Below are 72,089 nucleotides of genomic sequence, written 5' to 3'. Positions count from 1 at the left end.
TTGTTATTATTATGTCATTTTACTGTGTTACTTTTATTTGTATTTCATTTAGTAAATATTTACTTAACTCTGTTTCTTGAACTGCACTGTTGGTTAAGGGCTTGTAAGTAAGCATTTCATGGTAAGGTCTACACATGTTGTATTCGGCGCATTTGACAAATAACATTTTATTTGAATATCCAAAACATAGGGCCCCAGCAATGACTAAGGAATAAGTCATACAGAGCACTGGGGTTCTGTAAAGTATCCCGACATTGAGGAGAAAGTGTTGAAAAAGAGAGTTCATTAATATACAGTGCTTAGAGTAAAAATATCTCTGTACACCAGTGGAGGCTGCTGAGGGGAGGACAGCTTATAATAATGTCTGGAATGGAGTGAATGGAATGGCATCAAACACCTGGAAACCATGTTTTTGATACCATTCCATTTACTCCATCCCAGCCATTATTATGAGCCGTTCTCTCCTCAGCAGCCTCCCCTGCTGTACACATTACCGTGGTAACATAAACCTAGTCAGAAGGGGACCGTCACGCTTGGCTGCTGCTAAAACCTGTGTATTGAGACAAATGGAAGGCGGGATGGGTCCTCACTCAAACATAAACCTAGGCCTATTCCATGCAGGTTTTAGTGACTTGCGGCATCATGTTCGATCTGGTTTAATGAGGTGGGTTGAGTCTCTGGGAGAAAGATTCATTCAAGATCTTTGAGGTAGTGTCATAATTAGAAAGCTCAGTTAGTTTGAATACTAGCGCATTATCATGCCACTGCTATCCTTGTTCCACAGACGTTGGCTACAGCTTACTACTTACAGTACTTACAGTCATAGCTAGCTATGCTTTCTAGAAACGTTGTTAGCCTATGCTAAAGCAAGAGCAACAAAACGCCACACACAATTCAGTTACTTTCTTTGGCAGTAAGTACCATAAATAATTTAGTTCCACAGTTGGTAACTACTTGTTCTTAAGGTAAATCAATTCATTACTGATACAACATAACATTTAACCAGAATATTTTGTTGCTTAGAGTATAATCTAGTAAAGGTATAGAAAACACAGAACTTGACTTGTTCCATTGTGAAGCCAAACTAAAAATATTAAAGGCATGCTCTTAAAGTGAAAAAGACAACAACAACAAAAAAGACAATCTGAACCGCTGGACTTTAATAGCTAAGGAGAGATACAGTGGAGTAGGCATGGGGAGGCAGGGGGAAGCAGGGAGGAAGCAGGGAAAAGCAGGGGAAAGCAGTCGGTAGCAGAGGAAAGCAGGGGTAAGCATGGGGAAGCAGGGAGGAAGCAGGAGACAGCAGGGGGAGCAGGGGTGCAGGGGAAAGCAGGGGGTGCAGGGGAAAGCAGGGGGAAGCAGGGGGGAGCAGGGGGAAGCAGGGGGGCAGGGGGAGCAGGGGAAAGCAGGGGGTGCAGGGGAAAGCAAGGGGAAGCAGGGGGAAGCAGGGGGAAAGCAGGGGAAAGCAGGGGCAAGCAGGGGGAAGCAGGTGGTGCAGGGGAAAGCAGGGGAAAGCAGGGGGACCATGGGGAGGCAGGGGGGAAGCAGGGGGAAGCAGGAGGAGCAGGGGAAAGCAGTCGGAAGCAGAGGAAAGCAGGGGGAGCAGGGGAAAGCAGGGGGAGCAGGAGAAAGCAGGGGGGAGCATGGGGGCAGGGGGGAGCAGGGGAAAGCAGGGGGAGCAGGAGAAAGCAGGGGGAAGCAGGGGGGCAGGGGGAGCAGGGGGTGCATGGGGAAAGCAGGGGAAAGCAGGGGGAAGCAGGGGGGAGCAGGGGAAAGCAGGGGAAAGCAGGGGGAAGCAGGGGGAAGCAGGGAAAGCAGGGGGAAGCAGGGGGAAGCAGGGGGAAGCAGGGGAAAGCAGTCGGAAGCAGAGGAAAGCAGGGGGAAGCAGGGGGGGGCAGGGGAAAGCAGGGGGGAGCATGGGGGCAGGGGGAAGCAGGAGGAGCAGGAGAAAGCAGTCGGAAGCAGAGGAAAGCAGGGGGAGGAGGTGAAAGCAGGGGGAGCAGGTGAAAGCAGGGGGGAGCATGGTGGCAGGGGGGAGCAGGGGGAAGCAGGAGGAGCAGGGGAAAGCAGTCGGAAGCAGAGGAAAGCAGGGGGAGCAGGGGAAAGTAGGGGGAGCAGGGGAAAGCAGGGGGGAGCATGGGGGCAGGGGGAGCAGAGGAAAGCAGGGGGAGCAGGAGAAAGCAGGGGGGAGCATGGGGGCAGGGGGGAGCAGGGGGAAGCAGGAGGAGCAGGGGAAATCAGGGGGGAGCATGGGGAGCAGGGGAAAGCAGGGGGAGCATGGGGGCAGGGGGGAGCATGGGGAGCAGGCGGAAGCAGGGGGGAGCAGGGGAAAGCAGGGGGAAGCAGGGGGAAGCAGGGTGAGCAGGTAAAGCAGGGGGGCAGGGGGGAGCAGGGGGGAGCAGGGAGAATGCAGGGGGAGCAGTGGGGCAGGGGGGAGCAGGGGGAAGCAGGAGGAGCAGGGGAAAGCAGTCGGAAGCAGAGGAAAGCAGGGGGAGCAGGGGAAAGTAGGGGGAGCAGGGGAAAGCAGGGGGGAGCATGGGGGCAGGGGGAGCAGAGGAAAGCAGGGGAAAGCAGGGGGAAGCAGGGGGGAGCAGGGGAAAGCAGGGGGAAGCAGGGGGAAGCAGGGAAAGCAGGGGGAAGCAGGGGGAAGCAGGGGAAAGCAGTCGGAAGCAGAGGAAAGCAGGGGGAAGCAGGGGGGGCAGGGGAAAGCAGGGGGGAGCATGGGGGCAGGGGGAAGCAGGAGGAGCAGGAGAAAGCAGTCGGAAGCAGAGGAAAGCAGGGGGAGGAGGTGAAAGCAGGGGGAGCAGGTGAAGCAGGGGGGAGCATGGTGGCAGGGGGGAGCAGGGGGAAGCAGGAGGAGCAGGGGAAAGCAGTCGGAAGCAGAGGAAAGCAGGGGGAGCAGGGGAAAGTAGGGGGAGCAGGGGAAAGCAGGGGGGAGCATGGGGGCAGGGGGAGCAGAGGAAAGCAGGGGGAGCAGGAGAAAGCAGGGGGGAGCATGGGGGCAGGGGGGAGCAGGGGGAAGCAGGAGGAGCAGGGGAAATCAGGGGGGAGCATGGGGAGCAGGGGAAAGCAGGGGGAGCATGGGGGCAGGGGGGAGCATGGGGAGCAGGCGGAAGCAGGGGGGAGCAGGGGAAAGCAGGGGGAAGCAGGGGGAAGCAGGGTGAGCAGGTAAAGCAGGGGGGCAGGGGGGAGCAGGGGGGAGCAGGGAGAATGCAGGGGGAGCAGTGGGGCAGGGGGGAGCAGGGGGAAGCAGGAGGAGCAGGGGAAAGCAGTCGGAAGCAGAGGAAAGCAGGGGGAGCAGGGGAAAGTAGGGGGAGCAGGGGAAAGCAGGGGGGAGCATGGGGGCAGGGGGAGCAGAGGAAAGCAGGGGGAGCAGGAGAAAGCAGGGGGGAGCATGGGGGCAGGGGGGAGCAGGGGGAAGCAGGAGGAGCAGGGGAAATCAGGGGGGAGCATGGGGAGCAGGGGAAAGCAGGGGGAGCATGGGGGCAGGGGGGAGCATGGGGAGCAGGTGGAAGCAGGGGGGAGCAGGATAAAGCAGGGGGGCAGGGGGAAGCAGGGGGAAGCAGGGGGAGCAGGTAAAGCAGGGGGGCAGGGGGGAGCAGGGGGGAGCAGGGAGAATGCAGGGGGAGCAGTGGGGCAGGGGGGAGCAGAGGGAAGCAGGGGGGAGAAGGTGGGAGCAGAGGAGCAGGGGGAAGCAGAGGGAGCAGGGGAAAGCAGGGGGAGCATGGGGAGCAGGGGAGCAGGTGAAGCAGGGGGGAGCAGGGGGAGCAGGGGGGAGCAGGGGGAAGCAGGGGGGAGCATGGGGAGCAGGGGGAACAGGGGATAGCAGGGGGAGCATGTGGAGCAGGGGAAAGCAGTCGGAAGCAGAGGAAAGCAGGGGGAAGCAGGGGGGGGCAGGGGGAAGCAGGGGGGGCAGGGGGAAGCAGGGGGAGCATGGGGAGCAGGTGGAGCAGGTGAAAGCAGGGGAAAGCAGTCGGAAGCAGAGGAAAGCAGGGGGAAGCAGGGGGGGCAGGGGGAAGCAGGGGGGCAGGGGGAAGCAGGGGGGGCAGGGGGAAGCAGGGGGAGCAGGTGGAAGAGGCTATGTGTGTCTGACCACGCTGAAAATAGCCACTTTGACATTGTAATTAGCTTGAAACAAGACAGTTGAAGCCGAAGTTTGGTGCTGCAGATATTGTCCTCAGTGAGAAAACAGCCAGAATGCCGGGGATCTGGTCTCAAGGATTTGATTTCAACAGTGGTGATACTTGAGTAAAAGTAAAGATACCTTAATAGAAAATTACTCAAGTAAAAGTCAAAGTCAAAATATTACTTGAGTAAAAGTCTAAAAGTATTGGTTTGAAACATACTTAAGTATCAACAGTAAAAGTACAAATAATTTCAAATTCCTTATATTAAGCAAACCAGAAGGCACCATTTTAGGTTTTTATTTATTTATCGATATACAGGGGGACACTCCAACACTCAGACATAATTTACAAACCAAGCATTTGTGTTTAGTAAGTCTGCCAGATCAGAGGCAGTAGAGATGAACAGCATTGTTCTCTTGATAAGTGTGTGAATTTGACCATTTTCCTGTCCTGCTAAGCATTTAAAATGTAACGAGTACTTTTGGGTGTCAGGGAAAATGTATGGAGTAAAAGTATACTATTTTCTTAAGGAATGTAGTGAAGTAAAAGTACAAGTGTCAAAAATATAAATAGTAAAGTACAGTTACCACAAAAAACTACTTAAGCGGTACTTTATAAAGTATTTTTATTTAAGTACTTTACACCACTGAATTTCAACAATGATTAACACTTATGTAATAGAGGGGGCCTTACATCAACATAAAACTCTAATCCACATTTTTATATATATATATTTTTTAAATAGCTCAATTGAAATGGCTTGCTTTGGAAAACAAGTTGGGGCTTTCTAAAGTAAAAGTGGGAGAAAGATACAACCCCGTGGCCAGGCCTCAGGAGTGGACCCCCTGCACCACCATCACAAAAACTTGTAGAAACAAAGGATAGAAACAAACCTCAATCGACTGACACAATAAAACGCCAATTAGCATTTATGAAAATGAAAATCTAGTCTAGACGGGCGGCTATATTAAATTAAAAGGGGTATTTTATGGTGTGTATAATTTTTCCGTGAAAGCAAAACAATGTCTGCCAGAGAGCGACGTCTTAAAGTATCTTGTTTTCTAAAAGACGTAATAACCCTCTACAGTTAATTGCTGATGCGAGGGGAAAGAACGCTTCTGTTTGATGAAGTCTGGATCAAACTGCCATGTTGGAAAAAGCTCATGGGTTTCATTGTTGAGCTCACTTCATTTTTTTTATTGTCATTGAAGTGGCTGTTAACATAAGTGTGCCATAATGTAGCTCTACAAATATGGTGTTGAAGATCACAGCCCATTCTCTCTGAGCAATGTTGTGGGGTTTTTCAACACAGTGACTGACTGGCATCATCACTGTCTCTTACTACAAGGCATTAACCTTTGAAGTGTTAGAAAGAGGTCAAATGTCATCAATTGCAGGATGTCAATGAATGTATTGCCTGAAATCAAGTTGTTCATTTGTGAATGATTTACAACTCAGAGTTACTACTACTGAGGCACCACATAGTTCTAGAACCTGTAAGAATTCTGTGTGGGAATTAAGTCATTATACAGTGGGGGGAAAAAGTATTTGATCCCCTGCTGATTTTGTACGTTTGCCCACTTACAAAGAAATGATCAGTCTATAATTTGAATGGTAGGTTTATTTGAACAGTGAGAGACAGAATAACAACAAAAAAATCCTGAAAAACGCATGTCAAAAATGTTAGAAAATGATTTGCATTTTAATGAGGGAAATAAGTATTTGACCCCTCTGCAAAACATGACTTAGTACTTGGTGGCAAAACCCTTGTTGGCAATCACAGAGGTCAGACGTTTCTTGTAGTTGGCCACCAGGTTTGCACACATCTCAGGAGGGATTTTGTCCCACTCCTCTTTGCAGATCTTCTCCAAGTCATTAAGGTTTCGAGGCTGACGTTTGGCAACTCGAACCTTCATCTCCCTCCACAGATTTTCTATGGGATTAAGGTCTGGAGACTGGCTAGGCCACTCCAGGACCTTAATGTGCTTCTTCTTGAGCCACTCCTTTGTTGCCTTGGCCGTGTGTTTTGGGTAATTGTCATGCTGTAATACCCATCCACGACCCATTTTCAATGCCCTGGCTGAGGGAAGGATGTTCTCACCCAAGATTTGACGGTACATGGCCCCGTCCATCATCCCTTTGATGCGGTGAAGTTGTCCTGTCCCCTTAGCAGAAAAACACCCCCAAAGCATAATGTTTCCACCTTCATGTTTGACGGTGGAGATGGTGTTCTTGGGGTCATAGGCAGCATTCCTCCTCCTCCAAACACGGCGAGTTGAGTTGATGCCAAAGAGCTCCATTTTGGTCTCATCTGACCACAACACCTTCACCCAGTTGTCCTCTGAATCATTCAGATGTTCATTGGCAAACTTCAGACGGGCATGTATATGTGCTTTCTTGAGCAGGGAGACCTTGCGGGCGCTGCAGGATTTCAGTCCTTCACTGCGTAGTGTGTTACCAATTGTTTTCTTGGTGACTATGGTCCCAGCTGCCTTGATATCATTGACAAGATCCTCCCGTGTAGTTCTGGGCTGATTCCTCACCGTTCTGATGATCATTGCAACCCCACGAGGTAAGATCTTGCATGGAGCCCCAGTCTGAGGGATATTGACAGTTCTTTTGTGTTTCTTCCATTTGCGAATAATCGCACCAAATGTTGTCACCTTCTCACCAAGCTGCTTGGCGATGGTCTTGTAGCCCATTCCAGCCATGTGTAGGTCTACAATCTTGTCCTTGACATCCTTGGAGAGCTCTTTGGTCTTGGCCATGGTGGGAGAGTTTGGAATCTGATTGATTGATTGCTTCTGTGGACAGGTGTCTTTTTTACAGGTAACAAGCTGCGGTTAGGAGCACTCCCTTTAAGAGTGTGCTCCTAATCTCAGCTCGTTACCTGTATAAAAGACACCTGGGAGCCAGAAATCTTTCTGATTGAGAGGGGTCAAATACTTATTTCCCTCATTAAAATGCAAATCAATTTATAACATTTTTGACATGCGTTTTTCTGGATATTTTTGTTGTTATTCTGTCTCTCACTGTTCAAATAAACCTACCATTAAAATTATAGACTGATCCTTTCTTTATCAGTGGGCAAACCTACAAAATCAGCAGGGGATCAAATACTTTTTTCCCCCCACTGTATAGACTATAGCAGTATATTCTGTCTGTGTAAAGGAACCTTTAGATTGCTGAGTGAACAAAGTCGCAAAGTAGCTTGGCTAGCCAGAGTTAATTAGTGGAAACTCCTATAAAGGAAGCAGCAGCCATTATTTCTGTGATAGCAGTGGAAAAGTTGTGTACCCATAGCGTGTTCTACAACACGGCGTGTAATACATCACACATTTATGGGCTCATGATAAACAGAATTAGAGCAAGCAACTTTCTCAGATGTGAGTGAGTGATTTATAGACAAGTTCTTTTAAGTTTCTAACTTTACTTTACAAGCCAATAATTTGTCTGATTTAAAACCTAGGCATCTTTACCACAGACTTTACATTTAAAATGTTTGTTTGTTTTTACTTTCAAATAATCTTTTGCTTGTTCCTGGTACTTTTGAACCTTCATAGCATAAATACCTGCCATAGTCACGTTGATTTATTTCTCTCCGGACCAGCTTTCTTCTAAAGCGCAATGAATTGTTTGTTTGATAGAGAGGATAGTTAATATTACAAACAGGATATAGTTCTTAATATATAGGGTCCTAATAACTCAGTGAAGTCAGTGTCAAACTTACACAAGGTGATGGTAAGCATTAATCTTTAGAGAGACTAGGGTCTACTTTGATAATATGTTACATGCTTTGACACATCTTTGTTTGAGTTTATCAACAAATTACATTATTTTAACATAATAATCAATTGACAAAATGACTTAATGGTACTCATGACTATTCAAAAGTATCTTTAAAGAATACCTAACAACTGTTAGGTCTATATCTGAGGTAGTGTCCTCATGGGGCCTCATGGGGCCTCTAACTACACATGGGACAGGGCAGATATACTATAGACAACCAAGGTCCAAAATAGCTGGTTATAATTTCAACCGAACAAGCAGTTCATTATAGCACACAGAGAAGACGCTGACTGCTGATATTTCTGTTTGTTTAAACTTTTACTCACAGTGAAATGACATTAATTATGGTCTGTGGGATGTTAGTGGTTTGGGGATTATGGAGTCCATGTTAAAGGGCCAGTACAGTCAAAAACATGATTTACCTGTGTTTAATATACACTGAGTATACAAAGCATGCTCTTTTCATGACATAGATTGACCAGGTGAATCCAGGGGAAAGCTTTGATCCCTTATTGATGTCCTTTGTGTTAAATCCACTTCAATCAGTGTAGATGACAGGGAGGGGACAGGTTAAAGAAGGGATTTTTAAGCCTTGAGACAATTGAGAAATGGATTGTGTATGTGTGCCATTCAGAGGGTGAATGGGCAAGAGAAAAGATTTAAGTGCCTTTGAACGGGTTATGGTAGTAGGTGTTTGTGTCAAGAACTGCGACGCTGCTGGGTTTATCACGCTCAGCAGTTTCCCATGTGTATCAAGAATAGTCCACCACTCAAAGGACATCCAGCCAACTTGACACAACTGTGGGAAGCATTGGAGTCAACATTTGCCAGCATCCTTGTGGAAGACTTTTGACACCTTGTAGAGTCAATATTAGAAAGGTGTTCTTAATGTTTTGTACGGTCAGTGTACAATGGTTAGATGTACATATATAGTGTATTCTGAAAGTATTCACACCCCTTGACTGTTTCCACATTTTGTTATGTTACAGCCTGATTAAATTGGTTATTTTTCCTCATCAATCTACACACAACACCCCATAATGACAAAGCAAACACAGGTTTATAGACATTTTAGCAAATTTATACAAAAAATAAAACAACTGAAATATTACATTTACATAAGTATTCAGACCCTTTACTCAGTACTTTGTTGAAACACCTTTTGCAGTGATTACAGCCTCGAGTCTTCTTGGGTATGACGCTACACGCTTGGCACACCTATATTTGAAGAGTTTCTCCCATTCTTCTCTGCAGATCCTCTCAAGCTCTGTCAGGTTGGATGGGGAGCATTGCTGCACAGCTATTTTCAGGTCTCTCCAGAGATCAGGTTTTAGTCCGGGCTCTGGCTGTTCCACTCAAGGACATTCAGAGACTTGTCCCGAAGCCACTCCTGCGTTGTCTTGGCTGTGTGCTTATGGTCGTTATGGTCTCCCAGTCCTTGCCGCTGAATAACATCCCCACAGCATGATGCTACCACCACCATGCTTCACCGTAGGGATGGTGCCAGGTTTCCTCCAGATGTGACGCTTGGCATTCAGGCCAAAGAATTCAATCTTGGTTTCATCAGACCAGAGAATCTTTTTTCTCATGGTCTGAGAGTACTTTAGGTGTCTTTTGGCAAACTCCAAGCGGGCTGCCTTTTACTAAGTAGTGGTTTCCGCCTGCCTCTCTATCATAAAGGCCTGATTGGTGGAGTGCTGCAGAGATGGTTGTCCTTCTGGAAGGTTCTCCCATCTCTACAGAGGAACTCTGGAGCTCTGTCAGAGTGACCATCGGGTTCTTGGTCTCCTCCTTGACCAAGGCCCTTCTCCCCTGATTAGTCAGTTAGGCCGGGCAGCCAGCTTTAGGAAGAGTCTTGGTGGTTCCTAACTTCTTCCATTTATGAATGATTGAGGCCACTGTGTTCCTGGGGACCTTCAATGCTGCAGAAATGTTTTGGTCCCCTTCCCCAGATCTGTGCCTCGACACAATCCTGCCTCGAAGCTCTGCGGACAATTCCTTTGACCTCATGGCTTGGTTTTTGCTCTGACATGCACTGTCAACTGTGGGACCTTATATAGGCAGGTGTGTGCCTTTCCAAGTCATGTCCAATCAATTGAATTTACCACAGGTAGACTCCAATCATGTTGTAGAAACATTTCAAGAATGATCAATGGAAACAGGATGCACCTGAGCTCAATTTCAAGTCTCATAGCAAAGGGTCTGAATACTTATATAAATAAGGTATTCCTGTTTATTAATTTTTAATACATTTGCATACATTTCTAAAAACCTATTTTCGCTTTGACATTATGGGGTATTGTGTGTAGATTGATGAGGTTTTATTTAATCCATTTTAGAATAAGGCTGTAACGTAACAAAATGTGGAAAAAGTCAAGGGATCTGAATGCACTGTATTTGATCCTTGATAAAGACGAGCAAAAACAGACTGTATAAAATAAATAATACAAATACTGAGCTATATTCTCACAAAAAAAAGGAAAATTATATTATTTTACACCAATACACTTGCTCAGAGAAAGAGATTTTGTTTAAAAACGAATACATTTTTTTTTAAAAAGATAAGTGTCAGAATTACTGCCACCCCTTTTTTCAATATTCCGGCACCCTCCCCTTGCAACGATAATGGCCCTGAGCCTTTTCTAAAATGTTTTATGAGATTGGAGAACACATTTGGAGGAATCTTAGACCATTCCTCCAAACAGAATCTTTCCAGATCCTTGATATCCTTCATCTGCGCTTATGGAGTGCCCTCTTCAATTAAAACCACAGGTTCTCGATGGAGTTCATGTCCGGAGTATCAGGTAAGACCCAGATGCAGACAACGTCGAATTAACAATGGTTTAATAATCCAACAGGGGCAGGCAATAGACAGGTCAAGGCAGGCAGGGGTCAGTAAACCAGAGGTGGGGCAACAGTACCGGACGGCAGGCAGGCTCAGGGTCAGACCAGTTGATGAAGGGATCGTGTCACTGGAGTCAGAGAATCCCAAAACAACAGGAATCTGGGGGGACTTAATGAGCAGGAATTGAATGGTCTCGCTGTGATTCCCTGACACACATAGATTGATGGGAGTGGTGTTATGGGTGACCCGACCTATAGACCGCACGTCCAGCGCTCTAACATCCATGGGAATGGAGAGGGGCTGAGTGGGGTTGTTCAGCTCGAAAGCCAGAGTGGCGTCCAAAAAGCTTTCATCGGCCCCTGAGTCAATGAGGACCCAGAGAGACTTGGACTGGTTTCCCCACAACAGAATGACATGAAAAGGGGTGCGAGTAAAGGAAGCAAAAAAGTTCTCCATATGGCCCACCAGAGTATTCACTCCTACCGGTGAGCCTGGTCTTTTACCAGGCAAGAGGACACAAAATGACCAAAAGTCCCACAATACAGACAGCTCCTTGTGTTGATCCTATATGTTGACGTTCCGCTGGCAACAGCCCAGCTCTGCCTAGTTGCATAGGCTCGGGAAACAGTGCCTCAGCCGTCTTCGGTGACTCTCGAGGAAGGTCGGGGAACCTTGGGTGTTCTCCGCAACAGGACCGTCGGGGACTTCCGGGATAACTTGGAGGCAAGGTGGAATCCCTGGACGTGCGAGCAAAATCGAATTTCCTCTCCATCTGTCGTTCCCGCAATCGCTCATCAATGCGGATGGTCAAAGTAATGAAGGAGTCAAGATCCGTGGGTAAATCCCAAGCAGCAAACTCATCCTTAACCTCCTTCGAGATGTCGTGCAGGAACATGTCGATCAGTGCTTCCTGGTTCCACGCACTCTTCGCTGCCAACGTGTGGAAATCCACCGCATAGTCGGCCACTCTGCGGACGTCCTGCCGGAGCTGGATTAGCTTCCGGGCAGCTTCTCTCCCAGATAACAGGGCATCATAAACCCTCCTCACCTCTCCCATGAACCCCTCCAGACTCACGCACATGGCCGGCTGTTGTTCCCATACGGCGGTAGCCCAGGTGAGAGCCCTCCCAGACATCAGTGTGATGAGATAGGCTATCTTGGAGAGATCCAAGGGGAATGAGGAGGGCTGATGAAAAATGAAAAATGAGGGCCCACTGAGCTAAAAATGCCCGACAGGTACTCGGATCTCCATTAAAGCATTCCGGGGGAGGTAAACGGGGCTCCCGGGAAGGAGGAGTGGCCGTTGGGGCGGCGCTGCTAACCACCGAGTTACTGAGGGGCGGTGGGGTTCCCACCGTGGCAGGCTGCCCCCCAGACAACCCACGGAATTGCTCCAGCAGCATGTCCAACGGCCGGTCATGGCACTCAGCCAACATTTGGACCCACTCCTTAAGACCACAAAGCAATTCCTCGTGCTGGAGGCTCCTTGGGAGGAGATGGCGTTGCACAGCTGGCCCGGATCTGCTGGGTCAGTCATGGCCAGTTCGTACTATCAGGTGTGAAGGTTAGACCCAGATGCAGACCATGTCGAATTAATAATTGTTTAATAATCCAACAGGGGCAGGAAATAGACAGGTCAAGGCTGGCAGGGGTCAGTAAACCAGAGGTGGGGCAACAGTACCGGACGGCAGGCAGGCTCAGGGTCAGGGTAGGCAGAGGTCAATAATACAGAGGTGGGGCAAAGGTACAGGTTGGCAGGCAGGCTCAGGGTCAGGGGCAGGCAGAGGTCAATAATACAGAGGTGGGGCAAAGGTACAGGTTGGCAGGCAGGCTCAGGGTCAGGGGCAGGCAGAGGTTAATAATACAGAGGTGGGGTAAAGGTACAGGTTGGCAGGCAGGCTCAGGGTCAGGGTAGGCAGAGGTCAATAATACAGAGGTGGGGCAAAGGTACAGGTTGGCAGGCAGGCTCAGGGTCAGGGGCAGGCAGAGGTCAATAATCCAGAGGTGGGGTAAAGGTACAGGTTGGCAGGCAGGCTCAGGGTAGGCAGAGGTAAATAATCCAGAGGTGGGGCAAAGGTACAGGTTGGCAGGCAGGCTCAGGGTAGGCAGAGTTCAATAATACAGAGGTGGGGCAAAGGTACAGGTCGGCTGGCAGGCTCAGGGTAGGCAGAGGTAAATAATCCAGAGGTGGGGCAAAGGCACGGGTCAGCAGGCAGGCTCAGGGTAGGCAGAGGTAAATAATCCAGAGGTGGGGTAAAGGTACAGGTTGGCAGGCAGGCAGGCTCAGGGTCAGGGGCAGGCAGAGTGGTCAGGTGGCCGGGCTCAGGGTCAGGACAGGCAAGAGGTCAAAACCAGGAGGGCGAGAAAAAGAGAGACTGGGAAAAGCAGGAGCTGAGGCACAAAAATGCTGGTTGACTTGACAAACAAGATGAACTGGTAACAGACCAACAAAGAACACAGGTATAAATACACAGGGGATAATGGGGAAGATGGGCAACACCTGGAGGGGGTGGAGACAATCACAAGGACAGGTGAAACAGATCAGGGTGTGACACGGAGACTGAGATGGCCTTTGCAAAATGTTGATTTTGTGGACAATTAACCATTTCTTTGTGGATTTTCATGTGTGCTTGGGGTTATTGTCTTGCTGGAAGATCTACAACAGCAATTGTATTTGTACAAAATAATAAAATGTAAAAAAAAACTAAAAAGTGTGCACAATATGTTTTGCATTCATTGTTTCATACAGTCTTTATTGCACATCTTCATCAAGGGTGCCAATAATTTTGGTCGTGACTGTATATAATGGTATGTTGATTTTCAACTTTCAAATGATAAAATTATACATTTAGTAAGACAACACATCATATTCCTCAGTAGTCCTTTTAAATGGGAATCCTCAAAACATTTATACAAAAGATCCAAAGACTGTTCAGGCTCCTGGTTTAAGAATCATTGAATAGAAGAGCGAATGTGAGAGTCCCATTCCCAGCTAGTATCATGAGGTTTCGTTCCCACTAGTCCCAAAATAGTCCCTGAGGACTTTTCAATTATATGGACCATTCCGTACTATGGAAGGGGGCAATCATAAAACCAATGTTTACTTACCCTGAATCTTATGTTCCTTTGATGGAGTCGAGAAGAAGAAGAAGAAAGCTTGGATCTGATGCGAGTAGGAAACACTGTTCAATGACATCTGTAATTGTCAACCATCTTTGACATGAAGCATAAGAAACAAAGCTTCAGTGCACCACTACTTTAGTTCAAACTATAAACCAGAATTATAGAGTACTCCAAGTTCAGCTGTGATGAAACAGTAGAGATGTGGCTCAGTCGGAAGACCATGGACCTCTCATCTCCATGGTTGTCGGTACGCTTCCCATAGGGGACGAGTACGAAACAGTATGAAAATGTATGCATTCGCTATGGATAAGAACGTCTACTAAATTACAAAAATGTACAATGTAAATATACCATAAAACTTCAATTAATAGCCTGGCTGTTTATTTGCTTAAATCACAACACAACAGGCGCTTATTAGAGACAGGCTTCTATTAGAGACAGGCTTCTATTTCCGTAATGTACACAGCTTTTGCTAATTTGCATAGTTAATTGCTTAATTCCAGCATTCACTTTCAGTATTTTAATCAATTTCTTCATTTTGTGAACATCGTCTTATCATGTACACACTGTGTCATGTTTCTTTTCTTTTAGGATGCCTCTATAAAAAATAAAAAAAATCCTTGACAGAATAATTATTCTCCCTTTTTGACTGCGCGTTTGTCCGTTCTTACTTTCGTCACTAGAAGGCGATCAGACAACTCCCGAACCTGTTGATTGTTTTTGTGCTTGCCAGTTTGCTAGCAGTTCTAAGCTGTTATTAGCCAATGGCCAGCAGTATCTTACTGGCGATAAAAACGGACGATTGCCATCATTTTTTCAAGTCATTAATGAATTGTTTAATGTAACAAATCAAACACTAAACCTCATAAACAATTCATGGTAATTCATGGTAATTCATGGTAATTCATGGTAATTCATGGTAATTCATGGTAAGCAATTAATTTAAACCCGCCGTTTATTTGAAACAGGTGTTTCTTTACTGAAATGTGTGCGGTTGCACGGCTATTAAAAGGGATTGGCGGCTATTTGAGACTGCGTTTATCTTGAGTTTTACAGTAGATAGGTCAAACTAAAAAGAGGCCTTGCCTTAAGTCTCAAGCATTGTATCTTCAGAAATATGATTAATTTAGCATCATGCTTGCACAAAGATGGTTAAATATGATGATTCAAAAATTACTTTAATGTACAACGCTGTAAAATAGTCTTTTGTGATTTGAAGACAAAGCTTCGTCTTAAAGGGTGGTGTCAGAGTATTCCCTCGCTGTCATCATGGAAAATGAAACAGGGCTGACTGACACCCAGGTAACACCTAACTGCAAAATTATCACGCAAGGAGTTACGCCGTTTGTGTGTGTGTGTGTGTGTGTGTGTGTGTGTGTGTGTGTGTGTGTGTGTGTGTGTGTGTGTGTGTGTGTGTGTGTGTGTGTGTGTGTGTGTGTGTGTGTGTGTGTATAATGAGTGTGTAATTACACCTTTGACTGTAGCGTATTGGGGTGGGGTTTTAGAGGTGGGAGGAATTTTGCATACAGTACTAATTTTCCCATGATTCATAGTCATGTTGTGCTGCTAGATACCTGTAGGACCAGATAAGTAAAAGCTCTCTCATCGTCTTAAATCAGGCGGAATCACTCCCATGAGACGCTCGTATCTGTACTAACATAATGCTCTCAACGGCCCACACGGTACAGTAATGGTGATGTGTTGTCTAACTCAGGGTTTCCCAAACCTGGTCCTGGGGCCCCCTCTGGGTGCACGTTTAGTTTTTTTGCCCTAGCCCTACAGATCTGATTCAAATAATCAAAGCTTGATGATGAGTTGATTATTTGAGCTGTGTAGGGCTAGGGCAAAAACCAAAACGTGCACCCAGCGGGGGCCTCAGGACAGAGTTTGGGAAACCCTGGTTTAACTAATTGAATATGGTTAAGAAGAGAAGACTTTGCAAAAACGTTGGAATTACTTTGATGGTTGTCTTTACAGTACTATGGGAGCTGATTCACACTCCATACGAATAAATCCAGAGATAAAATTGTTGTTTTTCCAAAATTGTTGTTATTCAAAATGGTGAACCTTAATATTAGAAGGCAATACCATTTACTATCCATATACTATAACCAAGGGTACTCCAAGTTAAAGTACAACTGACTCTTACGTCCACCAATATTGACAGGTGACGCCAAACTGTAGCCAAGTAGTAAAGAATAAATTAAAATCTTCTAAAAGAAAAGGCTTTGATATGGCATAAATGATTAATGCGCTATTTTAAGGGTAACTTTGATTTGTTGATCTTTTATTCAGCAGGTCAGTGGCAGGATTTAACAGCCCTGCAGGTCTATGTCTCATGGCTGGGTGCTATGAGGATTGTATACGTCCCAAATGGCACCCTATCCCCTGTATAGTGCACGACGTTTGACCAAGGCCTATAGGGTTATAGTGTGCTATGTAGGGAATAGGGTGCCATTTGGGATGCAGACTAGGTATTTTAACGAGCTCATGGGAGTAATCAAGATAGGTGGTAAATTAATCCGAATTAATAATTTAAAGCCAGGCATATATCAACATTATCAAAGTGGACTAATTGCTGTGTATCCACAAAATGTGTTTTTTTTTTCAAACGTGCTTGAACTATGGATCAGAACCGAGTAAATCAGAGACTTAAAGTTGTTCTGATTCATAAAAAACAATTGGTTTCTTTCCATGCATTAGGCCAGTGAACTAGAGTTGTACAGTATCTTGATGCTGAATCTACATTACACTATCAGATCATCAATGGCAGGCAGTGTTCTTTTTCTTTACTTTGTATGCCGGGTTTTTGGTGTTGTGATTTTTGATGTATTGCACCGACGGGCCAAATCAGGAAATCAAATCATATTTCTTTCACAACGACGAGCATCAAACACTTTTCCCATTTTCCTCAGTCGCTATTGAAACATGAACATTGCAACCAGTGCCCTCAATAAAACAGAATGTGACATCAGGCTTTTGAATTCATTAGTCTGATCAAACTGATCGTTTCTGTTTGATATTGTGCAGAAAATGCTGATGACCATGAGAAATACTTAGCCGTCAATATCGACTGTGTCACGTCTACCCCTGCTCCCCCTGTCCTGCGCTCGACGTCGCCGGTCTACTAACCCCCGGTCCTGGCAACCCATCACTACGCACACCTGGCAACCCTTCATTAAGCATTATCACTTCCCTGATTACTCCCCCTATATATATATATATAGCACTCAGTTGTCATTTCCCGTCAGACGTTATTGTCTCTGTTTATGTTCTTACGTCCAGACGCTTCTCTTGTTTTTGTATCATTACATGTTCATTTATATTAAACTCTCTCGACTACACCTGCTTCCTAACGCCCTGCGTCTCCCTTACAGTGAGACTCAATCAAGCCAACTACTGTACCGATGCTGATAGAATAGAGTGTGGTATGTGTGAGCCAAACCCCCAAGGTAGCTTGTTAAACACATTAACCTTATCAGTCCCAAGATTCCCGCAATTTCTTTTTTTTTTTACTTTTAATAGATCTGACTTTCGTTTACAGTAGCTGCATTTCCAGCCCTTACATTAAAGCCTCACAATGAAGTGTTTTGCCATTTTCTTTTCAGAACAACCAGGGCTACAAAAAGAACACAAAACAATTTGCCATAAACAGTTTCATTCATGAGTTTGATTAACACATGTCAATGAAAAATAAGGTCTGCCAAAGCAAAAACCTGATAAAAATGGATTTATATGAATGCTGTAAGTATAGAAATTGTTTACTCACTGGAAAGTTAATATTCAACTAATCAGTGACAACTGTGTGGAGTTTGGAGTTTGTGACAGCAACTCTGTGACCTTATAACAGTATTATAGACACTATGTCCTGGGATTTACTATGGTCTATGTAGAAGAACCCCTTACAGTATTATAGACACTATGTCCTGGGATTTACTATGGTCTTCTATGTAGAAGAACCCCTTACAGTATTATAGACACTATGTCCTGGGATTTCCTATGGTCTATGTAGAAGAACCCCTTACAGTATTATAGACACTATGTCCTGGGATTTACTATGATCTATGTAGAAGAACCCCTTACAGTATTATAGACACTATGTCCTGGGTTTACTATGGTCTATGTAGAAGAACCCCTTACAGTATTATAGACACTATGTCCTGGGATTTACTATGATCTATGTAGAAGAACCCTTTACAGTAGTATAGACACTATGTCCTGGGATTTACTATGGTCTATGTAGAAGAACCCTTTACAGTATTATAGACACTATGTCCTGGGTTTACTATGGTCTACTATGTAGAAGAACCCCTTACTGTCTAACGACTCTTGTATAGCTTGTGAGTCTCAGCTTTTCATAGATAGCTTTAATAGTTTGTAGCTTAAACTATTCCGATTCCTCAGACATTTTCGTATAACAGACCCTTAGGTCCCTATAAAATCAGTTTTATTTTTTGCCTGATTCTGTTTCGTTTTTAGAGCATCCAACTAAATTGGATGCTCTAAGTCCACAACTGTCATGTCCTGACCATAGAGTGCTCTTATTTTCTATGGTAGAGTAGGTCAGGGCGTGACTGGGGGGTTTATCTAGTTTATTTTTTCTATGTTTTGTTCTAGTTTATTTTTTTCTATGTTGGGGTTTTTGTATGATTCCCAATTAGAGGCAGCTGGTCATTGTTGTTTCTAATTGGGGATCATATTTAAGTAGTTGTTTTTCCCACCTGTGTTTGTGGGAGATTATTTTGAGTTAGTGCATGTTGCACCTCTGTCGTCACGGTTTGTGTTTTGTTTATAGTTTATTGTTCGTTTGGCTAAGTTCCACAATGTAATAAAGATGTGGAACGATACTCACGCTGCGCTTTGGTCCGTTCCTACACACATGCGTGACAACAATGCTTAAACCACATCAGGAGACCACTTTTTTTTTCTTTTTTTGGGGGGAGGTGTAATTACCCTAGCAAGAGGCTGCTGTTTAGCTATGTTTTTGTAGCGCACGTGATGGTAGAGTTATCAAAACTAATAGCAACTGGATTTACGCTAATAATGATATCATTATGCCAGGTAAGCATATACTACTTTGTAGTTAACATTTAATTGAGAAGGTTTTTGGGAAAGCCTTTCCATCTACCAGAAGATTTTTTTTATTTAGCATCATTGCTAACGGCTACACAAGGCGGTAGCTGCACGCACCGCACATATATAGACGGGGGGATTCTTGTTGCCTCTTCAGAAAGTTGCTGGAAATACAAATCACTGATGCATTCTGTTCATGTCTTATGATCAACTTGGGCAAATTGGTTACTTTTCAAAACATTTAGTTTATTCCCTACAGCTGAATATTGTTGAATTCCGTTTTATCGTCTGGATTCCGTGATTCTGTCTGCGTTCTCCGTATCATAGATTTGATAGGGCCTTAGACCCTGCCCGGGGCCCCTTCGGGATTCGCCCGTCTCACAAACACCGCTCTAGCTCAGCCCCCGTTAATCACATAGATTGATACCAACAGAGACATAAGAAGTACTCTTAGAGAAAAAGGTGCTATCTAGAACCTGTCTCTTTCTCTCTCTGTCTCTCTCTCGCTCATAGTAATGTCTGAGATAGTTTAGTGTTACTGCATGAATCAACTCCAGCTTTATGGGACTGGCTAAGGCTAAGTGAAGATGAGTGATATGAAAATGACACAGGAATCACTCTCATACCAGAAACATGCCAGAGAAAGAGAAGGAGAGAGAACAGGAGAATGAGAAGGAGAAAGAGAGCGAGAGAGAGACTCACTCATCAGAGACAGAGGACTGGCACCCAGTCAGGTATACTGTGAGATGAGCCACATTAACAGATCCTCATGACAGATTTAACACTCCAAAACATCACAGGGGAAGACTGGAGTGCGTACCAAATGGCAGCCTCTTGCCTGCATAATGCAATGCTTTTCACCAGAGCCGTATGGGTCCCGGTCAAAAGTGGTTCACTATATTGGGAATAGGGTGCCATTTGGGACACAGCCTAGTATCCAGAAGACAGCTTCATTTTGCAGTAACCAAAGCAAAGAGAGAAACAATGTGTTGATGGGTGTAAAGACTATAATCTACTATATAAAAAATCTAACTATAATTTGGCAATGACTTTGTATGGAAAGAGAAGAGCAATAATGGTCATAAAAGAATGATGACATGCCAAGGCACACCGTGAACTATCCTCCAGTTGGACAGGGATATAGACTGTCACTGTAAAACCATTATAGACACAGCACGTCATGATAAAACAACAAGCTGATGATAAACATCAAACCAATCAAAAGCATCATGCTTGTTACCAGGATCAAATAGTTTGACAAAGATCAATGTCACTGACATGGTCAGCATGTAGTCTACATAGATCACACTGTTGATTAAACGATTTGAGTGATCAGGGGACTCCCGAGTGGCGCACCTGTGTTACTACAGTCTGCATCACTACAGATCCTGGTTCGATCCCAGGCTGTGTCACAGCCGGCTACGACCGGGAGACCCATGAGGCCGCCCAGAGTCATCCGGGTTAAGGGAGGGTTTGTACTATCTGAACCCTAACTCTAACCTACCCTAACCTTCAATGGGGTAGGGATGTCCCAGGGATCCCGGATAGCAAAGACCAAATTACTTTGGACTATAACATCAGAAATACTAGGCCTACTTGCCAATTTCTGATCAAAATGTTTCCCTCATAGTGTGCAGTGGTAGGTTACTACATTTTGATCTAACAGGATTGGCTGAGGATGATCAAAGAGCAGGCTGTTTTGACATGTCTTCAGACAGTGACGTGAGAGGAGCAGTAATTCACCTGGCCTCTGTAGTTCTGTCCTCTCCTCTCCTCCCACTGGGTTTGTGAAAACGTTTCTGGGAGCCAGGGAGGATTGGAGGCGGTGAGGATGGGAGGGGAGGTTGGGTGTCTGACTGGAGCTAAGCTGGCTTTGGTCTGTCTTACAGGTAGTTCTTCTGACTACCACAGGTGATGCAGTACAGATTGCTCGTCTGTCATCGTCAATGTGATTAAAACTGTAGAATCAGGCTGAAGGCTTTAGGGCCCTTTAAGGCCTTATTGTATCTGGAGCCTGGGACGATTTTACATCTGTTGCACAAGGTACTGTTAGCTGATACAGTTGAAGTCGGAAGTTTACATACATCTTAGCCAAATACATTTAAACTCCGTTTTTCACAATTCCTGACATTTAATCTGAGAACAAATGCCCTGTTTAAGGTCAGTCTTCCCTGTGGCTCAGTTGGTAGAGCATGGTGTTTGCAACGCCAGCATGGTGTGTGCAATGCCAGGGTTGTGGGTTTGATTCCCACGGGAGGCCAGTACAACAACAACAAAAAATGCATAAAATAAATGCATTCACTACTGTAAGTCGCTCTGGAGAAGAGCGTCTGATAAAATGTAGTTAGGGTCACCATTTTATTTTAAGAATGTGAAATGTCAGAATAATAGTAGAGAGAATGATTTATTTCAGCTTTTATTTCTTTCATCACATTTCCAGTGGGTCAGAAGTTTACATACACTCAATTAGTATTTGGTAGCATTGCATTTAAATTGTTTAACTTGGGTCAAATGTTTCGGGAAGCCTTCCACAAGCTTCCAACAAAAAGTTGGGTGAATTTTGGCCCATTCCTCCTGACAGAGCTGGTGTAACTGAGTCAGGTTGGTTGGCCTCCTTGCTCATACACTTTTTCAGTTCTGCCCACAAATTTTCTATAGGATTGAGGTCAGGGCTTCGTGATGGCCACTCCAATACCTTGACTTTGTTGTCCTTAAGTAATTTTGCCACAACTTTGGAAGTATGCTTGGGGTCATTGTCCATTTGGAGACCCATTTGCGACCAAGCTTTAACTTCCTGACAGATGTCTTGAGATGTTGCTTCAATATATCCACATAATTTTCCTTCCTCATGATGCCATCTATTTTGTGAAATGCACCAGTCCCTCCTGCAGCAAAGCACCCCCACAACATGATACTGCCACCCCCGTGCTTCCCGGTTGGGATGGTTTTCTTCGGTTTGCAAGCCTCCCCCTTTTTCCTCCAAACATAACGATGGTCATTATGGACAAACAGTTCTATTTTTGTTTCATCAGACCTGGGGACATTTCTCCAAAAGTACAATCTTTGTCCCCATATGCAGTTGCAAACCGTAGTCTGGCTTTTTATGGTGGTTTTGGAGCAGTGGCTTCTTCCTTGCTGAGCGGCCTTTCAGGTTATGTCGATATAGATACTTTTGTACCCGTTTCCTCCAGCATCTTCACAAGGTCCTTTGATATTGTTCTGGGATTGATCTGCACTTGGAAATTACTCCCAAGGATGAACCAGACTTGTGGATGTCTACAATTGTTTTTCTGAGGTCTTGGCTGATTTCTTTTGATTTTCCCATGATGTCAAGTAAAGAGGCAGTGAGTTTGAAGGTAGGCCTTGAAATACATCCACAGGTACACGTCCAATTGACTCAAATTATGTCAATTAGCCTATCAGAAGCTTCCAAAGCCATGACATCATTTTCTGGAATTTTCCAAGCTGTTTAAAGGCACAGTCAACTTAGTGTATGTAAACTTCTGACCCACTGGAATTGTGATACAGGGAACTTTAAGTGAAATAATCTGTCTGTAAACAATTGTTGGAAAAATGACTTGTGTCATGCACAAAGTAGATGTCCTAACCGACTTGCCAAAACTGTAGTTTGTGAACAATAAATTTGTGGAGTGGTTGAAAAACGAGTTTTAATGACTCCAACCTAAGTGTATGTAAACATCCGACTTCAACTGTAGATACTGGAGTTTTGACGTGGAGAAAGTCACTTCAGGTGATTGTGCAATACATATCATGGTTGCACAATCAGATGCATTTAGCATACAGTAATGCTGGTTTGTTACACCTTCAAATAGGAAAAACCATTATCATGTAAATAGAGATAGCGTTACATGATACACACACACACACACACACACACACACACACACACACACACACACACACACACACACACACACACACACACACACACACACACACACACACACACACACACACAGAGAAAAGCTATCTATGCTTCCACCTGAACCAACACAAGGTGCGGCTTCCGGCTTGTTGGCAGGTTGGTTCTACCTCCATGGCCTTTGTACCGTGACAATCCAAGCGGCAGCGTCAGCAAGACACGGGTCTTCCCTCAGACGGCCTCCCGTCGCCAAGACAACCTCATTCCAGACTCTACAAACATCAGGGCAGACTGGAGCTTAGCATTCCAGAGGAACTCCCGGGAGGCAGAGTTCTCTCTCTTGTTGTTGTTTTTGTTTGTTGTTGCTAAGGAAGTGCAAAGCTGGCAGGTCTACTACCTCTACCTACTGTACGGAGGCTAGCCCTCCTTTATTAAAGCTGGTATTGCTGCCGTTGACAGTGACGTACATGTACATGCAGAGCTAACCACTATGGGAAGATGTGTGTTCTTTCTAAGGGTAATCCTTCAGGGAGTATTGCAGAGCGAGGCGTTGTGTGACTTAACAGTTAGTCTTAACAGTGCCATTTAATTAAAGCACAACCCAGCACTCTCTGTGGAGTTAGCTGACTCGACCCAGGGCCTGCTGGGGTAGAGTAGTCTGGTGTGTGTGTTTCGTCATGATCACTCGGGAGGCGTGAGCATCACAGCCGTTTTGCACAAACACAAACCAGGACCATCTGCAGCTCTGGCTCTGGACCAAGAGCAATACTAAGACCTGTACACTTTTCCTTCATCTGCTCTCAATAACACACACACACACACTGCATGCCTGTGATGTCATGGTTCTGGGTGTACATGTAAATGGCTGCCTGCCTCTCTGTGTTTAAACGTCCATCTAGCTACAATGTCTAATGTTCAGGAACCAGAACCTTGTAATTATGTAGTCATTTACACTCTAGGTGAGTTTTATGACTATAGTGACTGATTCAGCTGGTAGAGAGGCCATTTGTAACCATTACGATTAAAGTTCTGGTATAGACAAGAAACAACATTCACACAGAGAGGTAAAGTATTAGTGTTACCTTTCCTCACCAGCTACAGTTCCAGCACTAACCTCCCCAATAGCTTAATTCAGCAAGTCCACCTTATTTATTATGTAGTGTTAAGGTAATGCTGTTGAGAGGAGCAATGGGAGCATTAAGCACTATCCAGAGAGTTATAACAGTATTTAGCAGCAGCAGCAGCAGGCCTGAGTGAAGAATACCACAGTCCCAGCCAGAGTTCCCATCCGGTTCGCATGCTGCAATGTTTTTCACAGAACATTTGAAACTCATACAAACCACAGAGCCAGGGCACAGTTTCTGTCACATACCTCTGGCACGCCACGGCCTGATCTGTACAGTGTAGAGCAGGAAACTTTCTGTGTGTGTGTGAGTGCCTATCAACGCACACTCAAGGGTCTCCAAAAGGGTCATTTGGTTTCAATTGTATCTGGCGTGTTGTGTCGACTTCATAGCTGTTAATGAACATAAGATAAATGACCTACACCAGGTTACCATGACACCTAATGGACTTCTGATGTTCCCACTGTGTCGGCCTCGCGGTTGAGCGGTTGGCAGTTTAACTGGTATGCTGGGATCCAGAGAGGGCTATTGGGCACAGATTTTAAGAAAAAATTGGCAGGTTTTTTTGTTTTTTTTTCACAATAGAACCTACACATAAAGTCAACGGAATTTTCATAAGCAAGCTGCTTAAGGGATTTGATTGAGTAAGAAAAATATTTCAGGGATTGGTTGTATCTAGGCTGTATTCCCCTATCTCAACTAAAAACTGCATTTCACAGTCCTTTGTGGACCATAGCCTTCCTTCAGACCGCCTCGCCATCCAGCAGTAAGTCTGGGAAAGAGGGGTCCTCCCTGGCTCTGGCCTTAGACAATAGGTGCGGTAAAGAGGTCAATGGAACTCGACCAAAACAATGGAAATGCCATGGGGAAGATGCGGTGAGGGGTGAGATCCCTAATCTCCTCCCCAGCAGAATTAGGCTAGAATTTAGGCTATTATTTGTGTGTATTTCACTCTATGTTGTGGTAAAAATCTGAGCATAATGCTTGTATGGATGTCAGGCCCTATACATGTTAATGTCATCGTCACCAATCAACTGCATTATAGTTAAAAACGACTTTGACTAGCACCGCCGGTTTCTGTATGCTAGCTATGCTACCAGTTTATACGAATGGGAGTTAGCATTTAGCAGTCACTTCTTCTAAGCCTAAAAAGGGACAACTTCTAAATGTCATGCAGAGAAAACAGACAAATACAGTGGGGGAAAAAAGTATTTGATCCCCTGCTGATTTTGTACGTTTGCCCACTGACAAAGAAATGATCAGTCTATAATTTTAATGGTAGAGAGGGTTTTGCCACCAAGAACTAAGTCATGTTTTGCAGAGGGGTCAAATACTTATTTCCCTCATTAAAATGCAAATCAATTTATAACATTTTTGACATGCGTTTTTCTGTATTTTTTTGTTGTTATTCTGTCTCTCAGTGTTCAAATAAACCTACCATTAAAATTATAGACTGATCATTTCTTTGTCAGTGGGCAAACGTACAAAATCAGCAGGGGATCAAATACTTTTTTCCCTCACTGTATATCCAAATCAGACTTCAGTAACCACATTGTGGGCCTGTTACAATACATCAATCATGACAGATTTGACTGATATCCACGTTGTTAGATCAGACTGGTTGATTGTTCACCAATCCAGCATCCTCCTTCTATCCCCCCGCGGTCTCTCCGTTCCATTAACCTCTTTACCACATCTCTCTCCCTCCTTCCCTCTACAGCTGCTTTGAACCCATCAACTTTATAGTCTCTCTTTGACACCAAAATGTCTTTCTGCTCAGGGATAGAGGAAGGAATTTTTTTTTAATGGTAATGGTATTTTCCAGTAGTTGCATTCTCTATTCAAGACTTGGCATACTAAAGTGGAATTGGCATCCAGAAGTTAAGATCTGTGGATTATTTGCTATGGTCAATGAGTCAGGCAGACAAGCAGTAGCTTCCTATGGTCAACAGGTTGTAACACTCTGTTGGGAGACATTTGGACAAATGGTCTGTTGATGTGGGACATGAAGGTGTAGTACTGTATTTACATCATCAGGGGGTGTACTCAGTGGCAGTTTATTAGGTACCGTAATTTCCGGACTATAAGCCGCAACTTTTTTCCCAGGCTTTGAACCTCGCGGCTTAAACAATGACGCGGCTAATATATGGATTTTTCCCGCTTTCAAATAAATATATATTTTTTAAAAAACACATTCTGTGACGTGCTCAGTTTTTTGGCGGCATGAAGCTTTCATTAGACCAATGAAATTGCCGAACGGGTTAAGGTCAAACAACCTTTTTGTTTACAGTTTAGATTAAATCGAGCGCTCTCAAACTTCCCATCATTCTGATTACGGTAGTCATTTTGTCACCCTGATTCCTGGGGGCACAACAAAGTATTTGCAGCCACTCGACATCAGTGTAAATCGTGCATTTAAGGTGGCTCTCCGTGTTCAGTGGGAGTCTTGGATGACAAGCGGGGAGAAATGCTTCACTAAAACGGGCCGCATGCGACGAGCAACTTATGGTCAAGTCTGCCAGTGGGTCCTGACAACGTGGAGCATTGTCAAAAAGTCCACTATCATCAACGGGTTTGGAAAGGCTGGACTGCTGCGTGTTGAAGAGGGCTCAGCGGGGGATTTGCCTCCGGATGAAAGTGACGAGCGACATTGAAAACGATCCAATATCGGATGAAGCAATTCTGAGGCTATTCAACTCCGACACCGAAGATGGTTTCAGTGCACAGGAGAAGGAAGATAGTGACCAATGACTTTTTTGGTAGGCTACTGTTTACTGCTAATTTTGTATTTTTTGTTACAAGCCGTGTTTCGTTAAAGCCTATTTATTTTTGTTACAAGCCGTGTTTCGTTAAAGCCTATTTATTTTTGTTACAAGCCGTGTTTCGTTAAAGCCTATTTATTTTTGTTACAAGCTGTGTTTCGTTAAAGCCTGTGTCAAGTTAATTTGTTTCAATGTACCGGTAGGCACCTGCGGCTTATAGACGTGCGGCTTATTTATGTTCAAAATATATATCTTTTTTTAATTCAGTGGGTGCGGCTTATATTCAGGTGCGCTCAATAGTCCGGAAATTACAGTACATGCACCTATTACCGGGTCAGATCCCCCCCCCCCCCTTCTACCTCCAGAACAGATGGAATTCTTCAGGGTATCACGCAGTTGCTGCAGATTGGACGGTGGTACAGTCACGCTGCCAACAGCATGAATGCATCTCATCCTAAAGACTCCATTGGGTTTGGTGAGCAACAATGCTCAGATACGCTGTGGCGTTCAATCGTTGCTCAATTGGTATCAAGGGTCCTAACGTGTGCCAGAAAAACAGGAAAACATTCCCCACACCATTACACCACCAGCCTGTACCGTTGACATGCAGGATGGGGCCATGGAGCAGGCAATGGTTTTCCACTCCTCATTTGTCCAGTGTTGGAGCCGCTTATTGTTTTTAGCTGATAGGATAGAACTCGATGTGGTCGTCTGCTGCAATAGCCCATCTGTGACAAGGAGCACCCTGGGTATATAGGTGGGTAAACCCATAATGCAAAAAAGGTTGCCTTTTTTTAATAAAGTTTGAGCACCTGCCACCAAAAGGTCTGTGCACGGTTCTGTCTAAATCCATTATATTTGGACATTATCAAGAATGGAAAAGATGTCATGCTTGAATGCTACAGACAGACAAGTCAACCAGGCAGGTTGATGTACCGGAAGAAAGTCGATGTTTTGGTAACAATCACACAGAAACTTGCTGCTACCTGCTCAGACCTGAGGGTATTCTTTCTTGTTACTGTAGAGGGCTAGACATATGCAGGGTTAGGGTGACGTTATCCTTAAGACACTAATCCTGGGTCAGTTTTGCATTGCTCCGACTTACAATGCATGATGGGAAAGCTGATCCTTGATCTGTACAGGGGCAACTTCTGCAGAACACTTGCGTGTCATGTGTTTTTATTACTATCCTAATGCAATCTCACTTCTCTGAGTGAAATCATATACTTGACTTGAATGTTTGCCATTTGACTGACTGATCTTGAAGACGAAGACTTATATTCAAATTATATTTAACCAGCAAGTCAGTTAATGGCTTAGTATGTTTTCTTTTTCTGTTAGATGATCACACACTGTGCCGTCAAAATTGGCCTTGCATAAATCAAAATGTCTCCCCAGCTTTATATCATAGTTTTAATTAAAGTAAATCAGAGCCAGCTTGCATTATAGTGGTGGATTTTGATGTCAGACAGTTACAACAAATGTTGACTTGAAAATAACATTTACATTCTGTTTCTGAGTGGAAACAGAGAAGGCTCATTTAAGGGTCATAAATCACAAAATATCAAACCCTTGAGACAATAAAACACTAGATATTTCATTTCCAAAGTTCGTTATAGAAATGTCAATAAGCAACACAGATGCACGATGCCAAACTTCACTTTCAAACGGAACACTTCTCTAACCTTTACAATAATGTACCAAGTGTAGTTAAGTCAGTCAAAAATGTATTTCATTGAGTGTCAGTGACATATAACATGTGGAACGCCGGTTCTCACACACACCAAGTGGTCTGGATCGAGCATTTCAATGTATGTTGGTCAATACTGCCCCCTGCTGGTCTATGTAGAACAGTCTCCTCGGGAGGATTGTTTACATGTGATCCAGTACGGTCGCATCTCAATACTCTGATGTGGCTTCCTCTCATGTAGGCATTTGCCACTTTCACCGATCATCATGGGTTTTCAGATGACTGCATACCAATTAGAGAAGGAATAATAAAAAATAAAAAATCATACTTTTTGAAAGATTGTCGTGTAGAAGACTGTATGGTGGTACAGACCCTAACCAAAATGCATTTTTAAATAAGATCAATATCCTATTGAGTATTATTCATGGAGTTAACTTAAGTCAATAAGAGCTTTTTTAACCCCCCCCCCCCCCAACACAAATTGGGCATTATTCATGTTGAAAAGTTTTATTTTTATGTAAAAATGACAGTAAATCAAGTTGATAGTAACTGTAAACACTAGGCTACTATAAGCAAGGGAAACCATATACATGCCTCAGGTGACAAAGAACTAGGTTCAATTTCTATTTTCAGGTTGCATGAAAATACATCAGTACTTCCCATATTTGTACAGTTGCCTTGGCAACTCATTTTAGATGCTGTATCACACAGTTCATGTCGGAAGTTTAATAAAAATGTAAAAGGTAACAGCGTTGCTTGTTTAAAAACCTTCACAGTCATTTCAAACTGCAATTTTTGATTATGTACTGGGATCCCTATACTGGTAAATTGAGACACAGAAAATGCAATAACAATTATGTATAGGAATGAATATACCATAAACTTCTCAATCACATACAATCTCTTTTATAACATTGTAAAACACATTCTGCGATCAACCCTTTAAACCAGTATTTATTTCCTTATGAGAAACAATCATGTTGGTCTTTGGCTGAATAAAATAAAAATGGGTAGCACACCGGAGATCTGATGAACCAAGCAGCTGTTACTCAATTCAACCAAGTCCTCAATTCAACCATTAAGGTGATTAGAAAAAGCTTTTATTTCTCACCAAAACTATAATCCACTGTTACCAAGAAGATGTATCATGGATTTGTAGTAAAATTCAGGAAAACGTGAAGACCCATGTTTTTATGCTTTTATCAGATATTGATCAATCAAAAAAGTAGAGGAGGGAAAAAAATGGATCAAAATTACTATCATGGCTCCCTTTTTAGTCGTCGTCAAAGTTCTGTTGTAAAAGGAAGTTAGCAGCCAAGTTCTCGTTCTTCTCACAGGCAAAGTAGGCCTGTATAACAAGTCCTTCCGGGAATCCTAGAGCTTTTAGCTGAAGAGGAAACAGACAAAGTCAACATTGAAATTAAATTAACAAAGATCTTGAATTCAGAAATGACATGATTTGCATGACATGTTTACTCAGATATCCATCTATGTAATAGTCATTCATCTTCAGTTGAAAACAACGCAGTCTGAAATCAACACTTGGCTTTTTGTTATTAGGTTTATTTGACATGGACAATGCAGATTAACTGACATTTCTGTAAATTTAGCTAACTAGTTAATTTTCAACTGTTGCCACTTATCAACAGCCATCATGACCTGTGAGATTCCTTCCTTACCCGCTCAATGGCCTCCTTCTCCTGGGGTGTGACCTGGATGTAGTTCATGCCACTTCCAGCCTCCCCACCAACCCCCACTCCACCACCACCACCACCACCTTCACCACCCTGTCCCCCCTCCTGGGCTGGCTCGTTCAGCATCTGGATGAACTGCTCTTGGTGGCTGCTGATTTGCTGGGAGGGAAAACAAGACATGGTCGTGTTCATTAGGGCACACTGTAGCAAAAATGTTTCCAACGGAAAAGAACAGCCATTTCTTAAAGGGATACGTCGGGATTTTTGCAATGAGGCCCTTTATCTCCTTTAAAAAAAATTTTTTAAACGTAACCTTTATTTAACTACGCAAGTCAGTTAAGAACAAATTCTTATTTACAATGACCAGCCTAGAGTCAGATTAACTTGTGGATACCATTTTTATGCATTTGTGTCCAGAATGAAGGAAGTTAGAGATAGTTTCACAAGGTAATGCTAACTAGCGCTAGTGCAATGACTGGAAGTCTATGGGTATCTACTAGCATGCTAGTAGATGCCATGGTCAAAAGTAATGCACTGTAAAAGGGACTAGTGTGCAATTTGGGACACACAACAGTGTTTTAGACAGTCTCCCAGTGGGGGTCTGCTGCGATGCCTTCAGGCTCTGATCTCATCTCTTTACTATGCAGGCCTGAAGAGATGAAGGATACAGAGGGGAATTGATTTGGCAGACAGACTAGTTGAATGCTGAATTCCAGATAGTTTTATCTACTGCTCATTTTAACCAGTTCAACTACAAGATTGTGGAATAATAGTCTGGATCATCAATTCAGGAGTATATCGTAAATAGCAGTGCTTGTAAATGGCAGTGTGTGTGCTGTGTCTTTGGTGCCTGTAAGAGTGGCACAGCAGGCTCCTGATAGGCGCAGCAGGCTCCTGATAGGCGCAGCGGTCTAAGGCACTATACCTACAGTGCTAGAGGCGTCACTACAGACCCCAGGCTGTATCACAACCGGCCGTGATTGGGAGTCCCAAAGGGCGGCGTACAATTGGCCCAGCATCGTCCGGCTTAGGGGAGGGTTTGGCCGGGGGTAGGTCGTCATTGTAAATAACAATTTGTTCTTAACCGACTTGCCTAGGTAAATAAAGGTTAAATAAACACAAAAATAAAAGAGTACGGTGCGAGTCGTCCATACTTGCAGAAGCTGGGGGTTCTCCCTCCCTATCTGCTGTAGTAAGGCAGGGAGCAGAGAGGGGTTCTGCTGGATGATCCGTCTCATCTGGAGGAACTGAGGCTGGTTAACCAGGAACCCCAGAGGGTTGGCTGGATACACAGAGAGGGGAGAAGAGGAGTTCTGTTTCCACAGTTCTACATTCCGTTTCCACAGTTCTACATTCCGTTTCCACAGTTCTACATTCCGTTTCCACAGTTCTACATTCCATGTGCACACAGGTCCTTGTACTATACTGAACAAAAATGTAAACGCAACATGCAACAACTTCAAATAATTTTACTGAGTTAGTTCATAAGAAAATTAGTCAATTTAAATAAATTCATTAGGTCCTAATCTATGGATTTCACATGGCTGGATCAGAAAACCAGTATCTGGTGGGACCATCATTTGCCTCATGCAGCGCAACACATCTCTTTTAGAGTTGATCAGGCCGTGGAACGTTGTCCCACTCCTCTTCAATGGCCGTGGAACGTTGTCCCACTCCTCTTCAATGGCCGTGGAACGTTGTCCCACTCCTCTTCAATGGCCGTGGAACGTTGTCCCACTCCTCTTCAATGGCCGTGGAACGTTGTCCCACTCCTCTTCAATGGCCGTGGAACGTTGTCCCACTCCTCTTCAATGGCCGTGGAACGTTGTCCCACTCCTCTTCAATAGCTGTGGAACGTTGTCCCACTCCTCTTCAATGGCTGTGGAACGTTGTTGAACATTGGTGCAGCTGAAACACGCTGTCGTACATGTCAATCCAGAGCATCACAAACATGTCGTCTGGCGAGAATGTACACCATGGAACTGGGACATTTTCAGCTTCCAGGAATTGTGTACAGATCAGATCCTTGAGACATGGAGCCGTGCATATCATAACCCGACCGCCACCACGGGGCACTCGGTTTGCAACATTGACATCAGCAAACCGCTTGCCCACACGACGCATCTGCCATGTACAGTTGAAACCGGGATTAATCCGTGAAGAGCACACTTCTCCAGCATGCCAGTGGCGATCAAATTTGAGTGTTTGCCCATTGAAGTCACCTTACGACGCCAAACTGCAGTCAGCTCAAGACCCTGGTGTGGACAACTAGCACGCAGATGAGCTTCCCTGATATGGTTTCTGACAGTTTGTGCAGAAATTCTTTGCTTTTGCAAACCCACAGTTTCATCAGCTGTCTGGGTGGCTGGTCTCTGACAATCCCACAGGTGAAGAAGCCAGATGTGGAGGCTGGGCTGGTGTGGTTACACGTGGTCTGTGGTTGTGAGGCTGGTTGGATGTACTGCCACATTCTCTAACATTGGAGGCGGCTTATGGTAGAGAAATTACCATTCAATTCTCTGGCAACAGCTGTGGTGGACATACCTGCAGTCAGCACGACAATTGCATGCTGCATCAAAACTTGAGACATCTGTGGCAATTGTGCCGTATGACAAAACATCACATTTTAGAGCGGCCTTATTGTCCCCAGTACAAGGTGCACCTGTGTAACGATCATGCTGTTTAATCAGCTTCTTGATAAGCCACACCTGTCAGGTGGATGGATTATCTTGGCAAAAGAGAAATGTTCACTAACAGGGATGTAAACAAATTTGTGCACAACATTAGACAGAAACAAACTGTGTATGGAATATTTATGGGATCTTTTATTTCAGCTCATTAAACCAACACCTGTTGCGTTTATATTTTTGTTCAGTATATTTCCACACAGTTCCATTTCCACAAAGTTCACAGCAGCACACCAGTGTTTTAACCTCCAGGATGACAAACCGCTTATGGCAGGGAACAATCGATCCAGTGCAACATGGAGGTCATCTCAGAATCTAGCTGATGCTGAGAATGGTCAGTCAATATGTTAGCAGTTTCTTATTATTTCAGAGAAAAGAGAATAAAATGCATCAAATGTTTTCTTAGTGTCCACAGCATACATAAGTGTCGTTACCCAGTGTAGAGGCAGGCATGCGCGTGCACAAACACACACTCACCTCCTGTTGCAACACTGGCGGGGGTCGTCATGCTGCCTGTGTTGAGAGCTGGAGTTCCTCCGCCCACAGAGGGCACCACTGGGTCAGCACCTGCATGGCTCTCCTCCCCAGCTGGGATCCCCTGAAGAACACACACGACAACGTTCGCTACCGCATTAGTGACCCAACGTGAGAACTGTCAAACTGTGGAGGAATCTAGCTTGCTTCATTCCAGCTCTAACATGTGGATGAAAACCATCATAAAATAGAAAACCTGAAGTACTTGAAAAACAAGGGGTATTTTGTTTGTTTTACTATGGAATAACCAATCAATATCACGTGTGACTCGTTTCAGGAAACTCGGCGTATGGCGCACGACACTACTTCACAGGAGAGGTATTTGAACGTAAACATTATTATTATTATTTTTTTATCAAAATGTGGATTTTTGGCAGAAATGCTTACTGGAACATATTAACTTTCATGTGCCATAATAAACTTGTATGCCATCTGTAAATACTAATACAATTGTTAAATTACAAGCCTAGTTGATTTAGCCATGGAAAAAGCCAGGAACCTTCCCACTAGCCATGATAGGCTTAGATAATGGATTGGCTGGACATGCCGAGAGATGAGTTGGGATTGGTGTGCCATGCTTCTGTCAATAACATGAGCTGCTCAGTATGTGTAGATAATCCTTTCCACTTCGGCTTCTGATGACAGTGATGGGGAAGAAATTACAGTGATGGGGAAGAAATGACAATCACAGAAGTTGAGAGCTTTGAAATCAGTAAAATGCCCGGTGGAAGATGAGTATGATAGCTAAGGAGATGGAGAAAATTCTAGCGTTTTGATTGCAAATATGCAGAGGGAGTTGAAAAGAGAACACAGAAGGCTGTTGTATAAAACACCTGTCTCCGGATTACATCTTCAAACAAAGGGCAACCACAGTATCAGTGACAGAGGAAGAATCATTAATTCATACGGATAAGAGTCTAGATGGCTACATTTTCAGATATTATACATTTCTAATTTTGTCAGAAAGTAATTTTCTTGCAAGTTAAAGCATACAGTTAGCTAGCTTGCATTGGCTGGCTCGCTAGCGTTACGTGTATGATCTGTGTAATAATATTATTTAACATTGAACCTAGTTAGTTAGCTTCCTGCAGACTCAAGCTTGGTGGCTAGCTATGCCAATCAGTTTTTATTGCTAGTAGTATGGGCTGGAATTATTGCTCCATTCAAAACAACTGGCAACTCGGAAATCTCTGACTTTAGACTTCAGTGCGTTCAACACAACTGGGAACTCTGGGGGGGGGGGGGACGACGACAAGCGAATGGGAAAAATCTTTTAACGGTCATTCTAGAGCCCTGACTTTCCGACCTGAAGATCACTGCAGTCATGATTTGACCTCGTATTTTTCCAAGTTCCCAGTTGTCTTGACAGCACCATTGGGTTCATTGTTTAGCTAGCTAGCTATCTAGCTAGCTACATGTCTAAACAAGACTCCCAATTCTCTAAATGATTACATGACCCATCCGGTTAGCCAGGTGTGTCTGGGGGTGATTACGGCCATCTATTGTATTTCATGAACATGTGTAGACAATAGTGACCCATCCACTTAGCTAGAAGTGGCTGGGAGTTGGTTATAGCATTTCCTTCACATGACCATGATCATTCACACTGAATAAAAAGGCATGTCAGACTAGAGAAGTGTATGGTGTGATACTTACTGTAAGCAGGTACTCCACAGCTTTGAGTTGTTGAAGCTGTGTGTGTGTGTGTGTGTGTGTGTGTGTGTGTGTGTGTGTGTGTGTGTGTGTGTGTGTGTGTGTGTGTGTGTGCTTACTGTAAGCAGGTACTCTACAGCTCTGTCTGGGTTGTTGAAGCTGGCTCTGAGCGCTGACACTACCTGCTCCCTCTCGTAGCCCATCAGCATCATCTCTGTCACCATGTTCTCATACGATTGGCCTGTCACTGAGGAGCAGGAAGAAAAACCAACCAATCAGAGAGCATTTTGATATGAGATTCTGAAAGCTTCAGATGACATCATTCACTAGGATAAACATAGCCTAATAAAAACAGATTGCGAGGCAGAGCTATGCCTTTCACTTCTTTATCTATATTTATACAGGGAAGACAACCAAGACACATGGCTATATACCCATCTATTACAGGACGAGAAAGGATAATCAATCATATATACACTCAATTATGTTAACTTATAATCAGGAAGACCATTTACCCAGAGCAGAAGTTGCCTCCTCGAACATGTTCACATTTGTCAATAGACCAGAGGAACTGAAAGAGAAGGAGTGTGACACTGATGAGTACTGTTCTGTTGTATAATCACATGGTCTGCCTTTGACTAAAATACAACCACAAAGAGATGCATTCATCCTTCTATAAGCTCAGACACTAGCAACATGTCAACTAGTCTACTGGCCTCGTCTTAGGAGAGAACACACACACCGCACGTCCATCTGCCGTTCGTTCAGTGCGTTTTAGGGACCACCCACCGGTGGGCGACTGCCGACATTTTTTCGCATGATTCTACATGTAGAATCGGTTTGCAAATGACGGCTGGCACTCTGTTCAGAGGTGCTAAGTAGTCTCAGCTGGCAAACGCTACCGGCGTGTCTGTGCCTTTGCATGAGGCTACCGATGAATGGGGCCGGTAAAAAAAAGCTTCCTATTAATGGCTAGCAGCTGGACTGTGGTCTTCAGGTCGAGGTAGCATCGACAGCATCCCAAATGGCACCTTACTCCCTATGTAGTGCACTAAATAAAATAAAGCGTAGTGCACTATATAGGCAACAGGGCTCTAGTCAAAAGTAGTGAACAATATAGTGAATAAGATGTAATTTCTGACACAGCAGTGGCTGCCAAACCAGACCTACCTGGTGGGGGTTGATGCTGGGGCTGAAGTGTTGCAGGGCCTCTCCTCGGCTGGTTTGGACCCCTCTGGTGGGTTATCTGAGCCTGGCGAGGCAGCAGTGGGTACTGTGGGGGCTGTAGTGCTCGAGGTGGTGGTGGCGGCAGAACCGGAAGGCTGGGCAGCTGCTGGGGCTGCTTTAGGCTAGAGAGAGAAAGGGGATGCCCACAGCGCTTGGTTTTTGTTGCTTTCCAAGGCATCTTTTAAAAGAACACTTATGCCTATAAGTGATACAGTAACAATGATTTAACCAATATGGATTGGATCATGTAAGAAGCCTGTGATCTGCTTCTGGCTACAGACATGGACACATTGGGAATTACTGTGAAGCGGTATTCATTTTAGGTCACTTTCACTTTGTGAGATAGCAATAGTTCCCTTTTTTACTAAGCAAAAACACAGCAAGCAATCAAGCTTGCTAGCCTCGTAGGCTACTCATCTTGCAAAAGGTTAGAATCAGAATAAGATCCAAGACTCATAGATATGCAAATAAACCGCAATCTTTACTATTCAATCTTTCAAGGACACTACCTGCTGCCAATTATCAGACACTCAAACTGTGCAGAAGTGACATATTGTAGCTCAGTGTGGTAGAATATTCAATCATTGCATGAACTGTTGCTGCACCTGTGTGCATGGGAAGGGGGGCTGTAACAACTGATTCCAATCGACTCTGCACAGTGGGATGCAATCTGCATTCTGTCAGTGTGATATTGAGGTGTGTGTCAGCTAATTTTGGCACTTATTTTTTAGATTTAGTCATTGACTATAATACCATTAAGTCTTATTCAAATGACAAAAAGGATTTAGTCTACAGTGGCAAGAAACAAATGTGAATACCTGGATTTTTGCATAAATTGCATAAATTGGTCATAAGATTTAATCTGATCATCTAGGTCACAAGACACAGTCTGCTTAAACTACCGTAATTTCCGGACTATAAGCCGCTACTTTTTTCCCACGCTTTGAACCTCGCGGCTTAAACAATGACGCGGCTAATATATGGATTTTTCCCACTTTAAAATTAAAACATAAAAAAAAATAAACATTGTGACGTGCTCAGTTTTTTGGCGGCATGAGGCTTTCATTAGACCAATGAAATTGCCGAACGGGTTAAGGTCAAACAACTTTTTTGTTTACCGTTTAGATTAAATCGAGCGCGCTCAAACTTCCCATCATTCTGATTACGGTAGTCATTTTGTCACCCTCATCATGGCAAACACACGGAGAAATGCATATGACGCAGCTTTCAAGTTGAAGGCGATTGATCTGGCTGTTGGAAAAGGAAATAGAGCTGCTGCACGGGAGCTTGGTCTGGAGCAATGCCTTTCTTGGTAGGCTACGGTTTACTGCAAAAATTTTATTTTTTGTTACAAGCCGTGTTTCGTTAAAGCCTATTTATTTTTGTTACAAGCCGTGTTCGTTAAAGCCTGTAAAGTTCATTTGTTTCAATGTACCGGTAGACACCTGCGGCTTATAGACATGTGCGGCTTATTTATGTTCAAAATGTAATTTATTTATTTTTATTCAGTGGGTGCGGCTTATATTCAGGTGCGCTCAATAGTCCGGTAATTACGGTAATAAACAATTATACGTTTCCATGTCTTTACTAAACACACCGTGTCAACATTCACAGTGCAGGGTGGAAAAAGTATATGAACCCTTGGATTTAATAACTGGTTGATCCTCCTTTGACAGCAATAACCTCAACCAAACGTTTTGTAGTTGCGGATCAGACCTGCATAACGGTAAGAAGGAATTTTGGACCATTCCTCTTTACAAAACTGCTTCAGTTCAGCAATATTCTTGGGATGTCTGTTGTGAACTGCTCTCGAGGTCATGACACAGCATCTCAAAATCAGGTTGAGGTTAGGACTCTGACCAGGCCACTCCAGGTGTATTTTCTTCTGTTGAAGAAATTCTGTTGTTAATTTACTTCTGTGTTTTGGGTCGTTGTCCTGTTGCGTCACCCAACTTCTATTGAGCTTCAATTGGTGGACAGAGTCTTACATTCTCCTGCAAAATGTCTTGATCGACAGAAAAAGAGATTTAAGTTTATGATAGCAAGCTGTCCGGGCCCTGAGGCAGCCCCCAACCATGACGCTCCCGTCACTATACTTTACAGTTGGGATGAAGTTTTGATGTTGTGCTGTGCCTTTTTTACTCCACACAGTGTTGTGTTCCTTCCAAGCAACTCAACTGTAGTTTCATCTGTCCACAGAATATTTTGCCAGTAGCGCTGTGGAACATCCAGGTGCACTTTTGCAAACTTCAGATGTGCAGGAATGTTTTTTTTTTTTTTTTTTGGACAGCAGTGGCTTCTTCCGTGATGCCCTCCCATGAACACCATTCTTGTTTAGTGTTTTACGTATCGTAGACTCGTCAACAGAGATGCTAGCATGTTCCAGAGTTTTCTGTCTTTAGCCTTTAGCTGACACTCTAGGATTCTAGTACTGCTCTTGCACTCATCTTTGTAGGATGGCCACTCCTAGGGAGAGTAGCAACAGTGCTGAACTTTCTACAAATATAGACAATTTGTCTTACCGTGGACTGATTAACATCAAGGCTTTTAGAGATACTTGTGTAACCCTTTCCAGCTTTACACAAGTCAACAATTCTTAATCTTAGGTCTTCTAAGATCTCTTTTGTTCGAGGCATGGTTCACATCAGACAATGCCTCATGTTTTTTTTAATAGGGCAAGGCAGCTCTAACCAACATCTCCAATCTCGTCTCAATGATTATACTCCAGGTTAGACTCCTGACTCCAATTAGCTTTTGGAGAAGTCATTAGCCTAGGGGTTCACATACTTTTCCCAACCTACACCGTGAATGTTTAATTATGTATTTTTTGTCTATATTGAATACAATAATTTGTGTGTTAGTTTAAGCACACTATGTTCGTCTATTGTTGTGACTTAGACGAAGATCAGATCAAATTTGATGACCAATTTATGCAGAAATCCAGGAAATTCCAAAGGGTTCACATACTTTCTTGCAACTGGTTGTCAAAATGACAAAAACACTGGGCCATTTTAATCAACTAAATTACCTTTCATTTGTATTGTATCATGAACCTATAGTAAACAAATCAGTGTTTCCCCTATATTAATCTAGTAGAGGTGGGCCACCGTTGCTAAATCGTGGCCACCACTCCAAAAAACACATTTAAAATACTTTAAGTGTAAATTTAAACTAATAATAATAATAATAATAATAAGACAGTCGGGAGAATGTCAAATGTCATGGCATCCCCATTGATTTTGTTATGTTTGAGTCACTCAGCATAAGAACACGACAAACCATAGCAAAGTGTAGAATTGCAGGAAATGTGCTTTAAAACTAAAATTCTCTCCGCACCATGCCAAAATGTGTAGGATTGCAGGAAATTAATAAATAGCCAACAAAATGGCTACAGGGACTGAGTTGACCATTGTATTTAATATTATACTGACTCCACACACACAATCTTTAGCTTACTTTCTTGTGCTCTTCTTATCATCATGAGTTTTTGTTCCACCTTGCTATTTTTAGTATTACATTCATAACTGCATTGTTGGGTTTAGAGCTGGCAAGAAAGGCATTTCACTGACGAGTTGTGGAGTCGAGCGAGACACACAATCACCAGATGTTCTTCAAAGTATTTGCAAAGTGGTATGGGTTGCACCGGTCACATTGTCATCGTTATCAACGGTCCAACAGTCCAACGTTATTTACTCAATAAATGGTTTGCTATGCATTTGTTTCTGTGCCACCAAAATGTTTGCATACAGGCTACAGGGCCACGTTCAGTTGCAAAAACAGAGCTGACGTTATTCCTTATTCAACATGTCAGACAGCCAAGTTTGTTCTACATAGATGAAAGTTCCCAAACATTACATCCTGCTGAACGCAACCCAGGTTGTTAGCAATAGCTAGCTAATGAGATAACATGACTGAACAAGGCGTAGCCTAAACAAATGGTTAACAATCCGGGCTGCAAATAGCCTTGTTTTAGAATGGCCCGCAATATGCTTTATGAATGGAAAATGCAGCCTGCCAATGTAGCGGAGGTATTATGGGCCATATGTTTTGAACAGTAATGGCTAGAATCAAGCCGCTTTCTCTTTAAAAAAGAGGTAGACTTAGCTAGTACATTGGCTACAGAACCTGGCTAAGAAATGCAGTGAGGAAAGTGTGAGAGTTGCACGAGACTAAAAATGTAAATACTTTTCTAGATTCAAGGGAGGGAATAACAGATAGTGCCTTCAGAATGAATTCACACCCCTTGACTTTTTCCATATTTTGTTGTGTTAAAGACAATTTAAAATTAGTTCAACGTGGCTTTTTTTGTTGACTCCACAACATGGCGGGTATCTGTATGGCTTGTTTTGGTGCCTGAGCACTGTACTCAGATTATCGCATGGTGTGCTTTAGCCGTAAAGCTTTTTTGAAATCTGACACAGCAGTTACATTAAGGAGAAGTGTATCTTTAATTCTATGTAAAACACTTGTATCTTATATCAACGTTTATGATGAGTATTTCTGTAAATTGATGTGGCTCTCTGCAAAATCATCGGATTTTGGAGGCAAAACATTACTGAACATAACGCACCAATGTAAACAGATTTTTTTATTTAAATCGGAACTTTATCAAACAAAGCATACATGTATTGTGTAACATGAAGTCCTATGACTGCCATCTGATGAAGATCAAAGGTTAGTGATTCATTTTCTCTATTTCTGCTTTTTGTGACACCTCTCTTTGGCTGGAAAATGGCTGTGTTTTTTTGTGACTAGGTCATTGACCTAACATAATCACAAGGTATGCTTTCGCCGTAAAGCCTTTTTGAAATCGGACAGTGTGGTTGGACTAACAAGAAGTGTATCTCTAAAATGGGATATAATAGTTGTATGTTTGAGAAATTTTAATTATGAGATTTCTGTTGTTTGAATTTGGCGCCCTGCACTTTCACTGGCTGCTGTCAAATCGATCCCACTAAAGGGATTTGATCTCTAAGAAGTTTTAACAAGTCACCTAATAAGTTGTATGGACTCACTGTGTGCAATAAGTGTCTACCTCATATCTGTAGCCCACACATACAGATAATTGTAAGGTCCCTCAGCCGAGCAGTGAATTACAAACACAAAGACCAAGGAGGTTTTCCAATGCCTCGCAAAGGGCACTTATTGGTAGATGGGGCAAGATTATGAAAAAAAAAAAGACATCAAATATCCGTTTGAGCAGGGGGAAGTTCACCATCCAAAGTGTAATATCTATACACCTAGTCACTACAAAGAGACAGGTGTCCTTCCTAACTATGTTGCCGGAGAGGAAGGAAACCACTCCGGGATTTCAACATGAGGCCAATTTGACTTCAAATCAAAATGCATTTGTCACATGCACTGAATACAACAGGTGTAGACCCTAGTGGAATACTTACTTACAGCCCTTAACCAACAATGCAGTTAAGAAAAATGTGTGAATTAAAAATAGATAAAAAATAAAATAAATAATTGAAGAGCAGTAGCGAGACTATATACAGGGGGTACCGGTACAGAGTCAATGTGCGGGGGCACCGGTTAGTCAAGGAAATATGTACATGTAGGTAGAGTTATTAAAGTGACTATGCATCGATGAACAAAGAGTAGCAGCAGAGTAAAAGATGGGGGGGGGGGGGGGGGACAACGCAAATAGTCTGGGTAGCCATTTGATTAGCTGTTCAGGAGTCTTATGGCTTGAGGGTAGAAGCTGTTAAGAAGCCTTTTGAACCTATATTGGTACTCAGGTACCGCTTCCCGTGCAGTAGCAGAGAGAGAACAGACTGACTAGGGTGGCTGGAGTCTGACAATTTTTATGGCCTTCCTCTGACACTGCCTGGTATAGAGGTCCTGGATGGCAGGAAGCTTGGCCCCAGTGATGTACTGGGCCGTACGCACTACCCTCTGTAGTGTCTTGTGGTCGAAGGCCGAGCAGTTGCCATACCAGGCAGTGATGCAACCAGTCAGGATGCTCTCGATGGTGCAGCTGTAAAATCTTTTGAGGATCTGAGGACCCATGCCAAATCTTTTCAGTCACCTGAGGGGGAATAGGATTTGTCGTGCCCTCTCCACAGCCGTTTTGGTGTGTTTGGACCATGATAGTTTGTTGGTGATGTGGACACCAAGGAACTTGAAGCTCTCAACCTGCTCCACTACAGCCCCGGCAATGAGAATGAAGGCATGCTCAGTCCACCTTTTCCTGCAGTCCACAATCATCTCTTTTGTCTTCATCACTTTGAGGGAGAGGTTGTGGTCCTGGCACCACACGGCCAGGTCTCTGACCTCCTCCCTATTGGCTTTCTCATCGTTGTCGGTGATCAGGTCTACCAGCGTTGTGTTGTCGGCAAACCTAATGATGGTGCCTGGCCACGCAGTCAAGACTGAACAGGGAGTACAGGAGGAGACTGAGCACGCACCCCTGAGGAGCCCTGTGTTGAGGATCAGCGTGGCGGATGTGCTGTTACGTACCCTTACCACTTGGGGGCGGCCCGTCAGGAAGTCCAGGACCCAGTTGCAGAGGGAGGTGTTTACTCCCAGGGTCCTTAGCTTAGTGATGAGCTTTGAGGGCACTATGGTGTTGAACGCTGAGCTGTAGTCAATAAATATATCATTCTCACATCGGTCTTCCTTTTGTCCATGTGGGAAAGGGCGGTGTGGAGTGCAATAGAGATTGCATCATCTGTGGATCTGTTTGGGCGGTATGCAAATTGGAGTGGGTCTAGGGTTTCTGGGATAATGGTGTTGATGTGAGCCATGACCAGCGTATCAAAGCACTTCATGGCTACAGATGCGAGTGCTATGGGTCGGTAGTCATTTAGACAGGTTACCTTAGTGTTCTTGGGCAAAGGGATTATTAGACCTGCCAACCCTGTCCAACTTTTTAGTGTACCAGATGCATGCGGCAAATTGTAGATTCAACTCTCTCGCGTAGCACGTGCCGAATTGGGGTTCTTTCTCCCCGCATGCTCGTGCTGTTTGTGAGTCTGATCGCTTTTAAAACACGGTTCCTAATGAACACTAAAAGCAAAATAATTTTGAAAACATAATAAAAACAAATGATCGCGTCGACACAGACCGCAAACTGGCTAGACAAAGCTTAAGTAGGCTACCGCAAAGGGAATCTGAACGCTGTTCGCTAGAAGAGTCTGGTGTTTCAGCCTATGTAAAAGGTGCCAATTGGATTTGTATGTCTTTGCAGCACATACATAATTTCAGATTTTCGAAATTGATAAAATCTCATATCTTGTGCAAAGGCCTTTTAGAAGCATTGCATCTATAGCTAATACCGGACACTCATTCATCGCTCAGTCTTCTAAACTCCCGACTCCATTTAATGCCAAGATGTTTACACTTATTTTTATTAAACTTCTGTAATGCTTTTTGTGACGTGGATCATAATTAGTTACAGTATATCAGGTTGCGTGATCCTCGTAATGTTACGTGGAAAATACAACTAATGGGATGCAGAATTAAATGTATATTACACTCGCACAAATGCGACCAGTTATTTTTCATATTTGCATTTCATTTCTTTCACTAGCGAGTGAACTGCTGGCACGGCGTCGAAAAGGGATTTGTCCATGTGTTTACGTACAGCTGACAGTCGGCAAACTCAGCATCACAACAAACAGGAGGGGCAGACACGGGGCAGCTACGTCCAATAATGATGTATTAATCTCCATGTCCGTTGACACAAACTCCATACATGTCGGTGTGTTGCAGCTTGAGAATCGGGATGTTAGATTTACTCAGTGGATTTATTTTTTATTAAAATGTAAAATAAATAACATTTCTGCATACTATTAAAATCGGATCTCGTACCTGCGTTCATGGACAGAGAATAGCGTAGTTGGTACGCAAAATGCATGCATGTTGGCAGGTCTGTACTATAGTGGTCTGCTTGAAACATGCTGGTATTACAGACTCAATCAGGGGCAGATTGAAAATGTCAGTGAAGACACTTGCCAGTTCGTCAGCGCATGCTCAGTGTACACGTCCCGGTAATCCGGTCTGGCCCTGCAGCCTTGTGAATGTTGACCTGTTTAAAGGTCATACTCACATTGGCTACTGAGAGCGTGATCACAGTCGTCCAGAACAGCAGATGCTCTCATGCATGCTTCAGTGCTGCTTGCCTCGAAGCGAGCATAAAAAGGCATTTAGCTCATCTGGTACGCTCGTGACACTGGACAGCTTGCGGCTGTGCTTCCCTTTGTAGTAGAGGTCGACCAATTATGTTTTTTCCCCCCGCCGATACCGATTATTGGGGGACCAAACAAAGCAGATACCGATTATTGGGGGACCCAAAAAGGCCGATACCGATTATTGGGGGACCGAGGGGCCGATACCGATTAAAATCGACCGATTTATTTATAATAATGACAATTACAACAATACTGAATGAACACTTATTTTAACTTAATATAATACATCAATAAAATCAATTTAGCCTCAAATAAATAATGAAACATGTTCAATTTGGTTTAAATAATGCAAAAACAAAGTGTTGGAGAAGAAAGTAAAAGTGCAATATGTGCCATGTAAAAAAGCTAACGTTTAATTTCCTTGCTCAGAGCATGAGAACATATGAAAGCTGGTGGTTCCTTTTAACATGAATCTTCAATATTCCCAGGTAAGACGTTTTAGGTTGTAGTTATTATAGGACTATTTCTCTCTATACGATTTGTATTTCATATACCTTTGACTATTGGATGTTCTTATAGGCACTTTAGTATTGCCAGTAACAGTATAGCTTCCGTCCCTCTCCTCGCTCCTACCTGGGCTTGAACCAGGAACACATCGACAACAGCCACCCTCGAAGCAGCGTTACCCATGTAGAGCAAGGGAAACAACTACTCCAAGTCTCAGAGCGAGTGACACCCTGCATCCAACTGCTGGCTTGCTTCTGATGCTAAGCAGGGTTGGTCCTGGTCAGTCCCTGGATGGGAGACCAGATGCTGCTGGAAGTGGTATTGGAGGGCCAGTAGGAGGCACTCTTTCCTCTGGTCTAAAAAATATCCCAATGCCCCAGGGCAGTGATTGGGGACATTGCCCTGTGTAGGGTGCCGTCTTTCGGATGGGACGTTAAACGGGTGTCCTGACTCTCTGAGGTCATTAAAGATCCCATTGCACTTATCGTAAGAGTAGGGGTGTTAACCCCGGTGTCCTGGCTAAATTCCCAATCTGGTCCTCATACCATCATGGCTGTCTAATCGTCCCCAGCTTACAATTGGCTCATTCATCCCCCTCCTCTCCCCTGTAACTATTCCCCAGGTTGTTGCTGTAAATGAGAATGTGTTCTCAGTCAACTTACCTGGTAAAATAACGGTAAAATAAAAAAATAAATAAAAAAATTTGAAACGCTATTAGCGCGCACCCGGCTAACTAGCTAGCCATTTCACATCGGTTACACCAGCCTCATCTTGGGAGTTGACAACCTTGAAGTCATAAACAGCGCAATGCATTGAGGGCTGCTGGCAAAACGCACAAAAGTGCTGTTTTGAATGAATGCTTACGAGCCTGCTGCTGCCTACCATCGCTCAGTCAGGCTGCTCTATCAAATCATAGACTTAATTATAACATAATAACACACAGAAATACGAGCCTTAGGTCATTAATATGGTCGAATCCAGAAACTATCATCTCGAAAACAAAACGTTTTTCCTGTCAGTGAAATACGGAACCGTTCCATATTTTATCTAACGGGTGGCATCCCTAAGTCTAAATATTCCTGTTACATTGCCTAACCTTCAATGTCATGTCATAATTACGTAAAATTCTGGCAAATTAGTTCGCAACGAGCCAGGCGGCCCAAACTATTGCATATACCCTGACTCTGCGTGCAATGAACGCTAGAGATGTGACACAATTACATGTTAGCAGGCAATATTAACTAAATATACAGGTTTAAAAATATATACTTGTTTATTGATTTTAAAGAAAGGCATTGATGTTTAGGTATATTGGTGTAACGACAGTGCTTTTTTCGCAAATGCGCTTGTTAAATCAACACCCGTTTGGCGAAGTAGGCTATGATTCAATGATAAATTAACAGGCACCGCATCGATTATATGCAACGCAGGACACGTTAGATAATATTACTAGTTTATCAACCATGTGTAGTTAACTAGTGATTGTTAAGATTAAACTTATCTTATAAAAACGATCAATGCTAGCTAGCAACTTACCTTCTTGTTGCCCTCGCGTAACAGGTAGTCAGCCTGCCATGCAGGCTCCTCGTGGAGTGCAATGCAAGGCAGGTGGTTAGAGCATTGGACTAGTAACCGGAAGGTTGCAAAAACGAATCCCCGAATCCCCCCTGAACAAGGCAGTTAATCCCCGTTCCTACGCCTTCATTGAAAATAATAATGTGTTCTTAATCTGACTTGCCTAGTTAAATAAAGGTGTTAAAACTGGGATTCTCTGCCTCTAACCCTATTACAGGGGCTGAGTCACTGACTTACTGGTGTTCTTCCATGCCGTCCATGGGAGGGGTGCGTCACTTGAGTGGGTTGAGTCACTGACGTGGTCTTCCTGTCTGGGTTGGCGCCCCCCCCTTGGGTTGTGCCATGGCGGAGATTTTTGTGGGCTGTACTCGGCCTTGTCTTCGGACGGTAAGTTGGTGGTTGTAGACATCCCTCTAGTGGTGTGGGGGCTGTGCTTTGGCAAAGTGGGTGGGGTTATATCCTGCCTGTTTGGCCCTGTCCGGGGGTATCATCGGATGGGGCCACAGTGTCTTCTGATCCCTCCTGTCTCAGCCTCCAGTATTTATGCTGCAGTAGTTTGTGTCGGGGGGCTAGGGTCAGTCTGTTACATCTGGAGTATTCTCTTGTCTTATCCGGTGTCCTGTGTGAATTTAAATATGCTCTCTCTAATTCTCTCTTTCTCTCTTTTTCTCGGAGGACCTGAGCCCTAGGACCTTGCCTCGGGACTACCTGGCATGATGACTCCTTGCTGTCCCCAGTCCACCTGGCCATGCTGCTGCTCCAGTTTCAACTGTTCTGCCTGCGGCTACGGAACCCTGACCTGTTCACCGGACGTGCTTGTTGCACCCTCGACAACTACTATGATTATTATTATTTGACCATGCTGGTCATTTATGAACATTTTAACATCTTGACCATGTTCTGTTATAATATCCACCCGGCACAGCCAGAAGAGGACTGGCCACCCCTCATAGCCTGGTTCCTCTCAAGGTTTCTTCCTAGGTTTTTGGCCTTTCTAGGGAGTCTTTCCTAGGGAGTTTTTCCTAGCCACCGTGCTTCTTTCACATGCATTGCTTGCTGTTTGGGGTTTTAGGCTGGGTTTCTGTACAGCACTTTGAGATTTCAGCTGATATACGAAGGGCTATATAAATAAATTTGATTTGATTAAAAAAAATTAAAATTAAAAAAAAAATAGGCAAATCTGTTGCCAAAAATACCGATTACTGATTGTTATGAAAACTTGAAATCGGCCCTAATTAATCAACCATTTCGATTAATCGGTCGACCTCTACTTTGTAGTCTAGTTTGCAAGCCCTGCCACATCTGACGTGCGTCAGAGCCGGTGTAGTACAATTCAATCTTAGTCCTGTATTGACGCTTTGCCTGTTTGATGGTTCATCGGAGGGCATAACGGGATTTCTTATAAACTTCCGGGTTAGAGTCCCACTCCTTGAAAGCAGCAGCTCTAGCCTTTAGCTCAGTGCGGATGTTGCCTGTAATCCATGGCTTCTGGTATGTACGTACAGTCACTGTGGGGACGACGTCATCAATGCATTTATTGATGAAGCCAGTGACTGATGTGATGTACTCCTCAATGCCATTGGAGGAATCCCGGAACATATTCCAGTCTGTGCTAACAAAACAGTCCTGAAGCTGAGCATCTGCATCATCTGACCACTTCTTTACTGACCGATTCGCTAGTACTTCCTGCTTTATTTTTTGCTTCTATGCGGGAATCAGGAGGATAGAATTATGGTCAGATTTGCCAAATGGAGGGTGAGGGAGAGCTTTGTACGTGGAGTAAAGGTGGACTAGAGGTTTTTTTTGTCTCTCTGATTGAACATTTAACATGCTAGTAGAAATGAGGAAAAACAGATCGAAGTTTCCCTGCAATGAAGTCCCCGGCCAAATCACATCTTCAAATCACATGTTATTTGTCACATGCTCCAAATACAACAGGTGAAATGCGTACTTACAAGCCCTTAACCAACAATGCAGTTCAAGAAATACAGTTAAAAAAATATTTTGTAAATAAACGAACTTACTTTTGATTTAAAAAAAATAATTAACAAAGTAAAATAACAACGAGGCTATATACAGGGGGTACCAGTAACGAGTCAATGTGCAGGGGTACAGCTGAGTTGAGGTAATTTGTACATGTAGGTAGGGTAAAGTGACTATGCATAGATAATAATAAATAGTGACTAACGGCAGTGTAAAAACAAAGAGGGGGGGTGCCAATGTAAAAAGTCCAATTTTTTGGGCCTTCCTCTGACAACGCCTAGTATACAGGTCCTGGATGGCAGGAAGCTTGGCCCCAGTGATGTACTGGTACGCACTACCCTCTAACTTTAAAACAGTTACAGAGTTTAATGGCTGTGATAGGCAAAAAAAACAAACACTGTAGTTACTCCACAATATTAACCTAATTGACAGAGGGAAAAGGAGGGAGCATGTACAATATAAAAAAATATTCAAATCATGCATCCTGTTTGCAACAAAGCACTAAAGTAATACTGCAAAAAATGTGGCATGGCAATTAACCTTTTGTCCTGAATACAAAGTTATGTTTGGGGCAAATGCAATACAACATATTACTGAGGAACACTCCATATTTTTAAGCACAGTGGTGGCTGCATCATGTTATGGGTATGCTTGCAATCATTAAGGACTAGGAAGTTTTTCAAGATAATTTTTTTTTACTTAATGGTGCTAAGGACAGGCAAAATGCTAGAGGAAAACCTGGTTCAGTCTGCTTTCTATCAAACACTAGGAGATTAATTCCCCTTTCAGCAGGACAATAACCTAAAACACAAGGCCAAATCTACACTGGAGTTGCTTACCAGGAAGAAAATAAAAAGTTCCTGAGTGGCCAAGTTAGTTTTGACTTAAATCTGCTTGAAAATCTATGACAAGAACTGATGTAGGCTAGGCTGTGTGCGCCGGGTCCTTCCCAATGCTGAACAGAACTGCACATCTGTGCTGCTAATATTAATTGTGCTCGTCACTGAAAAGCGCTCAATCTCTCCAAAAACTATTGTCCAGTCCACTTAGTGAGATTTTAGTCACAGGGATAATAGTCTCGTTTCAGTCAACTGAAATTAAAAATAATTTGTTTAGTAATTTTTTTCCCGGGTCTATTTAGTCAGTTATAATCTCGTCAAATTGCCACTGAAAAGAAATTGGTGTTCGATTAATATTTGTCACAATTTTTGTTGACTAAATTAACACCGGTGTGACAGGCCTAGGAAATCTACATCATACACAAGACACGTACGTCCAATGACATGGAAAGTTAATTAAGTCCATCTGCCATTATCAGTGGGTGCCACAGTATTATCAGTGGGTGCCACAGTATGTGTGTTATGGTCTGGTGTGTGTGAAAATTGTTTTACGATGCAAAAACAGTTCTGTGCCATCTACTCTTAAATTCTCCACCACAATAAAGGCCAGATCTCAACCCCTCTAATACCTTACCTTTGCCACCATGACAACCACAAAGTTCTTCTCATCAATCTTATAGTCCTTGATAGCAGTGTCATCATTTAGGATTTTCCCTGCAAGGAACAAACATGAAGATAGTCAGTTATCAGCCAACAATGCTTCAAGAACCCTGACATTCTATGCCAATGAAATTCACAGAAGCCTATCCCTGGGGAGAACCCTGCTATCCTGTCACCTATAAGTGAAGTCATAGTGGTGAAGAAACATTAAAGATGCACTATGCCGAAATCGCTCAACCATTTCCTAGTTACTAAAATTCTAATAGTTCGCCTAAATTCCGTTTATTTACAAAACAAGCAACTATAGTGTAGATAATCATTATACCATCTAAATCGCTGTGAAATATTTTCCATAACCAAAAATATTGTATTTGAAGCTGGTATAGAAAACCAAAAGTAAAACACAAAAACTAAACTTAAGACCGGGAAGCATATGGTGTACATAGAACAGCTCTACCACAGACTTTCTTTCATTAAGAATGACAGATCTATAACTTACATCTCTATGTGAATTTGTTCAAGTCTCCCAAAAAGTCACATATTGCAGCTTTAAAAATGTCACATACACAGACTGAACACTATTTCTGCATTCCCATAACATAATTATACTGATCAAAAATATAAAAAATGCAACATGCAACAATTTCAATGATTTTACTGAGTTACAGTTCATAAGGAAATCAGAAATAAATTCATTAAGCCCTAAACCATGGAATTCACATGACTGGGCAGGGGCACAGCCATGGGTGGGCATAGGCTAACCTACTGGCGAGCCAGGCCTAGCCATTCAAAATGAGTTTTTCCTCACAAAGGGTTTTATTACAGACAGAAATCCTCCTCAGTTTCATCAACTGTCTGGGTGGCTGGTCTCAGATGATCCCGCAGGTGAAGAAGCTGGGTGTGGAGGCCCTGGGCTGTTGTGGTTACACGTGGTCTGCAGTTGAGGCTGATTTGGCGTACTGCCTAATTCTCTAAAATGACATTGGAGGTGGCTTATGGTAGAGAAACTAAAATAACATTCTCTGGCAGCATGCCTGCAGTCAGCATGCCAATTGCACACTCCCTCAAAACTTGAGACATCTATGGTATTGTGTTGTGTGGCAACTGCACACTTTAGAGTGGCTTTTTAGTGTCCCCAGCACAAGGTGCACCTGTGTAATGATCCTGCTGTTTAATCAGCTTCTTGATATTCCACACTGTGGTGGATAGATTATCTTGGCAAAGTAGAAATGCTCACTAACAGGGATGTGCACAACATTTTTGATAAATAAGCTTTTTGTGCATATGGAACATTTCTGGGATCTTTTGTTTCAGCTCATGAAACATGGGACTAACACTTTACATGTTGTGTTTAAATTTTTGTTCAGTATTCATGAAAACATTGAGATGACAACCTGTGTACTGACATACTTATGCAGCTCTCTTATCAGTGCGCCACAAGGCAAGCCAACAGAGACATGTCATTATTTTACGACAACACAACGATTTATTATGCACTTTTTAACCAAGTCCTTATACTGCCAGCCGAAATGTAGTGTAGGGTAATAAAATACAAACTGTACCTGCATATATCAATTTCTGCCCTGCAACCGGAAAACCATCGTTTCCCTTCTCATTCTCAATTCTTTCCTTTAAGGTTTTTACCTGTAAAGAAAAAGTAGACAAAGTATAAAGGGATCTAAGTCCATTGTGAGAAATATATGTTGTCAAACCTAGAGCTGTCGTTAGATAGCTAGCTATATGGATCAATGATCTGAATCATTAATTAGCCAAATAGCTAACAAACTATTCAACTGCTTCAGTATTAGCTAGCTACCGAGCTAAGTGTGACTAACGTTAACAAATTAACATTAGCTAGCTATAATAGATGGCTAACGTTACTTAACAGTAGTTAGCTAGCGAGCGTTTGCTAGCTAACTAGCTAGCTATAAACAAACCCAAAAGTTGCCGTTTTGAATAAATATCCATTGTAAACAAATTGCAACTATGCATGACAAGTGATTTAATTAGACAACGTTAGCTAATGAGCTAGCTAGTTTAGATTAATAAAGTTCAGCTAATTAGGTAGCTAACGTTACTAGCTAACGCTAGCATAAATCAGCCAACGTTAGTTACTATTTCCTCAAGTTTCAGATTTTTTTTGCATCATACAATCACAATATGTGTATATGAAGCAATTTACTACTTTATGTTAAGATGCTTACTAATGTACTACCTGAATGGGGACTTGAACATGTTTAAATTGCTTCGCTACCTACAGTAGTTATCTAGCTATCCATGTCAAACTAGCTAGAATGTGTGCTAGCTAACGTTAGCTCTCTTGTTAGCCAACGGTAACTTAAGCCATCCACCCCCCTTCAACAAATGCATGGTGGTTTCCAACTCACCGTCTCCTCTTCGTCTATGTCGATTTTAAATGTCTGCTGCTGGAGGGTTTTCAAAGTGATCTGCATTTTCCCGATGAGCAATTTAGCTTAGGTTTCTTCACTTGTTTCACCACGTACTCTTTCCGAGGGTGTAGTTATTCGTTACTATTCCCGCTAGCTCATCACAACCTGTCCGGCGCCATTACGCTTTTCAGTGCATAAACAAACCTGACTTTGCACAAAAAGACGAGTAGGCATGTGCAACTGGTGACGCGAGTGCGACATTGCAAGAAACATGGGAAATTGAGTATTCATTTGAATTAATCCATCCATTCATTAATTCATACATGCATTCATTGGTATGTTTTGAGTGCATCATCGGCGCATCCATGATCATTCCCGGTCGAGGGAATACTTTTTTGATCCTTTGCGACTTTGATTTTAAGCTAAATTAACGCACTCGGGTTTAATTTTCTCTCAAATTAAATAGTTACTCACTAGCTTTTAGGCAGGTGTGTGTCTTTAACAACATTAGCGTCAGCAACAATAGTGGAATCGGCGGTTCGCCTTCAAAATAGGTCACCCATTGAAACATGCAATAGGATAAACATTGTGAAAACATGCCACAATTGGACTAGATAATGATAAACAAGGTTGGAATGTTGTTATATAAATTCAACAAAAGACAATTATTAATGAATTTGACCCCCAAAAAGTATAAATCTGTTGAAAATGCACAGTGGATGCATTTAAATTCAGAATTACATTGGGCGCATGCTTATACGCACTGTACAGCCTAACCTATGGATTGAGCGTCCATGAAATGGGGTATAAGCCTACACAGTGACACCCACAGAACACAACAATCCGGAATATGCATTTAGATCTTCTTGTAACTGAATGACTGTTTCATTTGCAAATTAGAGCAGATGGTGTTAACAAACTACAGTATATATCCTTCCTGTATTTCCTGCACCTTCTGTCTAGTAGTTTACATTCGAGCACTGTTGAGTTTTGGCCTCATGCGATTTTTTTGTTGTTGTTTCCTATTTAGCTAACCATCCTAAAAAAACTATTTTTTAAATATTTTTTACATTTAACCGTTATTTAACTAGGCAAGTTAGTTAAGAACATTAAGAACACATTCTTATTTACAATTTACAAAAATATCATCAGAAATTAGGTGTTGTTTTTGGTTTAACAGTAACGTTATAGTATGCTATTATATATGTTTCTCTTATGCAGAATACTAATGAATCATTATGTGATCTTCCAAGACATTGATTCAGCTTTGATTTTAACTTTACTAAACGAGCACCACTGTGAGAAGTGACGCTCCGGTGCGCTCTGGCAGCACAACAGTATTCCCCCTGCAGTTCGCTGCACAGAACGAGCTAATTTAAGCGCACCAGCCACACCTAGTCTATTATTTTTCCTCGTGCAAACCTTGGTGATGCAAAAACGAGAGACCACAAGTCTGTCTGTTTTATGACAATCTGGGAATATGTGGCCCAGGAAACATTCTGGTTGGTCTCAGGGAATGTAAAATAGTTAGGAAGGGAGACTTCTTTAACGGTATTGAGTGAAGTAGCGGCAAATGTGTTGAATGAGCAACTAATAAGGATTGAGACTGGAGAGCCTGACAAGTTCGATTAAATGATCTTATATCTTCCAGTCTAATTCGGCTATTTACTTACTTTTGTTGCTCTTCAGGAGAAGCACGCATTTTGTGAGTAGTGGGGCCTAACTCTCCTCTCCAAGGCTAGCTGGAATTTAGCCCGAAAGGATTTCAAAAATGTGATTGGTTGACTATAGGCCTGTGACATTGGCCTACTTCTCGTCTTGAGCTTCACATAATATTAGATCTCAACAAAAAAATGTATGTATTTATTTCACCTTTATTTAACCAGGTAGGCAAGTTGAGAACAAGTTCTCATTTACAATTGCGACCTGGCCAAGATAAAGCACAGCAGTTCGACACATACAACAACACAGAGTTACACATGGAGTAAAACAAACATACAGTCAATAATACAGTAGAAAAAAATGACTATATACAATGTGAGCAAATGATGTGAGATAAGGGAGGTAAAGGCAAAAAGGCCATGGTGGCAAAGTAAATAAAGTATAGCAAGTAAAACACTGGAATGGTAGATTTGTAGTTTGAAGAAAGTTCAAAGTTAAAATAGAAATAATATGGTGCAAAGGAGCAAAATAAATAAAACAAATACAGTAGGGGAGGAGGTAGTAGTTTGGGCTAAATTATAGATGGGCTATGTACAGGTGCAGTGATCTGGGAGCTGCTCTGATAGCTGGTGCTTAAAGCTAGTGAGGGAGATAAGTGTTTCCAGTTTCAGAGATTTTTGTAGTTCGTTCCAGTCATTGGCAGCAGAGAACTGGAAGGAGAGACGACCAAAGGAGGAGTTGGCTTTAGGGGTGACCAGAGAGATATACCTGCTGGAGCGCGTGCTACAGGTGGGTGCTGCTATGGTGACCAGTGAGTGGAGATAAGGGGGGACTTTACCTAGCAGGGTCTTGTAGATGACCTGGAGCCAATGTGTTTGGCGACGATTATGAAGCGAAGGCCAGCCAACGAGAGCGTACAGGTCGCAGTGGTGGGTAGTATATAGGGCTTTGGTGACAAAACTGATGGCACTGTAATAGACTGCATCCAGCTTGTTGAGTAGGGTATTGGAGGCTATTTTGTAAATGACATCGCCGAAGTCGAGGATTGGTAGGATGGTCAGTTTTACGAGGGTATGTTTGGCAGCATGAGTGAAGGATGCTTTGTTGCGAAATAGGAAGCCAATTCTAGATTTAACTTTGGTTTGGAGATGATTGATGTGAGTCTGGAAGGAGAGTTTACAGTCTAACCAGACACCTAGGTATTTGTAGTTGTCCACAAAGTCTAAGTTAGAACCGTCCAGAGAAGTGATGCTGGACAGGCGGGCAGGTGCAGGCAGCGATCGGTTGAAGAGCATGCATTTAGTTTTACTTGTGTTTAGGCGCAGTTGGAGACCACGGAAGGAGAGTTGAATGGCATTGAAGCTCGTCTGGAGGCTTGTTAACACAGTGTCCAAAGAAGGGCCAGAAGTAAACAGAATGGTGTCGTCTGCGTAGAGGTGGATCAGAGATTCACCAGCAGCAAGAGCGACATCATTGATGTATACAGAGAAAAGAGTTGGCCCAAGAATTGAACCCTGTGGTACCCCCATAGAGACTGCCAGAGGTCCGGACAGCAGGCCCTCCGATTTGACACACTGAACTCTGTCAGAGAAGTAGTTGGTGAACCAGGCGACGCAATCGTTTGAGAAACCAAGGCTACTGAGTCTGCCGATGAGGATGTGGTGATTAACAGAGTCAAAAGCTTTGGCCAGGTCAATGAATACGGCAGCACAGTATTGTTTCTTATCGATGGCGGTTACGATGTCGTTTAGGACCTTGAGCGTGGCTGAGGTGCACCCATGACCAGCTCTGAAACCAGATTGCATAGCGGAGAGGGTGCGGTGGGATTCGAAATGGTCGGTAATCTGTTTGTTGACTTGGCTTTCGAAGACCTTAGAAAGGCAGGGTAGGATGGATATAGGTCTGTAGCAATTTGGGTCAAGAGTGTCACCTCCTTTGAAGAGGGGGATGACAGCAGCTGCTTTCCAATCTATGGGAATCTCAGACGACACGAAAGAGAGATTGAACAGGCTAGTAATAGGGGTTGCAATAATTTCGGCAGATAATTTTAGAAAGAAAGGGTCCAGATTGTCAAGCCCAGCTGATTTGTAGGGGTCCAGCTCTTTCAGAACATCAGCTGAATGGATTTGGGAAAAGGAGAAATGGGGGAGGCTTGGGCGAGTAGCTGTGGGGGGTGCAGTGCTGTTGAATGCAGTAGGGGTAGTTAAGTGGAAAGCATGGCCAGCCGTAGAAAAATGCTTATTGAAATTCTCAATTATAGTGGGCTTATCGGTGGTGACAGAGTTTCCTATCCTCAGTGCAGTGGGCAGTTGGGAGGAGGTGTTCTTATTCTCCATGGACTTTACAATGTCCCAGAACTTTTTAGAGTTTGAGTTGCAGCAAGCAAATTTCTGTTTGAAAAAGCTAGCCTTGGCGTTTCTAACTGCCTGTGTGTATTGGTTTCTAACTTCCCTGAAAAGTTGCATATCGCGGGGGCAGTTCGATGCTAATGCAGAACGCCACAGGATATTGTTGTGTTGGTTAAGGGCAGTCAGGTCTGGGGAGAACCAAGGTCTATATCTGTTCCTGGTTCTAAATTTCTTGAAAGGGGCATGCTTATTTAAGATGGTGAGGAAGGAATTAAAAAAAAATAACCAGGCATCCTCTACTGACGGGATGAGGTCAATATCCTTCCAGGATAACAGGGCCAGGTCGATTAGAAAGGCTTGCTCGTTGAAATGTTTCAGGGAGCGTTTGACAGTGATGAGTGGAGGTCGTTTGACCGCTGACCCATTACGGGTGCAGGCAATGAGGCAGTGATCGCTGAGATCTTGGTTGAAAACAGCAGAGGTGTATTTAGAGGGCACGTTGGTTAGGATGATATCTATGAGGGTGCCAGTGTTTGCGGCTTTGGGGTTGTACCTGGTGGGTTCATTAATAATTTGTGTGAGATTGAGGGCATCGAGCTTGGATTGTAGGATGGCTGGGGTGTTAAGCATGTCCCAGTTTAGGTCACCTAGTAGCATGAGCTCTGAAGATAGATGGGGGGCAATCAATCTTACATGAATACAATACCAAAAAAGATGCAACACTGTTTTTGGGTCGTCATTACAAAAGGAGAAATTTGAGTTGACCTTTTCCTTAAACTTCTTCATATTGTAGCAGCTAAAACTGTTCACTTCTTTGTCACTGACAAGTTACATGACCAGATGAACCAATACAATTCAATTTCACGCATCGCGCCAAAACGGCCCACTCACAGCTGTGTATGCAAACCAAATGATGATCGGTAGCAGGATTTTGTAACAGTAAAAAAAACGTAGCTACATGCCATGAAAAAAGGTTGCCTAATCAACTTGGAAAATAAATAGAGCAGGTTCAGAAGACAATACAGACACACACAGAGACAGTGAGGAAGGAAATCCCTGGCCGCATCGCAAAGAACACAAGCAGAGTAGTGTAATTATGGAATGTAAGCTCTGCTTACCAAAAATGGTGGAGGTGGCTGCCTACATAAACTCTGCGTCAAACTTGAGGAAACATGTAAGTTAATGGTATGAAAAGTAAAGTTATAAATATATTTTATCGCCATGAATGGCGTTTGTTGTGTAGGCTATGTAATGTAGCTACCAAAGTGTTGCTATTAGCCAGTTGCATTCAATCTGTAGCATAATGCTAACGGTAGCTAGCTCATCCTGTTGCTAGCTAGTTAGAAGTTAACCCTGACCAACGTCTTTACACAGCTGAAGGAACTATAAGCTGTAGTACGAGCTACTACCGCATTGACATTAGGGTGGCTAGTAGCTAGCCATCCCCATAATGTAAGTTGTTGGGGATAGCTAAACGTGAAATGAATGAACTTGTGAAGATAAAATAAATACATCATTTTGAGACCTGGGATTTTTAGGTATGTGCATTACATTTTTTTGTTCGCTTATTACCTAGCTATATCTGGTTGGATCACTGAGTTTCGAATAATAGCCAAAACTCATGTTTGGTAAAACTATAGTTCTTATAACTGGGGAAAAGAATGAACAATATTCCCCAACATCTGTATGTATTTGGACAGTGACATTATTCAAAACATGCTGTAATTTCTAAATGGTTCATTTGATATGAATAAAAACACCATCTTATAGCTGACAGTCTGCACTTTAACCCCATTGTCATTGTATATTTTAAAATCCAATTTGCTGGACTACAGAGCCAAAACAAAAATGTTGTCATTGCCCAAATACTTACAGATTGCACTTTATGTGCTGGTTTAAGTTAATTTGTATAAAACCAAACTGGTCAGGCTATATACATTTGCCCAGATTGATGCAATCATTTTGTCCACGGAGGAAACATCCATTAAAGATGACAAACTACAATATGCTCACTTCTGTAACCACAAACAAACAAACCAAGGAACTATCAAACACCTCTTCAACTTGCAAGCAAGCAAAGATGTCTGAAATGATGGCAGTGGGAGGAGCCAGGTGCATCTCACAGGCAACCGTTGACAAGCTTGTCATTAATTTGATCTGTGAGGGCCAACAGCCATTCTCTGTGGTTATACAACCAGCTTTTAAAGAGTTGGTAACTACCCTGCATCCTCATTGCAAAGTCATCTCCAGACCTACTGTTAGTTCAAGAATACATGAAGCTGCCAATCACATGAAGAAGACAGTTATGGCATACCATGGCAAGGTAAATTATGTTGCCACCACCACTGAATGTTAGACAGCTCATCAAATGAGTTACTTCGGGGTCACATGTCACTGGATAGATGAAGAAACTCAGGTGAGACATTCTGCTGCCCTCGCTTGCAAGAGATTGAGAGGTTCCCACACATTTGATGTGCTCGCAGGTGCCCTCGATGACATCCATTATGCATACAGGATCAGAGGGAAAGTGGTAAGAACCACAACAGACAGTGGATCAAACTTCACCAAAGCATTCAATGTTTTTGGTGAGCAGAGCCAGACAGTCGAGTCAGCAGACCGAGACTCAGATGCTAAAGAGCCAGCAGAGCAGGTTGAATATCAAGACACCTATTCCATCCTGGAAAATGACAGTGACCTAGAATATCAACTCCCTCAGCATCAACGGTGTGAATGTCACCTGAACCTGATTGCAACAACAGATTCTGCCTTGTCAGAAACAAATAGTGATGGCTACAACAGTTTGTCCAGGTTGTCTTTTGCCAAATGCCAAGCCATGTGGAATAAAACTGGGCGGTCAACCTTAGCTGCTGAAGTTGTAGAGAATGAGTGCAAACTGCATTTGATCCGTCCAAATGAAACACGTTGGAACTCAACTTACCTGGCTGTGGAGAGGATCACACATATCATACAAGAGAAGGGGGAGGATGCCATAACAAATGTGTGTGAAGAATTAAAAGGGAAAATGTGAGTAGCAGTTCTTTGAATTAATGTAATGTTTTCCTATTACAGTAATATTTATTGTCCATGAAATGTTAGGATTGTAAGAGGTATTACATTTACCTTACCTTATCTTTCAGGCTGAGCCCGGCAGAAATGTCCTTTTTGAATGTGTACTGCAAAGTGATGAAGCCTTTGGTGTCACCTTTGAACATTCTACAATCTGAGACCAACACGAAGTGTGGTGTCAGGAAAATAACCTCACACTCAAACGCACAACGTCAACAAAACAAAGGAGATGATCGTGGACTTCAGGAAACAGCAGAGGGAGCACCCCCCCTATCCACATCGACGGGACAGTAGTGGAGAAGGTGGAAAGTTTTAAGTTCCTCGGCGTACACATCACGGACAAACTGAAATGGTCCACCCACACAGACAGCGTGGTGAAGAAAGCGCAACAGCGCCTCTTCAACCTCAGGAGGCTGAAGAAATTCGGCTTGTCACCAAAAACACTCACAATCTTTTACAGATGCACAATCGAGAGCATCCTGTCGGGCTGTATCACCGCCTGGTACGGCAACTGCTCCTCCCATAACCGTAAGGCTCTCGAGAGGGTAGTGCGGTCTGCACACGCATCACCGGGGGCAAACTACCTGCTCTCCAGGACACCTACACCACCCGATGTGACAGGAAGGCCAAAAAGATCATCAAGGACAACAACCACCCGAACCACTGCCTGAGACTGAAAAACAGCTTCTATCTCAAGGCCATCAGACTGTTAAACAGCCATCACTAACATTGAGTGGCTGCTGCCAACATACAGACTCATCTCTAGCCACTTTAATAATTCATAATTGGATGTAATAAATGTATCACTAGTCACTTAAACAATGCCACTTTATATAATGTTTACATTACTCATCTCATATGTATATACTGTACTCTATACCATCTACTGCATCTTGCCTATGCCGTTCGGCCATCGCTCATCCATATCTATTTATATGTACATATTCTTAATCATTCCTTTACACTTGTGTGTATAAGGTAGTTGTTGTGAAATTGTTAGTTTACTTGTTAGATATTACTGCACGGTCGGAACTAGAAGCACAAGCATTTCACTACACTCGCATTAACATCTGCTAACCATGTGTATGTGACCAATACGATTTGATTTGATTTGACACGCATATGGGGTGGCTGCTGCCAGTGATCTTCTTACTAAAAACAACACTTCAAAGGCTGGAAGCATCTTGCCAAATGTGCCTACCACTTATCAGAGCCATTGAGAATAGTCTCCAAAAGCGCTTTGGAGAAATGATGGAGTAGCCACAGCTTATTGCTGCTGCAACCCTTCTGCCAAAGTTCAAGACGTCTTGGACTGACAAGGCTGATGTCATCACAGCCGGTATGATTTCTTTACTCCAAAAGGTTTTAACCTCATTGTCCATATGATGATATATTTTGGTCTTTGAGTCTTTTCTTTAATAGTTTTTTGTTATGTTTTTATTTTTTTCATTATTTAAGTTGCATTACAGGTGCTGGACAATAACATTTGCATATGACTAAACTCAGCAAAAAAATAAACACCCTCTTATTGTTAACTGCGTTTATTTTCAGCAAACTTAACATGTATAAATATTTGTACAAACATAACAAGATTCAACAACTGAGACATAAACTGAACAAGTTCCACAGACATGTGACTGACAGAAATAGAATAATGTTGCCTGAACAAAGGGGGGGTCAAAATCAAAAGTAACAGTCAGAATGCATTAAGTACTGCACTGCATCTCCTCATGGACTGCACCAGATTTGCCAGTTCTTGCTGTGAGATGTTACCCCACTCTTCCACCAAGGCACCTGTAAGTTCCTGGACATTTCTGTGGGGAATGGCCCTAGCCCTCACCCTCCGATCCAACAGGTCCCAGACGTGCTCAATGGGATTGAGATCTGGGCTCTTCGCTGGCCATGGCAGAACACTGACATTTCGGTCTTGCAGGAAATCACGCACAGAAGGAGTAGTATGGCTGGTGGCATTGTCATGCTGGAGGGTCATGTTAGGATGAGCCTGCAGGAAGGGTACCACATGAGGGAGGAGGATGTCTTCCCTGTAACGCACAGCGTTGAGTTTGCCTGCAATAACAACAAGCTCAGTCTGATGATGCTGTGACACACCGCCCCAGTCCATGACGGACCCTCCACCTCCACCTCGATCCCGCTCCAGAGTACAGGCCTCGGTGTAACGCTCATTCCTTCGATGATAAACACGAATCCGACCATCACCCCTGGTGAGACAAAACCACAATTCGTCAGTGAAGAGCACTTTTTGACAGTCCTGTCTGGTCCAGCGAAGGTGGGTTTGTGCCCATAGGCGACGATGTTGCCGGTGATGTCTGGTGAGGACCTCTCTTACAACAGGCCTACAAGCCCTCAATGCAGCCTCTCTCAGCCTATTGCGGACAGTCTGAGCAATGATGGAGGGATTGTGCGTTCCTGGTGTAACTCGGGCAGTTGTTGTTGCCATCCTGTATCTGTCCCGCAGGTGTGATGTTCGGATGTACCGATCCTGTGCAGGTGTTATTACACGTGGTCTGCCACTGCGAGGACGATCAGCTCTCCGTCCAAATCTCCCTGTAGCGCTGTCTTAGGCGTCTCACAGTATGGACATTGCAATTTATTTCCCTGGCCGCATCTGCAGTCCTCATGCCTCCTTGCAGCATTCCTAACATGCTGACCAGACCGGATACGTCGCGTGTGCAAGCGTTGCAAAATAAATAGAAATCCATGTTATTCAATTGTTGCACCCACACTGCTCGCGTGCGCCAACTAGCGTCTGCGTTGCCATGGGCTAAAATAGAAGTCATTCCTATTTCTGACACAGATTGCGCTGTAAGTCCTGCCTCTCCCATCTCCTCATTGGTTTATAGAAGCAGTTACCCATGTGCCATCTCCTCATTAGTTATACCCACGTGGGTGATTGAAAGACGAACTGTTTTGCCGGTCGTCGTGGTAATGCTATGAAAGTTTAGATGCCAATCACCATATAAGTTGAAAGATGAAAAAGCCTGGAAGGAGGAGAGAACTAGAAATGATTCGGTTGACCGTTTTATGTGTGGATTAATTGTCGGAGTAGAGGACCTTGTGCATTTCAGGTAAAATAACAACTCAATGTTTATATCCCAGGACAAATTAGCTAGCAACAGCAAGCTAGCTAAATAGGACAAATTAGCTAGCATTTGCAAGCTAGCTAGCTAAATTGCCACACATGTTTAATGCTTTTCGACCTGTCCCCAAATTAATGTAATTGGTTCAGAGTTTGTTTTGATATTTTAACCTGCGTGTCGTAATCGCGTTTGGTGTGGGGGGACAAAATACATTTATGCACGATGGCGCATGCGCGCAGCCGGTTTGGGTTCCGTGTAAGGCATGTTCATGCAGATGAGCAGGGACCCTGGGCATCTTTCTTTTGGAGTTTTTCAGAGTCAGTAGAAAGGCCTCTTTAGTGTCTTAAGTTTTCATAACTGTGACTTTATTTGCCTGCCGTCTGTAAGTTGTTAGTGTCTTAATGACCGTTCCACGGTGCATGTTCATTAATTGTTGTGTGTTTCCAAGATGGCGTAGCAGTCAGACATCTTTGTCCTGTCGTGTCCCTTGTATATATCTTTTTATATATTTTTCTTTGCATATCTTTTGTAAATATTTTCTTAAACTTCAACTTCTAAATACTCTCCTGCAACCCACCTCACCCAATGTGGCGTGGATCTGTTTTTTTCTAAAGTATTTCTATTTACTTCGGATCTGGAATCCCTCAACTGAAGCTAGCCAGCTAACTAGCTGCCAGCTATCAGTCAGCAAACCACTGCTAGCGGTCATCAGCTAACCTTTAGCTCGGAAAGCTCTCGCCAGTTCGTACAACGTGACTCAAACCAGAGGATAACGGACCTATTTTTCTCTCCATATCCCCGGATTCCTACCGCAAACTCTGAACCTTTTCATCTGGATCTTTGCAACTAGCTAACCGCAATCCCGGGTGACTACTCCTGGCTAGCGTTTCCATCCTGGAGCAAGCACCAATTTGCCTGAAGCTAGCCCGGCTAGGGCTCCTGGGCTACCACCGAAGCCCACTCCTGGGCTACAATATCCGGACCCTTTCTACTGCCGGTACGGGGCACGGACCCGATCCTCTATGACTGGAATACCGACATAATCTGTCCGAGGATTCCAACAGGCCCCTCAGGCGCGACGTCCGCTGAAGGCCCATTCTGCTAACCGCGGCCTGCTAGCTATCTAGAGCTACTTGGAACCCTACTAATCCACGACTGGTCTATCGACGTCACGGCACGAGGAGGCAAAAACAGGCTTACCTCCATCGCGACATCCCCCAAAGGTCCTTCTGCTACCTTGCTAGCACCGGGCTGCTAACTGCTAGCTTGCTAGACCCGGTCTGCTAACTGCTTGCTTGCTAACCCCGGTCTGCTAACTGCTAGCTTGTTAGCCCCGGCCTACTAACTGCTTGCTTGTTAGCCCCGGCTTGCTAACTGTCTGAATCGCCGTGTCCCCAGCCAGCGCAACCACTCACTTGGCTACGCATGCCCCTCTCTAATATCAATATGCCTCGTCCATTACTGTCCTGGTTAGTGATCACTGTCTTATTTCACTGTAGAGCCTCTAGCCCTGCTCAATATGCCTTAACCAACCATGTTGTTCCACCTCCTACATATGCGATAACATCACCTTTAAACATCTCTAGAGACTATATCTCTCTCATCATCACTCAATGCCTAGTTTTACCTCCAATGTACTCACATCCTACCTTACCTTTGTCTGTACACTATGCCTTGAATCTATGCTATCGTGCCCAGACACCTGCTCCTTTAACTCTCTGTTCCGAACGTGCTAGACGGACAGTTCGTAAAGCCTTTAGCCATACCCTTATCCTACTTCTCCTCTGTTCCTCTGGTGATGTAGAGGCTAATCCAGGTCCTGCAGTGCCTAGCTCCACTCCCACTCCAAGTGCTCTCATTTGTTGACTTCTGTAACCGTAAAAGCTTTGGTTTCATGCTTGTTAACATTAGAAGCCTACTCCCTAAGTTTGTTTTACTCACTGCTTTAGCACACTCTGCCAACCCGGATGTCTTAGCCGGGTTGGCATACCTAACTATAACATTTTCCGCCAAGATAGAACTGCCAAAGGGGGCAGTGTTGCAATCTACTGCAAAGATAGCCTGCAGAGTTCTGTCTTACTATCCAGGTCTGTACCCAAACAATTCGAGCTTCTACTTCTAAAAATTCACCTTTCCAGAAACAAGTCTCTCACCGTTGCGGCTTGCTATAGTCCACCCTCTACCCCCTAGCTGTGCCCTCGACACCATATGTGAATTGATTGCCCCCCATCTATCTTCTGAGCTCGTGCTACTAGGTGACCTAAACTGGGACATGCTTAACACCCCGGTCATCCTACAATCTAAGCTTGATGCCCTCAATCTCACACAAATTATCAATGAACCTACCAGGTACAACCCCAAATCCATAAACACGGGAACCCTCATAGATATCATCGTAACTAACTCGCCCTCCAAATACACCTCTGCTGTTTTCAATCAAGATATCAGCGACCACTGCCTCATTGCCTGCATCCATAATGGTTCTGCAATCAAACGACCACCCCTCATCACTGTCAAACGCTCCCTAAAATACTTCTGCGAGCAGGCCTTTCTAATTGACCTGGCCAGGGTATCCTGGAATGACATTGACCTCATCCCGTCAGTAGAGGATGCCTGGTTATTCTTTAAAAGTGCCTTCCTCACCATCTTAAATAAGCATGCTCCATTCAAAAAATGTAGAACTAGGAATAGATATAGTCCTTGGTTCACTCCAGATCTGTCTGCCATTGACCAGCACAAAAACATCCTGTGGCGTTCTGCATTAGCATCGAATAGCCCCCGTGATTTGCAACTTTTCAGGGAAGTTAGGAACAAATATACACAGGCAGTTAGGAAAGCTAAGGCTAGCTTTTTCAAACAGAAATTTGCATTCTGTAGTACAAACTCAAAAAAGTTCTGGGACACTGTAAAATCCATGGAGAATAAGAGCACCTCATCCCAGCTGCCCACTGCTCTGAGGCTAGGAAACACTGTTACCACCAATAAATCCACTATAATTGAGAATTTCAATAAGCATTTCTCTACGGCTGGCCATGCTTTCCACCTGGCTACCCCTACCCCAGTCAACTGCCCGGCACCCTCCACAGCAACCCACCCAAGCCCCCACCATTTCTCCTTCACCCAAATCCAGACAGCTGATGTTTTGAAAGAGCTGCAAAATCTGGACCCCTAGAAAATCAGCCGGGCTAGACAATCTGGACCCTCTCTTTCTAAAATTATCTGCCAAAATTGTTGCAACCCCTATTACTATTCTGTTCAACCTCTCTTTCGTATCGTCTGAGATTCCCAAAGATTGGACAGCTGCCGCGGTCATTCCCCTCTTCAAAGGGAGTGACACTCTAGACACAAACTGCTACAGACCTATATCTATCCTACCCTGTCTTTCTAAGGTCTTCGAAAGCCAAGTTAACAAACAGACTACCGACCATTTCGAATCCCACCGTACCTTCTCCACTATGCAATCTGGTTTCAGAGCTGGTCATGGGTGCACCTCAGCCACGCTCAAGGTCCTAAACGATATCATAACCGCCATCGATAAGAGACATTACTGTGCAGCCGTATTCATCGACCTGGCCAAGGCTTTCGACTCTGTCAATCACCACATTCTTATTGGCAGACTCGACAGCCGTGGTTTCTCAAACGACTGCCTCTCCTGGTTTACCAACTACTTCTCAGATAGAGTTCAGTGTGTCAAATCGGAGGGCCTGTTGTCCGGACCTCTGGCAGTCTCTATGGGGGTGCCATAGGGTTCAATTCTTGGGCTGGCTCTCTTCTCTGTATACATCAATGATGTCGCTCTTGCTGCTGGTGATTCTCTGATCCAACTCTACGCAGACGACACCATTCTGTATACTTCTGGCCCCTCTTTGGACACTGTGTTAACTAACCTCCAGACGAGCTTCAATGCCATACAACTCTCCTTCCGTGGCCTCCAACTGCTCTTAAGTGCAAGTAAAACTAAATGCATGCTATTCAATCGATCACTGCCCGCACCTGCCCGCCCGTCCAGCATCACTACTCTGGACAGTTCTGACTTAGAATACGTGGACAACTACAAATACCTGGGTGTCTGGTTAGACTGTAAACTCTCCTTCCAGACTCACATTAAACATCTCCAATCCAAAATTAAATCTAGAATCGGCTTCCTATATCACAACAAAGCATCCTTCACACATGCTGCCAAACATACCCTCGTAAAACTGACCATCCTACCGATCCTCAACTTCGGCGATGTCATCTATAAAATAGCCTCCAACACCCTACTCAACAAATTGGATGCAGTCTATCACAGTGCCATCCGTTTTGTCACCAAAGCCCCATACACTACCCACCACTGCGACCTGTACGCTCTCGTTGTAACGATCGTCTGGAAGAGGGGACCAAGATGCAGCATGGTAAGTGGTCATAATGATTTTTAATGAGACACTTCATAAAACAAACAAGGAAAACGAAAGCCAACAGTTCTGCCAGGTGAACACACACAAGACAGAAAACACTACCCACAAAACCCCAAAGGAAACAGGCTGCCTAAGTATGATTCCTAATCAGAGACAACGATAGACAGCTGCCTCTGATTAGGAACCCTACTCGGCCCAAAACAAAGAAATACAAAAACATAGAAAAAGGAACATAGAACGCCCACCCAATGTAACACCCTGGCCTAACCAAGATAAAGAACAAAAAACCCCTCTCTATGGCCAGGGCGTTACACTCGTTGGTTGGCCCTCGCTTCGTACTCATTGCCAAACCCACTGGCTACAGGTTATCTACAAGTCTCTGCTAGGTAAAGCCCCGCCTTATCTCAGCTCACTGGTCACCATAGCAGCACCCACTCGTAGCATGCGCTCCAGCAGGTATATCTCAGTGGTCACCCCCAAAGTCAATTCCTCCTTTGATTGCCTTTCCTTCCAGTTCTCTGCTGCCAATGACTGGAACGAACTGCAAAAATCACTGAAGCTGGAGACTCATATCTCCCTCACTAGCTTTAAGCACCAGCTGTCAGAGCAGCTCACAGATCACTGCACCTGTACATAGCCCATCTGTAAACAGCCCATCTATCTACCTCATCCCCATACTGTATTTGTTTATTTATCTTGCTCCATTGCACCCCAGTATCTCTACTTGCATATTCATCTTCTGCACATCTACTATTCCAGTGTTTAATTGCTATATTGTAATTACTTTGCCACCATTGTCACGTCCTGACCAGTATAGGGGTTATTTGTGATTGTAGTTTGGTCAGGACGTGGCAGAGGGTATTTGTTTTATGTGGTTCGGGGTGGTGGTTTGTTTAGAAGGGTGTTTGATTTATTATTTCTGGGTTTTGGGTTATGTTCTACGTTTTTGTATTTCTATGTTCTTTCTAGTTAGTATTTTCTATGTTAGGTAATTGGGTGTTGGACTCTCAATTGAAGGCAGGTGTTTGTAGTTGCCTTTGATTGAGAGTCCTATATATAGGGATGTGTTTTTTATTGTGGGTAGTTGTTTTAGCACTGCTTTATGTTAGCCTGCTAAACTGTTCCTGTCGGTCTATTGTTTCTTGTTTTTTTTCTCGGTGTTCACATTAAAATAAAATATGGTGAGCACGCAACCCACTGCGTATTGGTCCACTTTTTTCGACAGCGATTTCTCCATATCTTCAGACGAAGAGGAACGTGACAACAATGGCCTATTTATTGCCTTAACTCCCTCATCTCACCTCATTTGCACTCACTGTATATAGACTTTTTGTTTTCTTTTTTCTACTTTATTATTGACTGTATGTTTTGTTTATTCCATGTGTAACTCTGTGTTGTTGTATGTATCGAATGGCTCTGCTTTATCTTGGCCAGGTCGCAGTTGCAAATGAGAACTTGTTCTCAACTAGCCTACCTGGTTTAATAAAGGTGAAATAAATAAAAATTGTTTATGGTTCATTGAACAAGCATGGGAAACAGTGTTTAAACCCTTTACAATGAAGATCTGTGAAATTTGGATTTTTACGAATTATTTTTGAAAGACAGGGTCCTGAAAAAGGGCCGTTTCTTTTTTTTGCTGACACTCACACCACCAACGGACACGTGTACAATGATCGACAAGACCATGGAAATCAAAGGACACATACAGTTGAAGTCGGAATTTTACATACACTTAAGTTGGAATCATTAAAACTTGTTTTTCAACCACTCCACAAATGTCTTGTTAACAAACTATAGTTTTGGCAAGTCGGTTAGGACATCTACTTTGTGCATGAGTCAAGTAATTTTTCCAACAATTGTTTACAGATTATTTCACTTATAATTCACTTTATCACAATTCCAGTGGTTCAGAAGTTTACAAACACTAAGTTGACTGTGCTTTTAAACAGCTTGGAAAACTCCAGAAAATGATGTCATGGCTTTAGATGTCACGGCTGTTGAAAGGATCGGACCAAGGCGCAGCGTGTTTGTAGTTCCACATCTTTATTAATCCGTGAAACGTAATGCAATACACCAAATACTTGAAATAATAAAACAACAAACCGTGACGCAGAGAAAACACACTACTCAAAATATACAACCCACAAAACCAAATGGCAAAACCCCTTACATAAATATGATCTCCAATTAGAGACAACGAGAACAGGCTGCCTCTAATTGGAGATCATCCCAACAACCCCAACATAGAACTAGAAACCTAGAAAAACAACATAGAAACAGAAAACAAGAAAACCACCCACAAACAACCCCTGTCACGCCCTGACCACTCTACTATAGAAAATGACATCTTACAAGGGTCAGGACGTGACAGTACCCCCCCCCCCCCCCCCAAAGGTGCAGACTCCGACTGCAACCAAAAAAAAACACAAAACGCAAAGGGAGGGTAGGGAGGGTGACAAATGTCTATGGCGGCTCTATAGCTAAACCCAGAACCTTACTATCCCTCCGATCCTCCAGCAACGGAGGTGGCTCCGGTTCAGGGCGTAACCCCCGTTCCGCCCACAGATCCCTCCACTTCTGTATCACCGGCCCGTGGATTGTTATCGGAGGAATCGGACTGTAGATCATTACCGGAAGCTCTGTGCTGCAGACCACCGCTGGAGGTTCTGTGCTACAGGCCGCCGCTGGAGGATCCGGTCTGCAGGCCGCCGAAGGTTCCGGGCTACAGGCCGCCGCTGAAGGCTCCGGGCTGCGGACCGTCGCTGGAGGCTCCGGACTGGGGAGCGTTGCTGGAGGCTCCGGACTGGGGAGCGTCGCTGGACTGGGGAGCGTCGCTGGAGGCTCGGGACTGGGGAGCGTTGCTGGACTGGGGAGCGTCGCTGGAGGTTCCGGACTGGGAGGCGTCGCTGGAGGCTCCGGACTGAGGAGCGTCGCTGGAAGCTCCGGACTGGGGAGCGTCGCTGGAGGCGCCAGACTGGGGAGCGTCGCTGGAGGCTCCGGACTGGGGAGCGTCGCTGGAGGCTCCGGGCTGGAGAGCGTCTCTGTAGGTTCCAGACCGGGGACCGTCGCTGCGGGCTCCGTGTCATGGATCATCACTACGTGTTCCGCGCCATGGATCATCACTGGAGGCTTTGTGCCATGGATCATCACTGGAGGCTTCGGACCATTGATCATCACTGGAGGCTTCCTACGTGGAGCTGGACCCGATCTCACCGGACTGGGGAGAAGCACAGGAGACTGGGTGCGTAGAGCAGGCACAGGGCACATAGAAACAGAAAACCACCCAAAAACACCCCCTGTCACGCCCTGACCACTCTACTATAGAAACTGTCATCTTACAAGGGTCAGGACGTGACATTAGAAGCTTCTGATAGGCTAATTGACATCATTTGAGTCAATTGGAGGTGTACCTGTGGATGTATTTCAAGGCCTACCGTCAAACTCAGTGCCTCTTTGCTTGACATCATGGGAAAATCAAAAGAAAAATTGTAGACCTTCACAAGTCTGGTTCATCCTTAGGAGCAATTTCCAAACGCCTGAATGTACCACGTTCATCTGTACAAACAATAGTACGAACGTATAAACACCATGGGACCATGCAGCCGTCATACCGCTCAGGATGGATACGCACTTTGGTGCGAAAATTGCAAATCAATCCCAGAACAACAGCAAAGGACCCTGTGAAGATGCATGAGGAAACAGGTACAAAAGTATCTATATCCACAGTAAAATGAGTCCTATATCGACATAAACTGAAAGGCCGCTCAGCAAGGAAGAAGCCACTGCTCCAAAACCACCAGAAGAAAGCCAGACTATGGACCTTAGAGATGCAGGGTAGGATAGATATAGGTCTGTAGCAGTTTGGGTCTAGAGTGTCTCCCTCTTTGAAGAGGGGGATGACCGCAGCAGCTTTCCAATCTTTGGGAATCTCAGACGATACGAAAGAGAGGTTGAACAGGCCAGTAATAGGGGTTGCAACAATTTCGGCAGATCATTTTAGAAAGAGAGGGTCCAGATTGTCTAGCCCGGCTGATTTATAGGGGTCCAGATTTTGCAGCTCTTTCAGAACATCAGCTATCTGGATATGGGTGAAGGAGAAATGGTGGGGACTTGGGCGGATTGCTGTGGAAGGTGCCGGGCAGTTGACCGGGGTAGGGGTAGCCAGGGGGAAAGCATGGCCAGCCGTAGAGAAATGCTCATTGAAATTCTCAATTATAGTGGATTTATCGGTTGTAACAGTGTTTCCTAGCCTCAGAGCAGTGGGTAGCTGGGAGGAGGTGCTCTTATTCGCCATGGACTTTACAGTGTCCCAGAACCTTTTTGAGTTTGTACTGCAGGATGCAAATTTCTGTTTGAAAAAGCTAGCCTTAGCTTTCCTGACTGCCTGTGTATATTGGTTCCTAACTTACCCTGAAAAGTTGCATATCACGGGGGCTATTCAATGCTAATGCAGAACGCCACAGGATGTTTTTGTGCTGGTCAAGGGCAGACAGGTCTGGAGTGAACCAAGGGCTATATCTATTCCTGGTTCTACATTTTTTGAATGGGGCATGCTTATTTAAGATGGTGAGGAAGGCACTTTTAAAGAACAACCAGGCATCCTCTACTGTCGGGATGAGGTCAATGTCATTCCAGGATACCCCGGCCAGGTCGATTAGAAAGGCCTGCTCGCAGAAGTGTTTTAGGGAGCGTTTGACAGTGATGAGGGGTGGTCGTTTGATCGCAGAACCATTATGGATGCAGGCAATGAGGCAGTGATCGCTGAGATCTTGGTTGAAAAGAGCAGAGGTGTATTTGGAGGGCGAGTTAGTTAGGATGATATCTATGAGGGTGCCCATGTTTACGGATTTGGGGTTATATCTGGTAGGTTCGTTGATAAGTTGTGTGAGGTTGAGGGCATCAAGCTTAGATTGTAGGATGGCCGGGGTGTTAAGCATGTCACAGTTAAGGTCACCTAGCAGCATGAGCTCAGAAGATAGATGGGGGGCAATCAGATTACATATGGTGTCGAGGGCACAGCTGGGGGCGGAGGGTGGTCTATAGCAAGCGGCAACGGTGAGAGACTTGTTTCTGGAAAGGTTCATTTTTAGAAGTAGGAGCTCGAATTGTTTGGGTACAGACCTGGATAGTAAGACAGAACTCTGCAGGTTATCTTTGCAGTAGATTGCAACACCGCCCCCTTTGGCAGTTCTATCTTGTCGGAAAATGTTATAGT

At 43.9% G+C, this 72,089-nt stretch overlaps 2 protein-coding genes across 2 annotated transcripts; one reads left to right on the top strand and one right to left on the bottom strand.

Annotated features, from left to right (window-relative positions):
- The first annotated feature begins 1,273 nt into the window (after positions 1-1,273).
- On the top strand, positions 1,274-3,172 carry LOC115148352 (fibril-forming collagen alpha chain-like). Its single transcript, XM_029690267.1, has one exon. The coding sequence runs from the start codon at positions 1,274-1,276 to the stop codon at positions 3,170-3,172; it is 1,899 nt and encodes a 632-aa protein (XP_029546127.1).
- A 25,735-nt stretch (positions 3,173-28,907) lies between these two features.
- LOC115149445 (UV excision repair protein RAD23 homolog B) lies at positions 28,908-52,534 on the bottom strand. The gene is made up of 10 exons (XM_029692308.1): positions 52,301-52,534; positions 51,476-51,557; positions 49,888-49,967; positions 36,155-36,333; positions 35,500-35,555; positions 35,104-35,231; positions 33,275-33,395; positions 31,265-31,392; positions 30,096-30,269; positions 28,908-29,803 (listed from the first exon to the last, which is right to left on the bottom strand). Exons 1-10 carry the CDS (start codon positions 52,364-52,366, stop codon positions 29,690-29,692), a joined length of 1,128 nt encoding a protein of 375 aa, XP_029548168.1. The 5' UTR covers positions 52,367-52,534; the 3' UTR covers positions 28,908-29,689.
- Positions 52,535-72,089: the final 19,555 nt, after the last annotated feature.

The sequence above is a fragment of the Salmo trutta genome, chromosome 15 (assembly GCF_901001165.1).
Source record: "Salmo trutta chromosome 15, fSalTru1.1, whole genome shotgun sequence".
NCBI lineage: Eukaryota > Metazoa > Chordata > Actinopteri > Salmoniformes > Salmonidae > Salmo > Salmo trutta.
The sequence above is the reverse complement of the archived record's forward strand: the minus strand, read 5'-3'. Positions and strand labels throughout refer to the sequence as shown.

Coding starts and splice junctions, on each gene's coding strand:
- LOC115148352 (XM_029690267.1), top strand. CDS start 1,274: ATGGGGAAGCAGGGAGGAAGCAGGAGACAGCAGGGGGAGCAGGGGTGC.
- LOC115149445 (XM_029692308.1), bottom strand. CDS start 52,366: ATGCAGATCACTTTGAAAACCCTCCAGCAGCAGACATTTAAAATCGAC. Junction 51,558..52,300: donor ACATAGACGAAGAGGAGACG/GTGAGTTGGAAA, acceptor TTTTCTTTACAG/GTAAAAACCTTAAAGGAAAG. Junction 31,393..33,274: donor CGCCAGTGTTGCAACAGGAG/GTGAGTGTGTGT, acceptor CTGTGTATCCAG/CCAACCCTCTGGGGTTCCTG.